The sequence below is a fragment of the Apodemus sylvaticus genome, chromosome 11 (genome assembly GCF_947179515.1).
Source record: "Apodemus sylvaticus chromosome 11, mApoSyl1.1, whole genome shotgun sequence".
NCBI lineage: Eukaryota > Metazoa > Chordata > Mammalia > Rodentia > Muridae > Apodemus > Apodemus sylvaticus.
The window spans coordinates 91,807,393-91,879,481 of record NC_067482.1 but is presented as its reverse complement, the minus strand read 5'-3'; positions in this window follow the sequence as shown (position 1 = coordinate 91,879,481).

The window sequence follows — 72,089 nt, the reverse complement described above, 5'->3', positions numbered from 1 at the left end:
AGGAAGAAGCAAGCTTGGACCTCAGCTGTCAGGAGTCTCCGCCCTGAAGGCTAGTGGGAGAACTGGTTTGCTCTGAAAGCATGGGCCCATTGCCTTAAAAGCTACAGCTAACTCCTGGACTCTGGCAAAGAAATGCAGCTCTCTCATTATCAGATGCTACACTGGAGTGGTGAGGTAAGAGTTTGGAATGGGATTCTGTTGGAATTTTGCTAAATTTGTAGAAACATTTAAAAAGTATTGATGTCTGCAAAATGTTTTCTCTATACACATACACATATTGTATCACAGAGATTGTAGTCTGTTGCTTACATCATATTATACTTCCACATTCAGAAAACCATCTTCCCATTTATTTTGTCTTCCTTTTTCCATACACTTCATAGGCTGAAAAAACTCTCAGCGCTAGGGGTTTGAAAGGGATCTCGGGAAGGATGGAGGGGCAGTGCTTCTTTGTGATAGAGGAAGGGAAAGGAAGTACTGGGTAGGAAATCTCTAAGCAGCAAGCAAACTGTGGAGGAGCAGGCAGGGGAAGAGAGGGAAGAAACTGAGGGCTAACCTGCAGTAAGAGTCACACGAACCTTTGCAAAGTCCCAAACATCCACTCACCTGCACCCACTAATATTACTGATTTGATTTTGCAACTTCAATTATTAATACACTCATTTGGTTCCAGAATAAATGGAATTTAAAATGTGTACAGTAAAAAGGCCCATTGAGCCAAAGCTGATTGGTTTTCTAGCTATTTCCACATGGCTTGTTAGCCTCTTGTTCTTCTAGACCAGTCTTCACACCCCAGGATTTCCTTTACACTTTGTACATGCATGCTGTGCCCAGGCACTCAGCTCCTATCAGGACTTCAGGAAGTCTCCTTCTCTTTCTTCATATGAAATTATATATATTATATAATTATATAAATTGTATATATTATATATTATATTGTATATTATACATTATATTACATATCATATATCATATATTATATTATATATTATATAGTATATATTATATAGTATATATTATATAGTATATATTATAGTATATATTATATAGTATATATTATATACACATATATGTATATATGTATATAATATATAAATTTTGTATATATATGTATGATTGTTTTCCTAGTTATTTAGCAAAGAATGCCAAAAATATTTCCAAATAAAATCAATTGATTAACATTTAGTATCAATTCTGTGCATTTACAAATAACTCCTAAGTGTTTTGTTTATGATTTTAAAATAAATTTTATTTCTATTTTCTTTAAAATCTGCACTTTTAAAATTTAGACAGAGAGGCAGAGGTGTAGAATTCATGCTTAGCCTGAGAGGACCTGGTTTGTTCCTAGCACCAGAAAAAGAAAAGAAAAAAATCTAAGCATGCTTTAATAAAATTCATGTATTAAATGATATTTTCTGTTCCCCATGGTCTACTCTTCATGTATTTATTATCCATCTGTGAAATTAGTTTTTAGTCATTTTTCAAATTTAAAAATATTATCAAATTAAGGTATAGCTTATTTCTCTTATTTGCTTAGTGGGTCTGGGGACTGATTTTGTACTCACACCAAGAAAACACTGCTCCATTGAGCTATATCCTGGCACTGGGATACCATTCATACACAGCCACATCCATGAATCAACCTCTATAGCTTGAACTCTGAATGACTGAGAAATAATCGCTGAAGTCAGGATACACCAGAGATATTGCCATCTCCCTTAATAGTTTCCACGCTCTTTTAGAGTCCCCCTAGCTCTCTGTTTTTGACCCCACTATTGATTTACTCTGTCATGGATTAGTTTGTATTTTCTAGAGTTATAAAGTATTCATTTCAAAAAGTAGCATATGCCATGTGATATATCATGTATAAATTGAGGTCTGTCTATATCATTGCCTACAGTGATAGTTCATTCGTTTTAGTTGCCATATAGTACTCTGATGGGTGACTAAACTACCCTCTGTTTACCCATTCACCAGTGCTGGACATTGGACAGTTTCCAACTTGAGGTTATTCTCATTATCAACAAAGTTACCATGAACATGCACATACAAGTCTTTCTGTGGACACATGTTTTTATTTCTCTTGGATAAATACTCAGGAGTCAACTTAATGAGTCATAGAGCAAACAGCAGACTAACTGCTTCCTGCTCCTCTGCTCCTGCCGTCATGATGCTGTATCTAGGGAGGAGGACCAAGTGCCCATAGTAGGTCATGGTTTCAGGTAAGCCAAGAGTTATGTAGGCAGCTGGTTAGAGAACTAATGGGTCTCAGAGCATGTAAACCCTGGTGTTATACTTACCTGTCTTATCTACAGTAGGGTCTATTAAGCCTGGGACTAGGACTGGATTATGATGGATGGACACACACTTATTTAAACATTGTTCAATCCTACCAAACTCTAGACACAGCACATCAGAAATATTTATTAGAATTTCAAGCTTTGAATATTCTCCTTGGCTAGATCTAACAGCAGTTGGCACAAGAGAGAGATGAGAATGGTGAGTGTCTGCTGTTTTTCTCCATGGTTGTATACCTAGGAAGATGGACTAGGTAACCACCAGCAGCTGAGCAGTTCTTTGCTAGTGGGAGATGGGGATGCTACAGAACAGAAGTCATCACAAATAAATTGATGAGTGAATTTTCTGCCTACATCTTATTTGACATCAAAAACATGATACTATCCAGTAGAGTGAAATTGGGAGACACTGAAGAGGTACACTTTCTTAGACTTTTCCAAAATCAGAGGGAGACTGACATTGATTAATCAAATTTCATTAATTATTCAATCAATGAAATTACACAGCCTAATTTTAGAAAATATTTTAATAAACTCACTAATTATTTTAGTATCAGGGTAAATGAAAATCACAGGTAGTCAAATTAAACTAAGAGCAAATACATAAAGTATGCTTATTGCTAACTTACTAGTACCTCTAACATTTTTAGTTAATTAGACCTAAGAATGAGTTCTTACAGAATGTTACCACCTAAAATCCCCCTTGTGTCATCTAACCAACACGAAAATGTACAGAGGGATAGAAATATAACTCAGTGGTAGGCACTTGCTAGTATGTGTGACATGTATAGGGTCCCAGGTTTAGATTCTAGGTACACGCAGATAGACATAGACATACAGGAAAGAATAAGGAGTAATGTTCATATGTGTAAAGCCCCAAAGATGGAGCTCGAGTCATGATTCAGCAGTTATGGGTGCACTCCTCACCCGCACAACACTTCATTCAGTTCCCATCACCCAGCTAACCCAGGCAGCTCACAATCTACCTGAAACTCCAGCTTGTCACACTGCCATCCTCTTCTGAATCTCTGCTGGCACCAACCTCATGTGTACACCCACATACATGATTAAAAATTAAAAAATTTAAATAAAAAGAAAAGCTATAAGGGCCAAGACAGCAGGGAAAGAAAAAAATAATCAAAATGAAATTATGTACAAAGTTAAAAAACTATAAAAAAAGAAAAACTAAAAGCTCTTTGAGTATAAATGTGAATTTGTAACTTTATGCATCAAACAATGTTTTTTTTTTCCCCTAGGGAATCAGAAAGAAAAAATTGTATGATTAGTTTTTGCACATCACATGTGTACATTCATTCATAACACACACACACACACACACACACACACACACACACACACACACACATTTAATGCCAGTGAAATATTATGATGACATTGTGAGTCCTTTTTCCCTGCTAGTAACTTTATGAATGCCTAAGAATATGGAGACATCAGAGCATGTAACTGTGTGTATACTTAGACCTAGTGCCTACTCTTAGATCAACAGTTTATTTTGCAGTACTTGTCCAACAGCCATACTCCCAAGCACAGAAAAAAAAAGCAGAAAATCACCACGCCTTGACATCTGCCATTGTAATCTCCCAGGAAGACACATCATGACATCAACTGAGAAGCTGGCCTTTATGGTGAGTGATTACCTCCATAACAGGCAAGACTGGAATGTAAACAAAACTTAGAAAGCTCAGGAAGCTAGTAAGAGTTAAAAGACTACCAAGGCCTTTTCTACATGTATGTAACAGTTAGTGAAGAAAGAGATTTTCTAATCATTTGAGCTACCTGCAGGTTGTGCAGCTGCAAGGATGCAATTCCACTCAAGTCTAGCTTAGTGGACAAAGTTTATTCAGCTTACGTTCAGGGAGATGTGTGAGCAGTTACAGAAACAGGGTTGACTCAAAGGAGTTTGTGCCATAAAAACTCCAGCCCAGGGTGACTCATGAGAAATGCAACCTTCCTGAGGTCTCTATAAATGTCAGGGACTGGAGGACCGTAGAAGAAGCACAGGTTATCTAAAGAGAAGGGAACATGCTGATAGTAGTGGTTGATTGACATCTACTGGGCCCATAGCACTGTGTTTATGGGCAAGTTTTAAAAGAGTTGATTCAGCAGGGCCCTCAGGACTGGTGTGGGGCTTTAGTGGTTATGCTGTAAACCATGGTTGGCTGTTACTTATAGGAAGTAGGTAAGGCTCTGGGAGTTCTCAAAGTTTCAGGCCAACATTTAAATAGACTTAAAGATTTTATAGCAGTGGTTTTCAACATTCGTAATGCTGTGACCCTTTAATACAGCTTCATATATTGTGGTGACCTCCCCTTCCAAAGAAATTATTTTGTTGATACTTCATAACTGTAATTTTGTTACTGTTGTGAATCGTAATGTAAATATCTGATATGTCACCCCCCAAAGGTGTTGTGACCCACATGTTAAGAACTGCTGTTGCATAGCAACCAAGATGGGATGAGGGAAGGTAAAGCCGACAAGTCTGTCTAGGTCAGTGAGAGAAGACAAACATGGCAGATCTGTGTTGAGTGGAATGCTTTGATGAGTGAAAAGACCAGAACACCAGATGCTCTGGAGGTGACCTTCTGCAAGGCTCGCAAGCCTGAGCAATACAATGTTGTATCCCAGTGTCCAGTGTCCAGAAATGAATGTCTGTATGTTCTTGCTGTTTGTACCACATGTGGATTATTTGTGTAACTGTGTGGTGGGGCTTCCACTGTATTATCTGAGAAACCCCAAAAGCCAAGCTGATGCCATCATACCAGTGCTCTGACTGACTTGGTGAATCAAACAGGGATTACTGATAATTAAAATCACCATTGTCAGGCGGTGGTGGCACACACCTTTTATCCTAGCACTTGAGAGGCAGAAGCAGGCAGATTTTTGAGTTTGAGGCCAGCCTGGTCTACATAGTAAGTTCCAGGACAGCCAGGGCTACACAGAGAAACCCTGTCTTGGGAGGGGGGGGAGTTGGGGGGGAAACCTGGCTTCAGCTTCCCTAAACTCATGAAAAAAAAGCTAAACTCACCATTGTAATCAATAAGTATTCAATATTATTCAGAAGACACGTGAGTGTTCATTTCTTTGATTATTAATGAATCTTCCACATTCTGCCAGTTCCTTATGTATAACTAGACTTTCTACTCAGCAGTTCACTTCACGCTGTATTTGTTAGTGGTTGGGCTTATGTACTGTATATTCAGTTCCTGATTTCTGTGCCCAGGACTCTGGTTACAGTCCGGACATTGACATTGTCATCATTATTGAACCACCCCCTGTATCCTTGTTGTGAAAAAATGCTCCCCAGTTATCTTTGTATTGGCTAATAATCAGCCTCTGGCTGGGCAGAGAACATAAGAAAGCTAGACTTCCAGTCCCAGTCTGGGATCTCAGGCAGAGGATATAGGAAGAAAGGACTTCTGGTCCCAGCCAGGGGTCTCAGGTCTAGGGCAAGGAGAGAAGAACCACAGCAAAGAAGGTAGTGGAGACAATGTAAGGAACAAAGAGGATTTACTTTGAGGTTGTGGTGAGAGAGGCATCATGAGGACACACAGACCAGATTAGGAAGTGACAGGGCATTTGTCTAGGTACCACCAGTCTAGTCAAGTTACAATAGCTCTTAACCTTAGGAAGTGACAGGGCATTTGTCTAGGTACCACCAGTCTAGTCAAGTTACAATAGCTCTTAACCTGCCTAGCATAGTGCTTAAAGCTTGTTAACAAACTTAATAGGTCTTTGTGTCAATTATTTAGGAGCTAGAACAGGAGCAGAGAAGATTTTCACCCCCAAATTACTACTACAATATTGGCAGATGAAATGTGGAAGGGCCCAAGCCTTGCTATCTATTTCCCTATCATTTTGTTTTCATAATAAGGATAAATATAAGCCTATCATCATAGTTGTAGTAGTAGTCATTGTTGTTGTTGTTATTGCTGTTATTGTTTTAGTCTACACATGACTTCTACAACAGAAGCTCTCAAAAACACAAAAAACAAAATTGCATATAAAAGATTATTCAGTGAAAAATATAAGATGTCTATATTTTTGTCAAGGCAAAAGAAAGTCACTTTGCTTCACTTACAGGGAATTTGTGAAGATTTCCTGATATGATATGAAAAGGCATTATTTCAAAACTTGCTGCCAAATTTAGTGACCATCAAGGCTGTGCTAAGACACACAAAACAGAGCTGAAAACCTGTCTGTCTTCTCAACCATAATTTGTTTTGAAAAGTTACAGATCAGACAGATTTTATTGTAAAACCTAATATATGTAGCATAATCAATAATAAAAAAATCAGTTATTTACTGTCAGTTTTCAAGGGTAAATTTGATTTTTTTTATTAGACTTATGTGTGTCTTGTCTTCTTGGAGATGAATGTACCTCACTTCAAAGTCACGTTATTCATGCCCTCACTTTTTTGGCAGCACCTGTATCTGTAAATAACTCTCAGGAAAGAGTCACATAATGAGAGAAATAGAGCCACATTATCAGTTGTTTTCTTAGTGAATGTGTTGTTAAACTGCCTTCTGACTACGTTTATATCCACAAACTAGTGCAGCCTTGGTGGAAAAAGTATGAATAACTATGTGGTCAAAGTGCCATGAATGAGTTACTCTTCAATGCCCATTCTAAGCAGGACGTGTAAGCTTCCTCCTTCAGGGCTCGTAAAGGAGGGAGTAGAAAGAACGCAGAAGCCAGAGGATGGGAGGAGTGCCACAGAACGCTGTCTTTTGGGCATGGCGTGACTATTGCACTCATGAACTCACAGCACGTGTGTTTACTGGAACTAGACTTGCTCAAGGTTGAGTTGGTCAGCAGGTCAACATTCCATAATGGATCATGAGGCCTCCACCCATAGGTGAGGGACTGTTGTTGTGATTATGGCTTCTTGGGGAGGGAAAATCTTTTACCTTCGGTGGTGTTGCCACTGATTAGCTGCGCAAGCTCGCTCCTAATCGATGCTCGTGCAAGAAAACCCGTAAAACCAGTGAAGGAAGAAACAAGAACAAAAGCATAAACATGAAATAAGGGTGGGAAATGCTGAGAGGAAGGGTTAGGCAGCTGATAGAGGGGGTGAGAGACAGGAAGGAGGGAGGGAGGGAAGGAGGGAAGGAGGGAGAGAGAGAGACTGGATGTGTAAATTACCAAATGTTATTGTCTCTGTGTGTGAAACTGTCAAGGCATAAAATAAACGAGGGAAGAAGCCATGGAAGTAGGAGGAAACTTTTTTGAGAATAAAAAGGGGGTTCAGAGGAAGAGAGATGAGGAGGATCCAAATGCGTTGCATGCATGTGAAGTTTCCAAAGAATCAGGTATGTTACAAAAGCAACAACGTCAATAAAATGATGAGGAGAGATGAAAGGAAGTAGAAAATTAATATGGATACTTGGATTTTGAGTAAATGAATGAAGCGTTACTTAAAATAATTCCAAAAGTGTATTTTTACTTGGTAATAAGTTACAGCCATAGGAATGATACGAAAAGTACTAGTAAAAAATGAATTTGCTTCTTTCTTTTTCCTTTTATCGTTCCCTTCCTCCCTCTCTCCTTTCCTCCCCCCTCACTTCCTCCCTCCCACTCCCTCTCCTCCCCACCTGAGTTTTGCACCTAAGTGTGTGCACAGATGCTCTTGTACACATAGCACATGGTTCATCTGGAGACCAGAGGTTTACTCTCAGATGTCTTTCTCAACCTTCCATCTTATTTCTGAGACAAGATCTCTTACTGAACCAGAATCTTACAAGTCCGCAACATCTATTTTTCTCAGCTGTTCTCTCACCCCAACAGTAGGATTATAGATACACATCATCACACCTCCATTTTCTGTGGGCACCAGCAATCCAAACTCAGGTCTTCAGTCCTCAGCAACAAGCACTTTACCCAGGGAGCCCTACCCAACCCAAATCAAACATATTTCAACCATGTCTGATCAACAGAAGGGGCAACAGAAATAGGTCTTTTTTGTGTAAATTACGTTTTTTTTGTGTGTTAACTTTCTTGTAAGTTTGAAAAATATTTCTTAGAATTTTCTTAGCTTTATTAAGGTATGCTTTATGTAGATGTTAGAACAAATACTCATCCCCACTTTTACTACATTTTGTTGGCTACAATATAATCAAATACTCATTTTGGAGACAGTGTAAAGCATTGATTTTTATTGTTTTGAGTATGGTGTACTAATCGCTTAGGATGTGGTTGGGACTTTTTCATTTGTAAATGATAGATATGAAACAAACTAAACCACACATCTCCAATTGGCTAAAGCCATAAAAAGGAGATTTGACAGGGTGAGTTATTGAAGGGCCGGAAGTGAGTGTAGACAGCAAAGCCCACGGGGGGAGACTTGAGAGATAGCTAATATGATTCTAGAAAAATAAAAAGCGAGGTTTTTAAAATTCAAGTGGTTATGAAAAATAAAAAGGAAAATCATAATACAGGCATAAGAACATTATTAGGAATTTCATTTTGGGCCTGGGGCAGGGCACGGTGGTGGTGGCAGTAGCAGCAGCAGCTGGTCCAGCGGAAGGGCTATCAGTGGAACCAAGGTGACAGGGTCCAGGCATGCCTTGCGCCCACTACCACTAACCATCGCTGGCCAGCCAGGCTGCAAACTGTGGCAGATTTACAGCGCCTTTCACCCCACAGAAGCTACATCAGAACTCTGCCTCCCGCCAGTCAGTTACGAGAGTCTCTCTGCCATCTTGGATCTCAGGCGCCAGAGAAATCAGACAGACTGAGGTACGCAAATATAACCCAAGGCCAACATCATGGGGGTCTAAGCCCAACGGGCGTTGGCCTGCACCCAGGCCCTGGGCTGTTCGGGGGGCCATTGGTGTGCAAACCCGGCCAGGAGGTTGTTTGCCCCGCGCATGCTGCCATTTTGACTATGGGATGCCAAAGAGTTCTAGCAGGCAAAGCCAGCTAACAGGCATAGCCCGAGGCTAACATAGTGGGGGTCTAAGCCGGACAGGCCTTGGACTGACCCCAGGCCCTGGGTTGCTCGGTGGGCCATCTGTGTGCCAACCCGGCCAGGAGGTTGTTAGCCCAGCAGACTCTCCAGGCACTTTCAGGGAGCTCGAGCACACTCCACCATCCTGGCCACCTGACAGAACCAATTAACAGTCATAGCCCAAGGGGAACCTTGCTCCGGCCTTAGCCTGCCAGGCTTTTGCCTAGACTCAGGGCCTCAGCAGCTAGACTAGCATTGTGTGCACCAACCCGGTTGGGAGATCGGCTGCCCAGCAGAGTGACCAGCACTCAGAAAAGGTCCCGCAGCATAGACCATCAGCACTCACTGAAGGAGCAAACCGGCACCTCCTGGTTCACACAGACAACCTGGGGCAAGGCACACTAGGGCTCCAAGGGCACCCAAGAGGAAGACAGCACATCAGCAATCTGTAGCAGGAGAGACCCAGTCATCCAGTGTTGCATAAATAGCCCTACAGCCTCATAGGAGGCACAAATACCATCCAGAGACAAGACTAACGCCAGAAATAACAAGATGGCAAAGGGCAAATGCAGGAACGCTACTAACAGAAATCTAGGCAATATGGCAGTGTCTGAACCAAACTCTCCAACATCAGCAAGTCCTGGTTACACAAACACACCAGAAAAACAAGATTTGGATTTAAAATCACTGTTCATGATGCAGCTAGAAGAACACAAAAAGGACATAAATTAATCTCTTAAAGAAATACAGGGGAACATGAATAAGCTAGAAACCCATATAATGGACACACAAAAATCACTTAAAGAAATTCAGGAGAATGAGGCTCAAGAGATAGAAGCCAATAAAGAAGAAATACACACATACACACACACACACACACACACACACACACAAAAAACTTAAAGAGAAATTTCATTTTGTTGTTTGCAAATTATTTTATTTGAATGCAGACATCTTCACCAATTAGCACATTATCATGGCTAATTTTAATCTTATGATGACAAAGTTAAGAAGTCACAGACAGAGTGACACCAACATCTGACTTTTTACTTATATAAAAGATCTAGGTATTTGCACTAAGTGTACAATAGTGTGACACCCATTTTATATTTTCAAGAATCGTCCCATTTCCCCACTATTGCTTTTATGTATGTTGTTTCCATGTTCATCCTGTGAAGACAGAAAGCCTTCACACATGCATTTTATGTCTTCCCAGCTGAGGAGAGAGGACTGAGACCTTCTATTTCCTGCTTAGTAGGAAGGATTAGAACTGAGTCCTGTTGACCTTTGTGATCTTTGTGATGACCATTACCGTGGTCACCACTCTGATTAATCATAGTTCTCCAGAGAGATAAAAGCAGCACATATGCAATGAGAGAGAGGTAGGTAGCTAGCTAGATGGATGGATGGATGAATAGATAGATAGATAGACAGATAGATAGATCTAGACAGCTAGTTAACTAGGTAGCTAGATGTGTAGAGGAGAGGGGATTTATTCTTGGAATTGTCCTGCATGATTTAAAGGCTGAGGAATACCACGGCAGGTTGTGTGTCGGTGACATATCTCATTACTGTGACCAAAGTGCTGACAAATACGTCTTAAGGAAGGAAAGGTTTATTTGGTTCATAGTTTAAAGGGTTATATTCCATCACGGTGGGAAGGTGTGACCATGGGAGTATGAGGCAGCTGGTCATATTACATCCAATCAGCAAACAGAATGAGTTGAATACTGGTGCTTATGATTGTTCATCTTAGCTTTTAAACAATCTGGCACTTTTTCTCTAGCCCACGAGATAATACCATCCACGTTCATGCTGTGTCTTTCTTCATCAGTTAGACTTCCCTAGAAATAGCCACGATGACATGCCCAGAGGTGTGTTTCCTAGGTGATTATTCCAAATCCAGTCAAGCTGACAGTGATTAACTTTTTAGGCTATCAACAACCTAGAGCCTCTGGGATGTAATATGGTCTAGTCCTGAGGCACCAGAACCAAAAATCCAATATATAGCTCTCAGCCTAAGACTTAAAAGCATGAAAACCACTGAAAAGCTGTGGATTCCAGGAGAGAGTGTCTCACTTCAGAACACAGATATACTCATTTTTTTATTTTTTCTTTTTCTCTAGGGCTCCTACTGATTGGATAGGGGCTACCTACATTAAACCCATTGAGTCTACTGATTCATATAAATCTGTCTCAGAAGCACCCTCATGAGCATACCCCCAAGTAATTCTTTACCCAGTTTCTAAGTATTTCTTAGCTCAGACAACTTGATATGTGAAAGCAACTGTCACATAAGGTGACACTGTGCTTTGACTATTACGGCCCTAGAGCTTGTGGCGAGTTCATCTTTCCTCAGTGACACAAGTGGATGACTAGTTTGCTAAGGTAATATGAGTGCTATTACCAAGTGAAGGATTGTTGGATATAAATCAGTTCACAAAATCCAGTCCAGTGGGAATAGTGTTTCAACCTTATAGACATTTCATGAGAGAAAGAGACGGTAGTGGCAAGAATAGGAAAAACGGAGTTGATCAAGTAATGTCAAATCTATGGAAGATTGTTTCTATATAAACATGTCACTTAAGCTGTTGAAATCAACTGTCTTGCCCAGCAATATCACGTATTGACAGACAATGGTAGCATACACACTTAATCTCAGCACTTGGGAGGCAGAGGCAGATGAATCTCTGTGAGTGTGAGGCCAGCCTGGTCTACAGAGAGAACATTCTAGGAGAGCCAGGGCTATGAGGAAAAATCATGTCTCAAAAAACCAAACTGTGTGTGTGTGTGTGTGTGCTTGTGTGGTGTATCACATGTCATGGAAATGAATCTTGAGTTCTTAATCAGTAGGCTACTACAAAATATGATTTGCCCCAAACAGCAAATCTTACAATACAATAAAATTTTTTGAATTTGAAATAACTCAAATTCATGAAGTCAAAGAAGTGTAAGAGTGCAGTAATTAGTTTCTATGTAAGTGAATGCCATATAAATAAATGTCCAGAAATCTTAACTTTTAAACAATCTGGCACTTTTTCTCTAGCCCATGAGAGAATACCATCCACATTCATGCTGTGTCTTTCTTCATCAGTTAGACTTCCCTAGAAATCGCCACAATGACATGCCCAGAGGTAACACTCATATCACCATAATCTTAAACGTAGACACTGTCTATTTTTGCCTGACTCACCAGTTATGAACACCCCAAGCTTCTTTCCTGTATCAGGAAATCTCGCTGCTTCTCTACTCTTTTTGATGAATACTCACGGATCAGGTATGTGTGAAACACTGAGCAGCTGATGAGATTAAAGTGTGAGCAATCACCAAAGCCCTTGCCCTCGCTTGTAGATCATCGAGAAGGCAAACCATTAATCCAACTCTGAAAATGTATCAGTATCCATGACTAAAGGATCCATGACTAATGGACATCAGAGTATATGCTTGTAATGCAGGGAGCAGAAATCCATTGAGTAGGATCCACTTGCATTGAAATAAATTGTTAACCAAGTTCAGGAGACAGTAAAGACCAGCGCAGAACTTACTAAAGCAACAAAGGCAGACAAACCCTAAGTTAACGTTACTGGTTGCTTGAAATTAGACATGTAGAATTGGTATAGATTAATCTATATCTAAAATTCAAGGGTTACATTAGGGTTTGCAGGAAAATGTAGATGATGTTAAAACCTTGAAGTTTTTTTTTAGTATAATTAGTAGGACAATAAAATCAAAGGAAAAATTTAAAGTGATGTCTTGAGTGAAAGCATGGGGCTCCAATGTATCAGAGGCCCCAAGAGGGGAAATTAGACAGAGCAATTAGGAGTCATCCTGGAAAAAAATAAAAAAAATAGTTTATCAAATAAGATAGTATCTAGAGAGAGGTGTAAGAAGTGTAAGAGTGCAGAATTTCACTTACACAGTCATTCACTAGTCAGAGCCCAGTCTTCTCAGACATTAAAATGGTGGGCTTACAGATAAAGTTTGAAGAAGATGGAGATAAGGATGCATAGCATCCCTGACTTAACTTACTAGTTTAATATCGAGACATCCAGAAAAACAACAACAACAGCAACAGCAACAACAACACAAACCAACCAAACAAACAAAAGAACACAACCAAGGCTGAAGATGGAGGTCAGTAGATTCAACACTTGAGTCCCTGGGTTTCATCACTAGCACCATGGTCAAACAAACACATGATGAAGATGATCTCAATTTGTGAAGTTTAAACATTTACATATTTAATTAGCAATGCCAAATAGAGAACTGGAAATCAAGTCTTGCGCCCAGAGATGCTATGTGGGATGGGGCATAGCATCTTGAAGTCTTTCATCTGTCAACAGTATTTAAAGCCACAGAAATCGGTGAGTTTATCAACACAGAGTAGGAGAGAGAATGAGAGGGTAATAGGAGAGAGGGTAACTGGGAGGCAAGAAAAGACTGGAATACCCAGACAAGGAAGTCTTACCTTAATATTTAAAGAAAAAAACTCCCACGTTTACTTCTGAGGTGGAGGATGTTGAGGTGGCAGAGAAGCTGAGTTGGAGCAGATAGGGAAGAGGAAGACTTGCAGAAAGTGTGGCCATGGAGGCCAAAGATAAACAGTGATTCACAGAGGAGGAATTGGTCAGACAGCCATTTGCCACTGGGATATGAGGCAGGATAAAGACCAAATGTCACTCATCAGATGAAGAGATGCCAAAGTCATTGATGACCTTAGTGAGAACAGTTTGGGAAAGTCTGGGGGCGGAAGCTAAATTTCAGTGGGCTGAAGAGTGACTCAGATCCTGTTTGCATGGGACTCTTGCCTTTTGATTTTGCCTTTTTATGATTCTTTGTCTGCTTTTTGAACCTGGCCTATTTGTCTCGAGTCTCAGACACTTGACTCAGCCCCAGTCAACAAGGCCTTTCTCCTATCTTAATTAGACCCTTTGGATTATAAGTCTTATTTCTGGACATTGTAGTGTTCTAGATAATGCATGAGTTACTCCTCAAATGAAGATAATTGAAGCTTTATTCATCAAAGTCATGCAACACAGATCTCAGGCTTGCAGCAGGTTTTACCACTAATTGCATAAAATTGGCGAGTTGCTTAACTTCAGCATCCACTCACTGAGTATAAAAGATCATTTATCTTTTTTTGTCGTGTTATTGTGAAGATGAATGCCTCTTCTACATGATAACCTTCAATAAATGCTATCTTCCTTCACTTTTGCAATCCTTCCAGGAAACAAGCATTCTTTTTCACATCAGTCTTTGGGTCACCCCTAAATCTAAAGTTTCTAACCTAGTATGTGGTCATACATGCTTCTTTGGTTATATTTCCTTCTTTGCTCAAGTTTCATTTCTCAAAGCCCTTTTATGTGATGATCTCAGAGTTAGGACTGAACAATCAGTGATGAGCCAGGACTCATAATCTAGCATAAGAGGCAGACATAGAAAAAAATAACAGATACTGAACCATGATTATAAGACAGCAGGAAGTACTGAGAAGGAAAGAAAAGGCTATTGGGAAACAGAGGAAGTTCAAGTGAAGCCATATTGAACTAGATTTGGTATGTAAGCTGCCATTGGACACGCAGGAGGAAAACAAAGACATTCCCCCTCTTTTCTGACATTTGCTCGCAATCTAGGAAACAAAGTGGGACTCCCTTAAGAAGCTATGGATCATGATGCTACGTCATTCCAAGAGTATATCCACACCTAGGCAGCTAGTCAGTGTTGACCTTCAGAGTTTTTCTCTTTCACTATCTACCAGGTGACTGAGTCAATCATCTCTTAAACACTATTTCTAATCTATTTGTGTGCTGACAAATATTATAGTCATGCTGGGTAGAATGACATAAAGATGAAAATGAATTGCTTTGAGAATGAGGCCTCTCCCAAGAATCACATACCTAAATGCTTGGGTCTGAACTTTGTACCAGCAGCTCATTTACATTTCCTAGGGACAAGTGTAGCTCCTGAGTTCTGGACAAGTGTCTAATTAAAAGACCTTGGGATGGATAGGATTTTCCTTTACAAACCTAAGCTACCATGACACATACTTGCTTTGTTAAATAAGGTTGCCATTTGAGTCCATGGAGAGCTGTCGTGTGCACGGGATTAGCTGCAAACCAGGGAGGGTACAGCACAAACACACGGACTAGTTCCTATCTGATTTTGTGGCTTTCTATCTCTCCACTGGTGGCTGCCACCTCTCCCAGGTCATAAGGTTTTCTCTCCTCTTTAAGATTCCTGTCTTTGCCGGGCAGTGGTGGCGCACGCCTTTAATTCCTTCCCAGCACTTGGGAAGCAGAGGCAGGCAGATTTCTGAGTTCGAGCCAGCCTGGTCTACAGACTGAGTTCCAGGACAGCCAGGGCTACACAGAGAAACCCCGTCTCAAAACAAACAAACAAACAAACAAAAAATCCCTGTCTTTACCTTCTTAGTTTAGGAGAGATGTTTGATGTAAAGCAAAAGAGTGTTACCTACTGGGGCAAGTATATGGCTACTTAGTAAGAACTGTTTTATTTGACCTTGAGCTGATTAGGCATATAGGAGAGAGACTGGGGACAGTTTTTATAGTAACTTTTCTCCTAGGGTCTATACTTTTTCAACAAAATTAATCTTCTCATGCCAGGAGAATGTAATGATTGAGTGGCAGCTGACAAAAGGAGATCCTTAAAGTTATTTTCTGTCCTGCTTAACAGTTGAGCATTATTATTTCTTTGACGCTTTATTATTGTCACTCCCAAGCAGGAGAATTCTTTCTCATCCTTGGGGATTAGATTTTTCTACTCCAAAAATATACTCGTATTTCAGATTGCTCTGATCTAGGGCTTGCTTACAAGGTGATAGAGGACCAAGGGCTTGATTAGGTTTAGAGATGAGATTTATTCTTACGATCAAATACTCCTTTCTCCATGTAGTAGACTCACAGACTGTCTATCCTCGGGACACATAGAGCTCCTCCCTGAAGAAGGCTCAAGACAGCTCCAGGACGTGGTTGTATTTATCTGACATGGATTGTGTATGGATCCAGTACTGACAAGGATAGAATACTCATACAGTGCCTGCTTCCTTTCTGTTCTCAGCTTTCAAAAGCTATCTATCTCAAGAACTGAGGCAGTGTGTGAGGGACTGGGAGAACTCCGGAAGATCTCCTTCACCAGCTACTAAATTTAGTGACAGATGATGGACAGGGAGTGTGTGTTGTGGAAAGCCCTACAGAAGAATCAGCAAGCCCAGTGAACTATTTGACTATATAACCTACTTTGGCCAAGAACACCTTGTTTTAAAAATGAGGGTGAATTAAACAACCATTATAAAGCATTTCAGCTTGGGAATGCTACTTTTGTGGATACAGGTGCCATTTCAGGGCCAGACCGAATCTGGAGTGAATCTGGAGAAGGCCTAAAATACATTTGACTGTTTGATGTAGGGCTCCTGCAGTTAGTACCTTGAGAAATAGACACCAGATGGCCTCATGGAAATGTCCTATGGCTGTCTTTGTTACTGCTGTGGCAACTACTAGTGAGAGAGTAGGGCTTCATATGTTATAGTAACATAAAGGACATCAAAAGTTGACAGTTGTGAGAACATCACCTTACAATCAGGGAAGAGAGGTGCTGCTCTTAAACGCTCAGCTGTATCTGAATGGTAGAACTAAGAGGTGCATTTTTCTATTTTGTATTTTCATGTTTTTTTTTTAACATTTACCTATTATTTTATGTTTAATAGAAGACTTACTCAAATACTTTGTACTTAAGCACAGTAAATTTCTTCTAGGGCCCTTTAACCACAGCAGCAAAATTATTATGGCATACTAGCCATTTTGTTTAATTTTAAGAGAAACAATCCTGAACAACAAATTTTTGATTAGATATTTAATTTGTATGCCTAAATGAATTTTAATTGAAAAGTCTGAGGCAAAAGCAGACTTTAATTGTGCAGTCTTCTGTTTGGGGTGATTTCGTTTAAGATATTTATTTGATGTGTTTGTGTTATGTGTGTGTTTGTGGGTGTGTCTATGTGCACTGCACTGTACAGGTAGCTACAGAGACCAGGTGAGAATGTTGGATCCTCTGAAGCTCCAGTACAGGTAGTTGGAAGCTGCCCAATGTGAGACCTGGGAACTTGCCTGGGTCCTCAGCTAAAGCAGCAACTGGTCTTTATCCCAGAGCCGTCTCTTCGGTTAGGATTTTGCAGTCTTCTAAGAAGTATTTTAATTAGGGTAGCAGATTTGACTATTCTACATGCCAGTGTTAACAAAGACAGAAAATTGGAAAATGTTAGTTCACAGTATTTAGGAAATTCTGGCATTTTGAAAGAAATACTTTATGCTCAGAAACATCAGCAGTTAAAATGGAGAATTCAGGTATTAAACATTCCATGGTTTAGTATCTTAATTTAATTCAGGAAGAAATGAAAAACAAAACAAAACAACAACAAAATAACAAAACCCCAAATGCTCAGTTCTTCCTAGGAATGAATGTTGAAAGTTCGCTCTGGTTTGAAATTCCTCAGCAGTTTGCAGCATTTACATTGGTTCCTGTTCAACACTTGTCTCATTGGAAATTTCAAACACTGTTCCTGTTATTCTATTCTTAGCTCTTAGCCTTTTCCCCGCCCCTACCCTCTACTAAACGGTGGAGATCGGCTTCATCTCACATTTTCCACTGCACTCTGATGCCCCAGGGACCTTCTTGCTCCTGGCTTTTCTGCAGGGAAATCATTTTTCACCCTTCAAGGGGGGAAGGTACTGAAACAATCTCTGCCTTCGTTGGAGTGACAGAAGCAATGCATTTCTGGAAAGACAGGGGACTTTTTTTTTTAATTTATCCATTTTACATCCCACTCTCCGACCTACCTCCCAGTCAACCCTTCCCACAACCCTTCCCAGCAGTACTGGTGGTCCAGCTGGAGTCTGGTTGATGCCTCCTGGTGGAGCTCCCTTGTGAGCTGGTAGTAAGAGGCCCACCACCCTTTCGCAGTTTCCCTCACATCTTCTTAACAGTTGCACCTGGTCACAAAATAATGGGGTATATCCTGCCATTTGGTGGGCCAAGCGGCAGGATCTCCAAAAGCGTCAATTTTATTAAATGTTCTGAAGAGAAAGCCAAACTGCTTCTGTGATTTGGAACATGCTTATGCTGTGTGCTTTCCCAGGCCCATAACCTCCTATGTCACCTGTTACAGCCTTGATACTCACAGCCCTCACGCCACCCAAAGGGTAGCTCGGAACCCACTTTTGGCAAACCTTTCTTCTCTTCTCTTCTCTTCTCTTCTCTTCTCTTCTCTTCTCTTCTCTTCTCTTCTCTTCTCTTCTCTTCTCCCTCTTTCTCTCATAATAATATCTTTCAAAGAACATTTTTAAATTCATTTTCCCATTCATTCCGTAATTGTATAGTGAATGTCAGATTCTACTAAGTGTTTTCAAAGGATTTTAAACATTGCATATTGTGCTCTGAGGATCTCTGTGTTCCCATATGGACATTCCTGGACATGTTCAATTCACCATAACCTTATAGCTATTCTTAAAATCAAGAACTTTTCAGTTTTGTTTTCTTAATATTTACTATTACTATTATTAGTTATTATTATTATTATTATTATTGGTGGTGGTGGTTTCACTCCATATCCTAGGATAGCCTGGACATCATGCTGGCTTTGAAACCAAGGCAGTCCTCCATCTGAAGCTTCCCAAGTACTAGTGTTAGAGGCAGAAATCACTGTCTTAATTAGAGTTTTTATTGCCATGCATATAGGTATGGGTTATACGAAATACCATGACCAAACACAAGTGGTGGGGAAAGGGGGTTTGTCTGGCTTGTACTTCCACGTCACAGTTTATCATCAAAGGAAGTCAGGGCAGGAACTCAAGCAGGGCAGGAACCTGGAGGCAGGAGCTGATGTAGAGGCCATGGAGGGGTGGGTACTGCTTACTGCCGTGGATCCTCATGGTCTGACCTAGGTCTTCCTACACATACTTAACAAGATGTGCAGCTTGGACTTCATGTGGGTTCCAAACAACTGGAGTCAGGGGCTATCCCGAAAGTTGCTGCCCAAATGTGGGATATGTTCTTCTAGCTGGACTGCCTTGTCTGGCCTCAGTGGTAGAGGATGCCCCTAGCCTCACAGAGACTTGATGTGCCAGGGTGTGTGCCAGGGTATGTGTGGGGAGAGTTAGACAAGGGGCCCTCACCTGCTCAGAGGGGAAGGATTGTTGAAGGGGTGGCAGGGAGGTGGACAGCAAGTAGGATGTAAAGTGAATAAGAAAATTAATAATAGTAATAATGATAATAATAATAAAATTAAAAAGTAAAATCAGAGCAAAATGAAACTAGTCTGATTATAAAATAGCGGATACATGAGCAGACAAAATATGAAGTGCAGAGGAATCAGGGACTTGTTTTCTTTCTGATATCATCTCTATCTTGCAGAAAGAGGCCATGCTCAGCCCTTCCTTTGGAATGAGAGTGGAGGCAGAACAACATGGCCATGCATATAGGGATGAGTTAAAATGGTGGCCTGCATCTGGCCAGAGCTTGGGCTTTATGCTGTGAGAAGTCGCAGGACCCCCACTGGCCTCCCTAGTGGGGAAGAGCAGTTTGGGGTACCCCTAGAACCAGCGAACCAGCGGGGCTGGGCCGCAGGGGGGCCAGGGGATAGGTTCTCAGTCTTAGGCACCACAGATGCCTCTGAATGCTTGGAGCTACGGAAGTGGTGAGAACGGAGTGGGGGCCTGTAGAGCTCTGGCCTGGCCCCACGGAGACGAGAGTCCTTGCTCTTTAGAAGAAGTCCTGCTCCATTACTCCACCATGTAAATCATCTATTGTTGGTGGAGAGTTGTGGTGAGTGAAAAGTAGAGGCCAATCATGGCCACCTGGAGAGAGGGGGAAGGGAATGCGACAGAAGGGAGCAAGAGGGCAAGAGAAGAGAGCAAGAGAGGCAAGAGAGAGAGGAGGGGGGAAGCAGACCCTTTTAGAAGGGGCCGGCCCTGGATGTTGCCAGGTAACTGTGGGGGGTGCAGTCCAGATTACAGGGACTTTTGCCCTACTTGCTTGGTAACCACAGAATTATGGAGAGCTGAGGCCTCCTGTCAGGAGCCTTGGGTTTGAGAGCATGGCAAACGGCCTGACCTTCTGTTGCTCCCAGGAGCAGTTGCCGGGTCTCTGGGCTTTAAACCCAGCTTGCGCAGAAAACAGGCTGCCTTTCTCGGTCCCACATACAGGATGAAGTATGGGTAGCCCTCAGTACTGACAATGCTGCGCGAATATAAGCCTCTAAGGGTAGGGTATTTGTAGGGCCTAAAACTAGAGAAAGGGCGGGGGCTATACTGTTTTAGATGCTACAGATAATTTTTAAAAGGACTTATTTTATGTGGATGCCTGTTTGTGCCTCGTACATGTGCTTGGTGCCGTGGAAGCTGGAAGACGGTGTTGCTTCCCCTGGAACTCGAATTACAGGTGGTTGTCATCTGCTCCGTGGATGCTGGGAACTGAACCCTGGTCCTTTGCAAGAGCAGACCGCACTCTTTTTTTTTTAATATATATTTTTTTATTTTTTATTTACATTGCAAATGATTTCCCCTTTTCTGGGTCCCCACTCCCCCCAAGTCCCGTAAGTCCTGAGCCATTTCACCAGCCCCGAGGATCCTTGGATAGAGAACTTGTGTATGTTCTATGGGCGCGTGCTTAAAAGCAATTCTAAGACATATTTCCCTGTCAATGTGGAGGGTGACCAGAAAATAAGGGATATCCGAAGTGAGCACGTAATGCTTGGTGATGTTGAAGCAGCTTTTCAGCCTTGGACAATCTAGGCATGATAACCGTGGGAGGACGACCTTGTCATGGGGGAGGGGAGGACGGTCTGGGCTCTGTGAGTTCAGAGGGAGAGAAGCAGACACAGTCCCAGGAAACGGCAGTGCAGGTCATGGGGGACATCTGAAGATGGCTATACAGTTTGTTCCCCGGCAGTATGCCCGATTACTCAGATGAGAGTGCGCATTGCAAAGCACCTGCTGTGACACCTGAAATAATGACCTGTTATGACAGGATTTCATGATCGTGTTGTCAGACATTTCAAGAAGACTGCGTTTTGTTCTGAGACATGGCCAAAATGAAGTGTCTTTTGAAAGAGGGTTCATTTCCTCCTGACAAGGAAAGTGAAAACCAAAGGGACCAAACCACTTTCCCAGCACCAAGGCGCTTGCTTACCGGAGCTAACAGTCTCTGCCTCACAGTGTCCCTGTCTCCACTCAAGCTGACAAGCTGCTATTGATTTTCTTCAGGTAGTCACAAAATCAAACTCTTGTTCTTTGAGCGAACAATGAAAGATAGCGAAGTATAGCATAAGATGGGTTCGCGAGTCTTCCTCCTCCTACTCGACTTTTAAAAACCCAAACTAGAAAGACAGAACAAATAAAATAAAGACTTTCCATATGCCACATGAGTACTCACATGAGATTTTCATAAACATCACTCAGCAATGTGACACATATTCTGACTTAAGTACTCAATCACCACATCTGGCTTTCAAAACCGACATTTCCTTTAAGTGGTCTGTGGACAATTGTTGTACAATACATTGCCAGTAGGCTATTAACTTGTAAAGTGTCTCAGCTTCACTGTTATGAAAATTAGCATTAAGTTGTCACACGTGTTGTTTCAGATGCTTGAGAAATGAGAGACAAATTTGGGGCCCTGCCAGTAATCAGCTTACGACCAGAGGCTGTCCCTAGCTAACATGTCGCAGTAATCTGGCGAGGAAGCGGGCAACACTGAAATTAAAAAACTTCAGGGAATTGCGACAATCTAATAGAAGTATATTAGAATTCTTCAAAACTTTTTGCTGGTTTTATATATACATACAAGGTATTCTGCTGGATGCAGCATAATTGCCCTCTTATTTTCTTCCTGCTTCTGATGACCCCCTTCTTCTTCTCAGTAGCCACTCCCAAACTGGTGTGTGTTTGCGTATGTGTGTATGTATTTGTATGTGTATGTGTGTGTATGTGTGAATATATGTGTGCATATGTGTGTGTGTATGTGCTAATATATATGTGTATGTGTGTGTATGTGTATATGTGTATGTGTGTGTATGTATGTGTGAATGTGTGTTTGTGTGTATCTATGTGTGTTCATGTGTGAATATATATGTGTTTGTGTGTTTATGTGTGTGTCTATATGTGTATGTATGTGGGAATATATTTGTGTATATGTGTGTGCATGTGTGAATATATATTCACATACACACATATACTATATAATATATGTAATATGTATGTGTGAGTGTGTATGTGTGTACATGTGTCTATATGTGTGTATGTATGAATATATGTGTGTTTGTGTGTGTGTGTTTATGTATGTGTGAATATATTTGTGTTTGTATGTTTGTGTGTGTCTATGTGTGGGATGTATATGTGAATATATATGTGTGTTTGTGTGTGCATTTGTGAATATATATGAGTGTGTGTGTCCTGTGCAGGTTGTTGGAGCTGCAATGTTTTCCTGATTTCATTATTAGGAGACAGCATTATGTAGCATCTCTCTCTATCTTTTGGCTCTTATAATATTTTTGTGTGCCCATTTTTGTGATGTTCCTTAACTTTGGAAGGGGTGGTGTAGATGTCCCACTTAGGGCTATGGATTCAGCAATCATTTATTCTCAGCATTTTGAGCAGTTAAGAGTCTCTGAATTAACTGACACCTTCCAAACCATAAAACCTCTTTGATGAATCTGAGAGAGGCACTACTCTATGGGTGTAAAGATACACATGAGGTATTGACTAAATTAGCACAATAATTTGGCATACCATAGTCAATTTTATCCTACCACATACATAGACCTTTGACTGGGTTTATAGCATCAGGTGTGAATACCTCCCCATGAAGTAGGCCTTAAATTCACTCACAAAGCTCTTGGCTATCTCTGAAAGACTCATGTCAGTTTTCCATAAGTGGACACATCTTTCCTCACAGCTTGCTACGTGGCATACAAATCTGTGGAAAGCCCTTGAAAACTTTTCTTCCTCAGCAGCCTACATGTCGTCTTCTGGCACCGTGAACCTTAAACAGTAAGGAGGAACTTTCTACTTCAGTTCAGATTGAGTTTGGGGGCTGTATACACAGTGTACAGTATCTTCAGCAACAGGGTCTTACCATCTAGTTCTGCCAAACAACCAAGAATATTAGCAATACAGTTTGTTTTCTTTTTCTGTAATAAGGTACCATGACCAAAGTTTATAGTTTCTTAGGGATTATAGTCCATTTTAGGGGAGGTGTGGCAGCAAGGAGTCGCGAGGGCTAGAACAGGAAGCTGAGGTCTCACATCTTCAAGCACAAAATAGAGAGAAAATTGGAAGTGCAGAGGGGCTTTAAGCTCTCAAAGCCTACTCCTAGTGACATATTTCTTCCAGCAAGACCATAACTTTTAAACTTCTCAGAGTGAAACCAACTGGGAACTAGGGATTCTAATACTGGAGCTTATAGGGGACATTTCTCATCTAAATCATGACAAATGGCAATAACCTATATTGTTTTTTGAATTTCTGGAGCATCCATGCTTAATAACTTTTAGGGAAGTATCCCTCATCAAGGACCTAGATTATCGCTGAAAACATATAACAAAACAATCAAAACAAAACAAAACCGCAGTGCCTGGGAACAGCAATGCCTAGCTATGCAAGATACTATATTAAAATTAAAATTCTTTTATTATTGTTATGTTTTTTTTTAATTTTTGGTCAGCTTATAAAGTAGTAGACTCCTGTGTTGATTTTTTTCATGTGTTCTAAGTTTTGGTAGATCTCACCAAACCCTGTCTTTCCCTTATGCCCCCATTAAGCATTTCCATCTCCATTATTTTCCTTTCTACATTTATGTGACATGTATTTTTGTGACATTATTTATGTGACATCCCCTGAAAACTATTCCCCCACAATATATAATATCCCATGGGTCTTCTTGCTTCTTGCTCTCTATAGACACTCTAACTTAAACAGAGAAACATAAATTTCAAAGTTAAGATTCATATATGAGCAAGTATATATGGTATTTTTCTCTCTGGCCTTGGGTTACCTCATTTCATTTAATATTTTGTAGTACAACCATTTTTGCGGTAAAATTCAGTTTTCTGCTGAATAGAATCCTACCGTGTAAGTCCAAAATTTTGTCGATTTGTTGTTTGATGGAAGCCTACGCTGATTCCATTCCCTAGCTGTTGTGAGGAATAGCACCATACACAGTTGGATAACACTGTTGTAGGGCGTCCTCGAGAATGTGCCCAGGAGTGGTATATCTAAGTCACACTTCAGTTCTACCTTTAGCTGTTTGAGAAACGTGAACACTGATTTGTATAGTGGTTTGAGTGGTCTGGAGAAACAGCAAGTGCTCTTACCCATGGAATACTCATTTAGGCCCAGGGGAGGATTATATTACGGCTACTGTCACTTACGTAACATAAATTATAGGCTTATTTAAAGTTTTAGCTCATCTTACTTTGTTTTGTCACATGCATCTATGAACTAATTCATTTCTTGTGAACTTTCCAGTTTCATGTAATACATGGTTTAAGCTTCATTCTTATGGTTTTTCTGAGGTTCTATGTTATAATTTTTTCCATTGTAATTTTATTTTAGGTAGTATACAATTATTGCTTTTTTTTGCTATTAGTGAAGGTTTTTCCAATCTTATTTAGCATTTCAAAGAACCAAATTTGGTTGTATTGATTCTTCTTATTTTATCCCCCACTTCTATTCCACTATTTTCTGCCCCATTCTTTATTACTTTTTTTCCATCTACTAGTTTGTGGTTTGATTTGTTCTTATTTACCTAGGGCCTTTATATACATCAATAATTTATCTATTTGAGATGTCTCTGATATGTTTTATCATAGGCACTCAAAGATAAGTCCCACTCTAAGGATACCCTTGATCATAACTGATAGTACAAGATATACTATGTTTAGATTTTTCATTCATCTCCATTTTGTATTTATTTCATTGCTTCTTCAATGACACAGTCATCATTCTATGCTAGGATGTTTAATATCCATGAGTTCATATGCTTCCATTTTGTTTTTCTGTGTTTTTCTTGATGTTGATTTCCTGCTACACTATAATTGATGTGACGGAAGTTCTTTAATCTTTCCTATATTTGTTGAGACTCTCTTTATATGCTAATATGTTATCTATTTTAAAGATAGTCTCTTGTATTGCTGATAAGAATGCCGATTTTGGAGTATTCAAGCAAAATGTCCGATAACTGTCTCTAGGTCCATTTGATTTATGGCATCTTTTGACCTCAATGTTTTTCTGTTTCTTTTTTTCCCCTTTTTTTGTCTGTCTGACCCAGCTTCTACAGTTGTGTTGTGTTCATGATTTTATATCCAGTAGTATTTATTTTATAACATTGGCAATACTTGCATTTTGTGCATACGTGTTTAGCCTTGTAATTTCCTTTTCATGGATAGTTCCTTTAATTAGTATGAAGTGGCCTCCTTTATTTCTTCTGACTTATTCCAGTTTGAGCCTGTTTTGTCAGATATTAGAACAGAATGACCTGCTTGCTTCCAGTTTCCAGCTTCTTCTAATTCTTTGCTCACTCTGGTAGTGTCTGTTTTTGATAGTGAGAGTTATTTCTGTGTTTTGTAGTTGGGCAATTAAGACCATTAATTTTTATCCTTCTTGAAATGTTTGTTCTAATTCCTGCTAATTTTTTGTTTGTTGTTTTCTTAGGTTTCCTTTAATTAGTAAAATGTTGGTCTTCCCATCATATGTGGGTGTATTTGTCTTCTCAATCTACAGTACCCACTGAGAGCTATTTTAGTACTCATGAATTCCGTTTGCCTATTTTTTTTACCACCGAAAGTCTTTATTTCTCCTTTAATGTTGATAGGCTGTTCTGCTAGATAGAGTTGTCTGCATTGCTGAGTGTGGTCTTTTAAACTTAAAATATGCCTTCCCAAGCCCTCTGACTTTTAGAGTTTTTGTTGAAAAATCAAATGTTATTTTGGTGGCCTGTTTTTCTATGTAGTTTGTGGGTGTTGTCTTGCAGTCTTTGGTAGCCTTTCTTTGTCCCATGTATTTATTGTTCTGACTCATAGGACACAAGGAGTTTCTTTTCTGTTCCTGTCTACTTGATGATGATGATGATTATATATACATACACATACACATACACATACACATACACATACACATACACATACACATTCACATACACATACAAATACACATACACATATGTGTATATATAGCCTGTGTGGGCATCTCTTTCTCTAAATTGGGAACATTTTTTATCTGATTGTACTAGAAATAATTTCTTAAATATTGAGACAAATTTTCCTTCTTCTATGCCTGTGATTCAGTTGATAGACTCAATTTCTTCGGGATGTCCCAAAGACCTTACACATAGTCTTCACTCAGATTTTGAGTTTGTTTGATTGAATAACTCAGTCTTTCTGCCTTATCTTCAAGTTCTGATGTCTGTCTTCCTCATGACTCACCTCTTGGCAAAGCTTTCTCCTGAGCTTCTCTATTTGTATAGCTGAAATTTCTACCCCAAGTTTAATTTTTGTTTCACTTTTCTTCAGCATTCCTACTATTTTGTTGAATTCTAATGTTTCCTGAATTGATTTCCTTCTTTCCTTGAGATTATTGTGTTCTCTTGGAATCCATTGATGGGCATATTCCTATCATTTTTAAATTCACTATGGAGTCTATTCACATTTTCTTTGAAATCTTTAAACTTATTTAGAATTGATCTTCAAATTCTTTGTAGTTTCATCTCAGTTGCTCTGATTGGGTACTGTTACTTTGGAATGGATAATTTCTTGAGGAGATATATTGTCTCAGTTTTTCATATTCCTTCTGTTTCACCATGGTATCTGGACCTTGCTTCCCTTGCTGAGACTTCTGTGTTAGTTGCTCAGCAACCCACCCTGAGGGCTTTTGAATTTTGAGTTTTTGAATCTTAGTGTTCCCTGGCTTAGATGATTTTAGATGTGCTAAGTGAGACTATGAGATCCATGCTGGGTATGATCGCCACTGAGTTGTGTGCAGGATAGTGAGGTGAGCCTGGCTGACTCATATGTGGAAGTAAGGTCGCAAGTGCTGTCTTGGGATGGTCATCGTCTGGATTTATAGGTCTGAAACGTCAGATATTTCTAAGGGTAGTCTGACTTTATTCAGAAGACTGAGGATAGGTGGAGTCACAGGTCTCCTGTCTACAGTCACATGACATGGCCAGTCTAGGTTTTAAGAGGAAGCAGGAACCTAGGAATGGGGGAGGAGTCTGTGATCACAGGTTGACCTTTATTAAGTGCTGGAGTTTCTTGAAGTTTGCACAGGTCACAATGGAGGCTGTAGATATATTGACATACAGCTATGCCTTTTTTCCCTCCTAACTCATAGGTGACTTTTAGAATTCACTGTTTAACCAACAGATACCCAAGGAATGGTGGATTCTTTTAAATTTCTGCTCTCAATGGAACTAACCCACAGAAGCAGGTGTGGTGTTAGTTGACAATCATGCTGCAGAAAGATCTGAACATGGCTAAGACAGAGCTGCTCAGAGCAGCAAAACTCCCAGATTGCTCTGATTTGTTGCTGTGTTCCTTGGTAGTAGTGTTTCATGAATTGCAGGAATTATTCAGCATCTTTTCTCAGATACCATCAACACATTCTTTCTGCTCTGAAACATGATTGAAGAAGGTAGCAAATGATGGAGGTAATTTCCAACGCAAAGAACTGTCTCTATCACAAACACTAGATCAATATAAAACATAACAAGGTTTGCCTATAAAGACACATGATCAATGTCATGAGCCTATTTCTGTTTGTATTATGAAGCTGGTTTCCTGAAACTGGAGGTGCTTCCGCCAGTTCTGAGTGACCATATGTCAGGAGAGCTAGGGTTTTGTATGCCATTGGATGGATGCACGTTCAGCTCCATGATTTTATGACAGCCAATTACGTTATTACATAATTCCACCTTGTAAACAGATGATGACATGCACATTCAACTGTACAAATATTAAACATTGATTCAATGGAATATTGTCCACACAAGAGTTTTCAGTGAGGTGCCAAGTTCAGGGTGAAAATTAGAATTATATATTCAGGAATTAAAATTAGTGGATGAATTAATGTCCGCTTCTTTTAGGACTGGGAAAATTTCCCACTATGAAAGGTGAGCATCTGTAAGTGCTTTCCAAGTTTGTGTTTCAGTGAGAAGAGGTGTCTCAGAAGCACTGTGCAGTATTTAGGTTTAGCTTCATGCCTCGCACTATAGTGAAAATGAAATGGAAGTTGAAATGGTAAATGTGAATCTTTAAAGTATCATTTGATTAAGGTTCTATTTACTGAAATTCTCCTTTGTGAATATAAATAACATGGCCTCCATAATCCAGTCTTCACTCACAGTTTCTCACCTTTCACAAACCCAGGTCAGTAAATTATCAAAAGGAACCCCAGTGGTTTTTATATCGGAAAGTCTGACCTGCAACAGCTTTTACTATTCTCTGCTTTTAAGCACCCAGGACTTGTAAAATTACAAATGAGTGGTTTTTTTTTTTTTTTAAATCTCATAAATGCCTCATCAGCCCTGGACAACCTCTGTTCCATCTCATAGGGAGGCGGTGTTGACTGCTGCGTCTCCCGGTGTCTGGAGACGCTGATGCTCCTGCTAAGCATTGTCTGTCATCTACTGGCTATCAAGGTCATTCAGTCAGACACTGCTTTGTTAGAGGAAGCTTCTTCGCCTGTTTTGTTGTTACTTTAGGATTTAAATCTCACATATGCGTATTTTAATTGGTTGGTGATATGGTAGGTTTGCATGTGGCTCTTCATGTTCTTTTCTTTGGGGTAGTCCACCTCCAAACTCCTCACTTTTCATTCCACTCCCTCGCCTCTCCTTGCACAACCTTCCCAGGCCCACGACCCTACCTCTGTACTTTTGTTATAATCTTTATCCTCCGTCACTTAAATTGCTTCCCCCCCCCAAAAAAAAAGATCCTTTGCCAGTTGCATGGCTTCTACTGGTTCTATAAGGTAAATAATAGGCAAAAGATTTGAAGCTAAGACCGACACATGAGAGAAAGCGTGTCTTTCTGGGCCTTAGTTACCTCGCTAAGTCACCAAGTGCAACTTTTCTTAGTAACACCCATTTACCTGTGTATTTCATGACTTTATTTTCCCTCACAGCTGAGTAACATCCCATTACATATACAGATTTTTCTTTCCAATTAATGTTTTGAGTTTCTAGGTTGATTGTACTTCTTAACTGTGGTGAACTGAGCCATAAGAAGCAAAGATGTGCAAATCTCTTTAGTAAGACATAAAGTGCATTTGCTCGAGGCCCAGGAGTGCTATTAGCTGGGGCATATGATAGTGTAAGAGTTTCCCTTTCACCACATCCACACCAGCACCCGTTCGTTTGATTGAAGTTGTTTTGACTGGGACAAAATGGAATTGTAAGATAGTTTTAATCAGTATTTCCTTATGCCTAAGGATTATAAGCACCATTTCAAGTATTCACTAGCTATTTGTATTTCTTCTTTTGAGAATTTTCTGTTTAGTTCTGTAGGCTACTTATTCTTAAACATCATTTTTAATTTTTTATGAGTTCCATGCATCCATACAGTGCATAATAATTATACCTATCCACTGTCTCTTTTCAACAATTATTCTAAAGCCACTTACATTCTGTAGCCCATTTTTAAAAATCAAGTTATTTTCTCAATACTTAGTTTTTGAGGTTTTCTTTTTTTCTTTTTTGGTGTATATGTACATGTGTACATGTGTGTGTGTGTGTGTGTGTGTGTGTGTGTGTATTCGAGATGTTAATTCTATACCAAATGGATAACTGGCAAATATTTTTTTCTCATTCTGTGGGCTTCGTATTCACTTGTTTTAGTTTCCTTTGCTGTTCAAAAGCCAGGCCTGCAAATTGAAGTGAACTCCCTACTTTTTCCTCTAGCAATTTCAGAGTATAAGTTGAAAACCTTGATTTGTTTTGGTTGGTTTTTGTACAGTGGGAGAAGTAAGATTCTAGTTTCATTCTTTATGAATGCTAAAATCTAGTTATTCATAATATTGTAAAGGTAAACAATAGACAAAAAATAAGGTAAATAATAGACAAAAGATTTGAAGCTAAGACCGACACATGAGAGAGAGAGAGTGTGTGTCACCTTTGTCTTTCTGGGCCTTAGTTACCTCATTAAGTCACCGAGTGCAACTTTTCTCATTGACAAATATTGAATATGATCTATCCAAATGTGTGGGTCTTCCAGCTGTTCATTCTTGGTGGCCAGCAACATTTGTTAAAGATGCTGTCTTTAATGTATATTATTGGCAACTTTGTAAAAAAACATGTAATCCCAGTCACATGGGCATATGCCAGGGTCCTCAATTCTGTTCCATTGATCTATGTGTATGGTTTTGCTCCAGTGCTAAGCTATTGCTATCACTACTACAGATCTGTAGTAACATTTGGAGTAGTAGCATTTTCTGAGTCTTCCCACAGCTTTTGTGTTGCTCATGGTTGCTTTGGCTATCCTTGGTCTTTCATGCCTCTATAGACATTTGATTCAGATTGCTTCAAATCTTTACATTGCTTTAGGCAGGACTAGCATCTACACAAGATTAATTCTTCTAACTCATGAGCATGGAATGTCTTTTGATTTTCTAATGTCTTCTTCACTTTTTTTTTTCCTTCAGGGCCTTCCAGTTTGTCTCTAGAGGTCTTTTGTTTCATTGGTTAGGTTTATTCCCTGGCTTTTGTTGTTTGTAGCTATCGTGAGTGAAATTGCTTTCCTAATTTGTGTTTTACTCTGTTATTAGAATGTAAAATACTCCTGATTTTTGTGTGTGTTAATTTTGGATTCTTCCACTGTGCTAATGTGTTTATCAGCCCTAAAACTTATTGGTAGAATCACTGTGGTATCTTTTATTTAGAATAACATAATTTCCAAATAAGAGTACTCTTACTTATTTTATTTCTGTGCCTTTTGTTTCTTCCTCTTGTTGTATTGCTCTAGATAAGACTCAAATCCCTGTATGGATAGAAGTGGAAAGAACCGACATCCTTGTGAGTCTGTTATGATCTAACACAGCATTATGAGGGAATAAAAGGGAAAAAAGTCATTATGGATAGATTATGCCAAGGGTGAATAAAAAATTCAACAGGAATGATTGCAGACAAAAATTTCAAAAGATTTAATATTTAGACATGGGTCTCTCTCCAGTGTCAAAGGCAGAAGCTCTCCACTGTCCATCCCCACTCTCTTTAGGTCAGCCGCCTGCTTTCAGACACAGATTACTCTTGAGGATCCGACAGTTTTGAGTTTGAAGTCTTGGCATTTTCTTGGTGATAGATTCTGGGTTTCTTCATTGTCTAAAACAATGTGAACACATGGTTGACTCCTGGATTTCTCTGATTTGTTTCTGAGGTTTGTACCCGACAAATCTTTCTATGAGTTTCTAGAGCAGCTTTCCTTTGATGTTTCTATAATGGATGGAACTTTGTAGTTGAAGATCATGGAGACAGATTATGCTGTGGGGAAGCACTGAATATAGAGTGAGTTGTTTATGATACTTTTTTTCATGTTTGTATATAGTAAGTCTGGCTATAATATTGAACATGATCTTTCCAAATGTGTGGGTCTTCCAGCTGTTCAGTCTTGGGGGCCAGTGTCTCTAATTGAGTAGACTGTTCACAATTCCAAATGGAAGTATCTTTATCTAAGAAATATCAAAGGCTCAGAATATTCTGATAATTTTAATTTATGAATGTTATTGACCCTTAAAGTCTTCCCCAAGACAATGTGTTATAAGGATAGGACAGTTGTTTTCAGGAAAGGGTAGCACCTTGCAGACTTTACAGCAACTATGTCTATAATGTATATTTTTTCCCTTTTTTTTTTTATTGAGTATCTTCTTCATTTACATTGCCAATGGTAAAACCTTTCCCAATTTACCCCCTCCCAAAAACCCCATCCCCAAAGATTCCAAATCCCTCCTCCCACCCTCTGCCTCCATGTATATGTCCCTCTACCCAACACATTCCCACCTCCCCCGCCCCATCCGTTTCCCTTTGTTTGGGCCTCTATTGAGACTTTAGCTCACCAAAGACCTCTCCTCCCACTGATGCCCAACAAGGCATTCCTCTGCCACATTTTTGGCTGGAACCATGTGTACCCCTTGGCTGATGGTTCAGTGCCTGGGAGTCTTGGGGTGTCTGGGTGTCCGAAATCATTGTTCTTCTCATGGGGCTGTAAACTCCTTCAGCTCCTCCGGACCATCCTCCAGATCCTCCATTGGGGACCCCAAGCCCAGTCCAATAGTTGGTTGCTAGTTTCTGCCTCTGTATTTGTAGGGCTCTGGCAAGGCCCCTCTGGAGACAGCCATGGCATGCTCCTTTTGGTGCACACTTCTTGTCATAGTGTCAGGGTTTGGTGACTGTTTACAGGATGAATCCCCAGGTTGGGCAGTCTCTGGGTGGCCTTTACCTTAGACTCTGCTCCACACATTGCCTCCCTTATTGCTCCTGAGAGCATTATGTTCCCTTTCTCAGAGGAAGCATAGTTCCCTCACTTAAGTCCTCCTTCTTCTTGAGCTTCCCATGCTGGGTGAATTGTAAATTGTTTATTTTGAGCTTTTGGACTAGCATCCACTTATTAGTGAGTGCATACCATGTGCTTTCTCTTGTGATTGGGCTACCTCACTCAGGATGACACTTTCTAGTTCCATACATTTGCCTAAGAATTTCATGAATTCATTGTTTTTAATAGCTAAAAAGTACTCCATTATGTATATATACCACAGTCTTTGTATCCATTCCTTTGTTGAGGGACATCTGGATTCTTTCCAGCTTCTGGCTATTATAAATAAGGCAGCTATGAACATAGTGGAGCATGTGTCATTATTACATGTAGGAGCACCTTCTGGGTATATGCCCAAGAGTGCTATAGGTGGGTCCACAGGTAGTACTATGTCTAATTTTCTGAGGAATTGCCAAACTGATTTCCAGAGTGGTTTTACCAGTTTGCAATCCCACCAACAATGGAGAAGTGTTCCTCTTTTCCCACATCCTTTCCAGCATCTGCTGTCCCCTGAGTTTTTTATCTTAGCCATTCTGACTGGTGTAAAGTAGAATCTTAGTGTTGTTTTGATGTTAATTTCCCTGATAACTAAGGATGCTGAACATTTCTTTAGGTACTTTAGAGCCATTTGAGTTTCCTCAGTTGAGAATCCCTGTTTATCTCTGTACCCCATTTTTTAATAGGGTTATTTGATTCTCTGGAGACTAACTTTTTGAGTTCTTTGTATACGTTGGATCTTAGCCCTCTATCAGATGTAGTAAGGATCTTTCCCAATTTGTTGGTTGCTATTTTGTCCTATTGACTATGTTCTTTGCCTTACAGAAGCTTTTCAGTTTTATGAGGTCCCATTTGTCAATTCTTGTTCTTAGAGCATAAGCCACTGGTGTTCTATTCGGAAACTTTTCCCCTGTGCCCATGTGTTCAAGGTTTGTCCTCACTTTCTCTTCTATAAGCTTCAGTGTATCTGATTTTATGTGTAGATCTCTGATCCACTTGGACTTGAACTTTGTACCAGAAGATAAGAATGGGTCGATTTGCATTTTTCTGCATGCAGATCTTCAGTTGATCCAGCACCATTTATTAAAAATGCTGTTTTTTTTCCCCACTGGATGTTTTTAGTTCTTTTGTCAAATATCGAGTGACCATACATGTGTGAGTTCTTTTCTTGGTCTTCATTTCTATTCCATTGATCTTCCTGCCTGTCTGCATACCAATACCAAACAGTTTTTATCATTATCGCTCTGTAGCAGAGCTTGAGGTGAGGGATGGTGATTCCTCCAGAATATCTTTTGTTGTCGAGAATAGTTTTTGCTATCCTGGGTTTTTTGTTATTCCAGATGAATTTGAGAATTTCTCTTTCTAGCGCTATGAAGAATTGATTTGGAATTTTGGTGGAGATTGCATTGAATCTGTAGATTGCTTTTGGCAAGATGGCCATTTTTACTATATTGATCCTGCCAAGCCATGAACATGGGAGATCTTTCCATCTTCTGAGACTTTCTTTCTTCAGAGGCTTAAAGTTCTTGTCATATAGACCCTTCACTTGCTTTGTCAGGGTCACACCTAGGCATGAAATATTATTTGGGACTATTGTGAAGAATGTCATTTCCATAATTTCTTACTCATCTTGTTTATCTTTTGAGTAGAGGAAGTAGATTTGCTTGAGATCATTTTATATACAGCCACTTTGCTGAAGTTGTTTATGAGCTTTAGGAGTTCTCTGGTGGAAGTCTTGGGGTCACTTAAGTATACTATCATATCATCTGCAAGTAGTGATGTTTTGACTTCTTCCTTTGCAATTTGTATACCTTTGACCTCTTTTTGCTGCCTGATTGTTCTGGCTAGGACTTCAAGTACTATATCGAATAGATAGGGAGAGAGTGGGCAGCCTTGTCTGGTCCCCAATTTTAGTGGGATTACCTCAAGTTTCTCTCCATTTAGTTTGATGTTGGCTACCTGTTTGCAGTATATTGCTTTTACTATGTTTAGGTATGGGCCTTGGATTCCTGATCTCTCCAAGACTTTTATCATGAAGGGATGCTGAATTTTGTCAAAAGCCTTTTCAGTATCTAATGAAATGACCATGTGGTTTTTTTTCATTTAGTTTGTTTAAGTAGTGAATTACGGATTTCTGTAAATTGAACCATCCCTGCATCCCTGGGATGGAGCCTACCTGATCGTGGTGAATTGTAGTTCTGATGCATTCTTGGATTCGGTTGGCCAGTATTTTGTTCAGTATTTTTGCATCAATGTTCATGAGGGAGATTGGTCTGAAGTTCTCCTTCCTTTTTTGGTCTTTGTTTGCTTTAGGTATAAGTGTGATTGTGGCTTCATAGAATGAGTTGGGTAGTGTTCCTTGAGTTTCTATTTCGTGGAAAAGTTTGAAGAGTATCAGTATTAACTCTTCTTTGAAGATCTGATAGAATTCCCCAGTAAACCCATCTGGTCCTGGGCTTTTTTTTGAAGGGAGACTATTAATGACTGCTTCTATTTCCTCAGGGCTTATGGGACTATTTAGATGGTTTATCTGATCCTGTTTTAACATTGGCACCTGGTATGTATCTAGAAAGTTATCCATTTCATCCAGGTTTTCAAACTTTGTTGAGTATAAACTCTTATAGTAGGATCTGATGATTTTTTTGAATTTCCACAGTTTCTGTTGTTATGTCTCTCTTTTCATTTCTGATTTTATTAATTTGGATACTGTCTCCATGCCCCCTGGTTAGTCTGGCTAAGGGTTTATCTATCTTGCTTATTTTTTTTCAAAGAACCAGGTCCTTGTTTTGTTGATTCTTTGTATAGCTCTTTTTTTTTCTGCTTGGTTGATTTCAGCTCTAAGTTTGATTATTTTCTGCCATCTATTCCTCTTCGGGGTATTTGCTTCCTTTTGTTCTAGAGCCTTCAACTGCACTGTCAAGCTGTTAGTATAAGCTCTCTCCATTCTCTTTTTGGAGGCGCACAGAGCTAAGAGTTTTCCTCTTAGTACTGCTTTCATTGTGTTCCATAGATTTTGGTATGTTGTGTCTTCATTTTCATTGAATTCTAAAATGTCTTTAATTTCTTTCTTTATTTCATCCTTGACCAAGCTATCATTGAGAAGAGCATTGTTTAAAGTCCACGTGTATGTGTGTTTTCCATTGCTTTATTTGAGCTTAAGACCAGCCTTAGGCCATGGTGATCTGATAAGATACATGGAACAATTTCAATATTTCTATATCTGTTGAGGCCAGTTTTGTGACCAATTATATGGTCAGTTTTGGAGAAGGTACCATGAGGTGCTGAGAAGAAGGTATATTCTTTTGCTTTAGGGTGAAATGTTCTATAAATATCTGTTAGATCCAGTTGGTCTATAACTTCAGTTAGTTTCACTGTCTGTTTAGTTTCTGGTTCCATAATTTGTCCATTTTTGACAGTGGAGTGTTGAAGTCTCCCACTATTATTGTATGGGGTGCAATGTGTGCTTTGAGCTTTAGTAAAGTTTCTTTTATGAATGTGTGTGCCCTTGCGTTTGGAGCATAGATGTTCAGAATTGAGAGTTCATCTTGGTAGACTTTTCTTTTGACCAGTATGAACTGTCCCTCTTTATCTTTTTTGACAACTTTTGGTTGAAAGTCAATTTTATCTAAGAATGGCCACTCCAGCTTGTTTCTTGGGACCATTTGCTTGGAAAATTGTTTTCTATCCTTTGACTCTTAAATAGTGCCTGTCTTTGTCACTGAAGTGGGCTTCTTATATGCAGCAAAACTTTGGGTCCTGTTTACTTTACGTATCCAGTCCGTTAGTCTATGTCTTTTTATAGGGGAATTGGGACCATTGATATTAAGAGATATTAAGGAAAATTGCTTGTTGCTTACTGTTATCTTCTTAGTTAAAGGTGACATTCAGTTTGTGTAGCTGTCTTCTATTGGGTTTGATGAAAGATTTACTTATTGATTTTTCTACAGTGTGGTTCGCTGTCTTGTGTTGGTATTTTCCACCCATTATCCTTTGCAGAGCTGGATTTATGGAAAGATACTATGTAAATTTGCTTTTGTCATGGAATGTCTTGTTTTTACCATCTATGGTAATTGAAATTTTTTCTGGGTATAGTTGTCTGGGTTGACATTTATGTTATCTTAGGTTCTGTATGATATCTGCCAGGCTCTTCTGGCTTTCATAGTCTCTGGTGAGAAGTCTGGTGTAATTCTGATAGGTCTGCCTTTATATGTTATTTGACCTTTTTCTCTAACTGCTTTTAATATTCTTTCTTTGTTTAGTGCATTTGGTGTTTTGATTATTATGGGACTGGAGGAATTTCTGCTCTGGTCTAATCTGTTTGGAGTTCTGTAGGCTTCCTGTATGTTATGGGCATCTCTTTCTTTAGGTTAGGGAAGTTTTCTTCTATACTTTTGTTGAAGATATTTATTGGGCCTTTAAGATGTAAATTCTCACTTTCTTCTATTCCTATAATCCTTAGGTTTGGTCTTCTCATTGTGTCCTTGAGTTCCTGGATGTTTTGGGTTACAAGCTTTTTGCATTTTGTATATTCTTTGACTGTTGAGTCAATGGAATCTTCAGCATCTGAGATTCTTTCTTCTATCTCTTGTATTCTGTTGTTGATGCTTGCATCTATGACTCCTGAATTCTTTCCAAGGTTTTCTATTTTCAGAGATGTCTCACTTTGTGATTTCTTTGCTGATTCTATTTCCAGGTTTAGATCCTGGATAGTTTTGTTCAGTTCCTTCACTTGTTTGTTTGTTTTTTTCCTGAAATTCTTTAAGGAATTTTTGTGTTTCCTCTTTAAGGGTTTCTATCTGTTGATCCATATTCTCCTGTGTTTCTTTTAAGGATATTTTTTGTGATTCCTCTTTAAGGGTTTCTGCATGTTGACCCATTTTCTCCCATAATTCCCTATGGGATTTTTGTATTGCCTCTTCAAGGACTTCATCTTGTTGACCCATATTCTCCCGTATTTCTTTAAGAGATTTTTTGTGTTATTCTTTAAGGGCTTCTACCTTTTGATCCATATTCTCTTGTCTTTCTTTAAGGGATTTTTGTGCTTCTACCTGTTGATCCCCGTTCTCTTGTATTTCTTTAAGGGAGTTATTTTTGTCCTTCTTGAAGTCCTCCATTAGTGATATGAGATGTGATTTTAAATCTAGTTCTTGCTTTTCTCATGTGATGGAGTAGGTAGGATTTGTTGTTGTGGGAGAGCTGGGTTCTGATGGTGCCATGTTGCCTTCGTTTCTGTTGGTATTGATCTTGCGTTTGCCTTTGGCCAGCTCGTTATCTCTGGTGTTAGCTGGTCTTGCTGACACTATCTTCTCTATCCTGCAGGCCTGTATTTCTGTACTCCTGGGATTCTCTTTCTGTCCAATGCCCTGCAAACAGCTGATTTTCCAGGAAGTATCAGTCGATGGGGTCTTCCCTGTGGCAGACTTGGCAAGGGTCGAATGCCCTGCTCCTGCCAATTCTTGAATGCCCTGCTCCTGTAGGTTCTCTAATACCCTGCTCCTGTTGGTTCTCTAGAGAGTATCAGGAAGTGGTGTCCTCTCCTTGCCAGATTTGGTGCAGGTCTCCCACATCCGACAGAAAGGGGCAGTGACAGGGGAGGAGGGAGGGGTAGAAGGGGCAGAAGGGGATAGGTGAACTGGAGGTTGCTGGGTAGTGAGTCCCAGAGCAGAGGGGCTCCAGGACTCGCTGTGTTGGGTGGTGATGCTTACCTAATACCCTGCTCCTCTTGGTTTTCTAGAGAGTATCAGGAAGTGGTGTCCTCTCCATGCCAGATGTGGCACAGGTCTCCCTAAAGTATATGTTTTAATCCCATGATATGAAAATAAGAATGAACCAGGTTTTAAGGACAAAAGTCCAATACTTAAATAAGCCTTTCAGTATGTAAATATCCTAGCCATCATAAAATAAACATTCGATAACTAAAATAAAATAAAATAAAATAAAGATTCCACAGAGAGTAAAAGCTAGATAAATTTCCATATAAAGGTGTTACAAGGGCCCTGGAGGCTTGATCCATGGACCTTGGCCACACCCATCTTAAGCTTTTTCTCAACTGACTGTTGACAGAGGACATAAGACCTCAAAGTGACCTTGTTTCCCCTCCTAAAGTTTACACACCAGTGCTGATTTAAGAAATTAACCAAGTTGTCTTACAAGCTAGTAAGTATTCTGTTGAAAGCATAGTGAATGTCACAAAAAATTCATCTGGTGTTCCCAAACTGTCATCTTGACAGCTACAGACCTTATGACATTACAGATGTAGCCAGATTTCTTCTAATTTTCCTTTCAAAACAAGAGGCTTAACATCAATATTTAGAATCCTCCCAGGGACTGGTACTGTGAGGAATGGGCCTACATGGAAGGGAAGGAAGCACATGTGCTGTGAGGATCTCCCAAGCACTTCCTTTCGTTTTTCTCTAGCAAGGGTGCTCCAACTCAAAGCTTCTTAGCATGCTCCCCGTGCTCCACTGGGTGCCCAGCATAGGAAGGGGATTCATTTGTTTCAAGAGCATTTCAAATTATGGCTCGACTCCAACCAGATCTTTCACCAGTTTATCTGTTTGCTTTCTGGATTTTAGGTGTCAGACAAAGTATAGTAAGTGTAGCAGCTCTTGAGAATGGGCACATTTCACTTCAGGTGGAGGATCTCATTCTAAAGCAGAGCCACAGGTTTTGCTGGAGTATTTTGCATGATGATTTCCAGCTTCAGTTTTGAGATGGTATCTCCATCATCAAAGAACATAGTCTGAGATTTCAGGAGGGGTTTCAAATGCACTGAACAAGACAGAGTCACTTCTCACTGTTACGAATAAAGGAGGGGTGTGGTTCATGACTCTGTTGCTATAACAGGAAGAAGAGGAGCAAAAGCACCACAGGAGAGGCTAATCAGCAGGTGGATAAGTATGTGCTCCTGTTAGTGGTGCTAGACGAATATTAAGTCTGGTCAGAAGAGGAGAACTAGCAAGTGAGAATAGTAAAACATTTTGCAGCTGCTAGAGGTAATGCTATAGTTAGCATTGGGGTTTACATGGCTTACACAAAAATGTATTGAAACTCCAAAACCTTATCAGATCTCTTATGCACAGATGCAGTTCCTTGTAGCTGGGTATGTTGGCACACACTTGTGATCCCAGTTCTCAGGATGCTAAAGTAGGAGGGTGTCAAGTTTGAGGGCAGCCTGGACTATATACAGTGGAACCTTGTTTCAAACAAAAAACTAAGCAAGCAAACTGATGATAGAGAAAGGAGAACTAAGGGCAGGGACTTGTTGAAAAGCTCAGTCAAGAAAGCCAGCTCAGTCCTGCCTCTGTCTGAAAGCTTCCTAGTTCCTGAGGAGGTGCCGAAGCTCTCAGAGTGCTGGACTCTCACTGTCTGTGCTATCCAGAAAAAGGAGAATCTTCTCAATGGTTATTTTATTATGGATAAACTTATGCAGTCTTAGCTCTACCAGGAGATAATATTCTTTCCCTTTCAGATAAGTTATGCCCTAAATAATGAATTCTGTCCTGGAAAAGCAGTTTATGTTTTGAGACTGCATCCTTTTCTGCTACAGTGGGGCACAGGTGAATGGAATTCTTTGTTACAGATTTTCTTTGGTCCTTGAACAAAGAAGGCAGTCAGCCCCACAGTTTGTTAGGATCACTGAAGTGGAAGAGAAATCAAGTCTGGACAGACTCTTGTACTCTGGTCTTTCCTTGGTGAAGAGAAAGTGAAGCATGTTGGGAAAAATCAGAAAGATATCTGACCCATTTATTCCCTTTCTGGTAAAAAAGGAGCATTGAAAAGACTAGTTCAGGTTCCCCACAGACCTGAGACTGGTCATCACCTATAGGATTAGTGACTTCCTTTACTTCCTACTAATGATACAACCTAGCTCAACTTCTGTAGAATTTGCTCCTGTTATTTTGCCTATTTCTGTGGAATATTTCACCCAGAGAATCTGGTTCCTTGTTTGGGAGTATGCCAAAAAGAGGAGGTGAATTGCATTCAGAACACACATATGGTTATAAGAAAAGGATGTGTCTGGGACCTCAAAAATAGTTTCTCTGGATAATATTTCACATTTCCATTTGAAGAGTAAACTCCTCCCTATTTAATTTTTAGTGTTATCACAGAGAGGACTGAGAGAGTGAAATTCTTTGAGGAAGAGATTGGACCAAAATGGTGGCTTTTAAACACAGTATATAGTCCCTTAGTTGCTATGGGCCAATGAGTGACTGTCTTCTGGAGATGGAGAGGTATCACTTCAAGTGATTTAATTGGCAGTAATTTTCCTCGATGATTTAGGGTATGGCAGAATACCAGCTACCAGCCCCCCTTTCCCCTCTGACTTACTCATTGATCAGAACTGAAGGATTTCTCACTGTCTCATCTTTCCTTCACTAGATAGGCAATATCTACAAGAATGCTAGGCAGCTGAGAGGTGAGAGGGTCATCCAGCTGACCGCAGGGCCATACATTTGCATTGTATTCTGTTTTATTTTTCATCCTCTAACACTTTCAAAATGTTCTATCTGGTGTTGTAGATCAACAAAGAAATCTACTTCTTATCTTGATTTCTCTTTTTGAAGGAATTCTTTCATTTCAGTCTTTATTACATGCACAACACCAGTTAAAAATTCTGCTGTTTAAGCCTTTTAAAAACATCAAAATGTCAGAGGTAGGACTTTTCTAATAATCCCAAAATTTTCCTGTGACTTCATCTTGCTTGTCTTGTTTTTTGTTTGTATAACAGAATTATAGTCCAATGAATTTTTATTAGAAATGATCCAGGTTTGGGTCTAAGGAGACACTGACTGCATCTATAGTCAGTCTACGTTTGGTTTTCTTACTGTGGAAAGATGGATCTGAGGATCTTTTCTGAGTCAGCTTAGTTAGCTTCTGGTCTGCAGGATTTAGCCTCTGAACATTTCAGGATGGAAAGATACATATTCTATATAACTCTGGTGTCTAGGTTCCTAAAAAAATTCTAAATTGGAGTGTGAGCAGATGGCTCAATGAATAAGTTTTGACAACCTGAGTTCACATAAAAAGTCAGACACAGTAGTAGCGCACATGCCAACAATCCCAGTGTGCCCTTAGTAAAAGATAGGAGGTGGAGACTGAGTATTGGAGGCTTGTGGGCCAACTAGCCGTTCGTTCACGTTCAGCAGCGAGCAACTGAAAATCCATCTCAAAGAAGGCCAAAGGTAAAGGCCAGTATCCTAGGGCCTGTGTCCAGGAATCGGTTGTTTGATTGATTGGTTTTGACTTTTTTTGTTTGGTTTTGGTTCTGGTTCTGAGAATAGTGCCAGGCCTGGGTTTCATGTTTTGGAGAAGGCCTTAAATCCAATCTGAGAGTGGCTGCTTTTTCCTATAATGGTTTTGTCACTGTTGCACTAGTGAAGAGGTCTTGTCAGGGTGGAGAATTAGAACCTGGAGGAGATGTGGGACATCATGAGAAGACAACTGTCAGGTGGTTCCAGGAGAAGAAGAGTGAGGGCATAGATAAAAACTACAGAAGAATAAATAGGCTTAGGTCCAGGGATGAGCGATTGTGTCCTCTACTCTATCTTCCAACCACACTTCTCTGTTTTCCACATGATCTATTCTGTTGGTTAGACATTCCACTGGGAATTTTACTTGCCTTAATGAGTTTTCCATTTCTTTCATAGTTTCATATTGGCTTTTCTTCAGTAATTCTGTCTCTATTGAATTCAATTTTTGTCAGGAATTGGGAGTGAGGACAGAGGCAAGAAGGGAGCCTCGGACTTGGAGGTCAGGTTATGATAGCTTATTTATTTCTAAGTAACAATAGGCAAATAGGTAGCGAAATGGGATCACATTCATTCACACACACACACACACACACACACAAACACACACTCTTCACTAACCTCCAGTCTGTCCCGAGATGTCGTATCCTGCCTCCATAGAGGCAGTGAGTAAGGTTTGAGATGTATCCTTCCATTTTCAGGTTCTGCTGGAGCTCAGTCGGTGAGTTGGTGGTCTCGATCTCTTAACGCAATGGCATCTCAGTGAGTGCCATTTTGGTTTTGGCTCTGAGAATGGTGCCAGGAGTGAGTGTGGTCAGACCAGGGTTTTTTTAAACTACTCTTAGCCAATCATAATTAAGGCGTTAACGCATTGCTTCAACGTTATCATACTCATGCACACACTCTAGGCTCGGTTTCCATGGTGACATTCATCCATGGTATTGTTTCCTTATATCTTGTTCCTTACAATTTTCATATCTTGGATCGATTTTATTCGAGTCAGCTCTATTTTTTTTCCTGTAATTTTTTTAAGTTCTTTGAACATCGTTATAAGCATTCTTTTGACTTCTTTGTCTGGCAGGTCTTCTAGGGTGTGCTTAGAAGGGATCATTGAGACTAACCACATCTGAACTCCCTCAGCACCTACACTCGTAAGAGTAGTCCCTGATATTTTCTTCACTTCACAGCCTGCCTCCTATGTTTTGGTAAAAGCAAGTAATTTGGGCAAAGGGAAGTCTATTGTTTTTCTTCAATGTTTAAAAGGCTCAGTTAAAAGGACAGAGTAACAGTGAAAGACAAGGAAGGGATATTTAATCACTGTGACCACTGTGGAGAAACTAGTAGAGGTGACTGTGACCTGAGATAGAGATTCTTTTTTTAGGTAGCAACATGAACTTTCAAATTCAATTTAAAAAAATATTTTCAAATGATGAAAAATGTGTAATCTTGCAGTTCTGGTAAAGATATTATCTCTCTGATCATTGTCTTATTTCTGGGTTTACAAGAGAGTCCTTATAGCTTGAGGGTATAAATTGATTTTAAGAAATGATTACATATTTTCAGGGTGAAAGTTTTCCGATGGGATAATCACCTTCCTGTAAGATGGTAGAATGCTTATTCCAGAAATCAGAAGCATAATATACTTCTGTACTTTTGATGTGTTATATATGCAAGTAACTGTATTTTGTATATCAATATAAGCAATTTACAATTATATTCTTTTACTTATAGTGTCTCTTTTAAACAGTAACAGCTTTTTCATGGTTTATATCTTAGCCAAATCTATGCAAGATAAAAATCTATGTTTTCAGGAAAATGGTCACTAAAACTATCTCTGTTTTTAAAACTTACAAAGAAACTTCAAGGTTTACACATAAATATGATGTGTTATATGAAATCATATTAGTAAATTTGGACAATTATTCATTTCTGAATTATTCTTTTAGTTTTAAATAAAGATAAACCAGTTTTAATAAAATATTTGTTAAATAATTAATTTTTTACCATAAAAGTAAACAAGTGGTTCACATGGAATAAGGTCAAAATGTCAAAACTTTATTCTTAAACATCATAAACCCCAATAAGAAAGAAAACTCTTTTAAAGACACACACACACACACATACACACACACACATACACACACACACACACACACACACACCTGTTCAGTTTTTATGCTATTACTCGTATACTTGTTTCCAGGGCTGATATTTTGTCATTGTATAACCATCAGTGTGTTCTCTCCTGATTTGAGTGGGGTTGTTACATGTATTTTCATTTAGGATGATGTTGGCTCAGATTTCCTCATCAACAGCTTTTGTTGTGCTGAAGTTTGGTCACTCTAGTGCTTCTTTCTCCCAGACTTCTATCATAAAGGCATATTGGATTTTGTCAAGTGCCTTTTCTGCACCTATTGAGATAATTATGTGAATTTTGCCTTTAAGATTTTTTATCTGATATAGTACATTCATTGGCTTGTGTATGTTGAATCCTTCCTGCATTTTAAATCTTTTTGATGCATGTCTATATTTTGCTTGTAAATATTTTAGGGAGCACTTTGGGATCTATACTCATCAGGGATACTGATGTGCATTTTTTTTCTTTGTTGTGCCTTTACTTGCTTTTGCTATTAGAGTGATACTGACTTCTTAGAAGGAGTCTGAGAATGCTCCTTCTCTTTCATTTATTTTTTTTTTTAAATAATTTAAGGATAGGCGGTAGATCTTTTTGAACATCTTGTAGAAGTCTCATGTCAATTCATCTGTCATTATTGTCAGTATGTCTTTTCCCTTCTTCAGCTCTCAGTGAGTCTTCTAATATGTTCCCGGGTCTCTTGGAATTGACATATATCTGAGTATTTTTTAAATACCTACCTACCACAAACTTTGGATTTAAGTATGAATAGCAAAGAGTTGTTTTCTTTAGACAGTGGCATAAAGGTGAAATTCACAGGGCTCTGAATCTATCCTGCCATTTGAGTTATATGCCAAAATGCAAGAGAACCAACAGTTATCATAGAGGGTGAAGCCACATCTGCTTTAAAAAATTATTGGCTATTTTATTTATTTATATTTCAAATGTTATCCCCCTTCCCAGTTTCCCCTCCTAAAATCACCTTTCCCACTCCCTGCCTCTATGACGGGATTCCCCATTCACCTATCTACTCCAGTCTCACCTCCCTAGCATTATCCTATGCTAGGGGAATCAAGACTTCACAGGACTAAGGACCTTCCCTCTCACTGATGCCAGATAAGGCTATCCTCTGCTACACATGCAGCTGGAGCCATGGGTCCCTCCATGTGTACTCTTCGGTTGGTGGTTTAGTCCCTGGGAGCTCTAGGGGGCAGATATGGCTGGTTGATATTGTTGATCCTCCTCTGGGGTTGCAAACCCCTTCAGCTCCTTCAGTCCTTTTCCTAACTCTACCATTGGGGTCCCTGTACTCAGTCCAATGTTTGGCTGCGAGCATCTGCCTCTGTATTTGTCAGGCCCTCTCAGAGCCTCTCAGGAGACAGCTATTTTTGGCTTCTGTCAGCAATCACTTCTTGGCATCAACAATAGTGACTGGGTTTGGTGGCTGTATATGGGATGAATCCCCAGGTGGGGCAGTCTCTAAATGGCCTTTCCTTCAGTCTCTGCTCCACTCTTTGTCCTTCTATTTCCTTTAGACAGGAGCAATTTTGGATTAAACTTTTTGAGAAGGGTGAATGGCCCCATCCTTCAATGGAGGTCATGCTAGAAAATGCCATTCTGAGTGACATAACCTGGTAACAAAAGAACATGGTATGTACTCATTGATGAGGGAAAAAAAAGCTTGGAATACCCATGATACAGACTATATGAAGCTCAAGAAGAAGGAAGACCAAAGTATGGATGCTTCGGTTCTACTTAGAAGGGGAAACAAAATAATCACAGGAGGTACAGTACAGGAGGGATTTGGGAGGAAAAGAGGAGAGGGAAAGGAAAAAGGGGGGGCAGGATCTGGTGTGGGAGGAGACAGGGTAGATGTACAGAGGATCAGGAAATTAAACACAAGTGGGTAGCAATCGGGGGAAGGGGTACAGGTTTAACCAACAGAAAGTCCCAGGACTAGGAAAGCAAGAGGCTCCCAGGACCCAATGGGGATGACACTAACTGAAATACTCAACAAAGGGGATGATCCTGTAGAGAATATCTGCTTTTTAAATGTAGCCTGTTATAAAAACTTAAATTCCAAACTTTAACACTCCTCCCTGAACAGCCATTGTTAGAGGACATCATGAAGGACAAATCCTCCCAGAAGGCAGGAGGTTGCACCTCAGCAGAGCAACTGGTCTGGCTTGTTTCTGTGACCTCCCTTTGCTTTTCCTCTGACACTAGCTTACCATGACATCTTGGCCTAGCATGTATATCTTTGGGTCCCTACACTGTGTCCATTCTCCACTCCCTTCCCTCAGAGCCTGCTCTTTTCTGGAGGAGGCCACATTTGTTATTGAGGCTTCAATTTTGTTTCACTCGTGTTCCATAAACAATCTGCAATGTTAGTAACTTATCACTATTTTTTATTTTTCTAAATATATTTTTAGGATGAATTGTGAGTTCACAAATGAAAAGTGTTTTTATCACATACATCATGAAAATTTCAAATATATATCCATTGTGGAGTCACTACGTGTATTGATGAGTTTTATGTTACTATAACAAAATAGCTAGGATAACCAGCGTTATCTATAAGCCTTAGAGCTTTGGAAGTGTTTGCTCATTGTCTGTTGTTCCTGCTGCTCTTGGACATTTCCTAAAGCACAGCACCATGGTTGGAGTACATTAAACCTGCTTAGGTTGTGGGATACAAGAAACAAACAGAAATGATGAAAAATTGAGGTCTTAGAAACCTTAAAGGGTATAAAACCAATGACCAAGGAGCTTCTAATAACCCCTTGCACCTAAGGTTTCTACCATCCACCAGAGACAAGCTCTCAACAAATGGTCCTTGGTACCTCTGACCTATATCATATATCCAAATAAAGCTAGTAGAATAAGGTGTGCTAAACATGCTTGTTTTTATGATAACAATACTTGAAGTTTACTCAGTAGTTTTAAGGACTGTAACACTCTAACTACAGTCACCATGTGGCACAACAGCGTTCCCTAACTTATATTTAGTAAGTATAATTTAGTTATAATCTCTGACAAACCTGCTCCCATTCATTCCATTTCAATTTTTTAAGAGATCAGCTGTTCTATAGTCTCTACTCAAGGAAAATTAATTTTTCCCTAGTGTCTACTTAAGTATCAGAGTACAGATGCTGCAGGTTGAGACTTGCAACTGACTCACAATATCTCTAACAAGCTTATTAATCATACAGAAAGATACTGATCATAAATAAAAATAGGTTTATCTACCACATAGCCAGAATGGTACTGTTCTTTCCTTCCTTGATAGAATTGCTATGCTTTGGAAGCCATAGAGGGCTCCAGTGTTATATTTTTTTGATGAATGTAGATTTCTGGAAACCACTGGATAGACTCACTTGATACTATGTATATTATCACAAAACAAAACAAAACAAAAACAAACCAAAAACAAAACCAAAAGGATTCAACCACTGACACCCTTGTCTTCTCTTTGGCTACTTATTTATTGACCTGTAAGCTTTCAATCTGAATACAAATGTCTACACTGGTTTACCCTGTGACCACAAGCAGGATGAATCTCTTAGGCATGATATGCTTCAACATATTTAATCCTTGAGATCATGGGCTATGGGTTAATATTTGCTCAGATACATATGTGAACTATGGCACATAGTTAGAATAGTTGGCATCTGTTTGCACATTCCACCGACATGCTCAGGTGTGCAACGACCTGTTCTGTTACAACAGTTTGAAATAGAATGTTCTACTCAGTTTAGAATAATCTCAAACAATAACAAGCACAAGGTTCTAATGCACTTGAAGTTTTCTCTGGACTCCCTACTGAGTTGCTTAATGTCAGGCTCTCCTCTCCATGAAACTGAACCAGACAGAATCAGGACTATAGATGAGTGATCACTGAAGTACTCTTTCCTGGGGCTATGTGTGAATGTCACTTGGAATTCAGGTGCTTGCCTGAGACTTGGCACCTCTGACTTAGAAGAGAAAGACGGCAAGAAGAATGCTTGCTTTACTCCATTTCAAAACCTGAAGGCTGACCACTAAAGAAACGGCTTTGTTAATTTTTAAATGACATTTCGAACAATCTTGTTAATATGCATGCTGTGTGTCCCAGGAACAGCATGTATACACTTCAGTTAATGGTAATTATTCATGTTTTACTTGCAACTTTAATATCTCATACAGTAACTACTTTTAATGGAGCAGATGCTGGGCTGGGCCACTCACAAGTTTTCCCCCATTGAATACTCATGGCAGCCCTATGACACAGTTGTTTCCATTTGCATTAGAGAAGCTCATTACCTTGCCTTTGTAATCAGAAGCCCCAGCAAATTCTAAAACTAGCACACGCTATGGCTCTAATCTCAAACATGGCAGTTAAATGTTGTAGTCCATCCACATACTTATATCACACAGTGTTAGTGATCAAGAAAACATTTTGACAAGTTAAAATTGTATGCCCAGGCATGTTAGCACTAAAGTTCATTCACATACAAGGATGATGCTGGTGTCTTTTATTCCACTTTGTTTATTGATCTGTCTGTTGAGGCCCGAGATGGTAAAAGTAAACTACAGTGTATCTGTTAGATTTGTTTGTTTGTTTTGCTATGATAAAATGCCCAAGAGAATCTATGTGGATGAATAATTTATTTTAATTTAAAGTTAAGTAAATTTAAGTTAAAGTTAAATTTAAGCTAAAATTAAGTTAATTCAATTCAAAGTTAAACCCGAATCTGGGCTCCATAGCCACTAGTCTCTGTTGCCTTTGGCTCTGTGAGAATACAAAACGTCATTTTGGGTAGCACACAAGAAAAGGGGTCTGTTAATCTAATGGTGACTAAGGAGCAAATAAAGAGAGGGGAAGGGACCAGACCCAGTGCCTTCTTGGTTGACATGCTCCCAACAAGGTAATTAGTGACCACTGGGCCCTACCTCCTGGTAGTTTTATCACCTCATGATAGTGGCAGAGGGCATCTGTGGGACACTTAGAATCTAATGGGCATACTATAGTTGTATGACTACGGGATCTACTGATGAACTAGAATCGGGGTACGGCTCCAGCTCTAGAGGAAAATCTAAGCTTCCAAGGACAGCTGAGGTTGAATCCATAGCAGCTCAAGGCACTGGCCATGAATAGAATCAACTGTTCATCGTTTGTTTTCCAAGAGACGTATCTTAAGTTTGAAGATAAGCATAGTCTTTACTGGCCTTGGGAGATGATTCAGTTGATAGAGCATCTGTGACACAAGTGTGAGGACTGAAGTTCAGATCTCCAGATAAATTCTAGGTAGATATGGCAGGTACCTACAATCCTATCATCTGGGAAACAGATGGGGGATCCCCAGAGCAAGCCATCTTGTTAGTCTGACAAAGGGGAGAGTGGTTGCAAAAGACCTAATATACCCAAAACACTTAGATCCACAATACATATCCACATATATATACCTTCACACACATATATACACATATTTACCCCTCCACACACACACCACGTGCAAATAATTAAGAAAAATTCATTAAAAGACTGGTGAATACATCTTATTTTTAACTAGTGACCCAGATAAAGGAGCTTATTGTAGTTTAAAACCACTACTAGATTATTTGGGATTTCTAAGTGGGATAATAACAATACTTGGAATAGATAATGCACACGTTGCTTAAAACTATGAATGTGATTAGTGGAACCAATCCACTCTCAGAAATAATTGACCCAAGTGAGCTGGGGCATCTCCTTAAATCTCAGCACCCATGAGTTTGAGTCATATTGTGACTCTAAGAACACACAGTCCACAGCAAGACCCTGTTCCTAAAAAACAACAAGGCAAATAAAAGCCCACCATCCAAAATCTGAAGTGATACTTTCTTCATCATTCACCACAATTATAGGGCATCAGTGAGGAAAATGAGATATTGGAACACAAGGAAGCTAATCCATCAAATGTTATATTCCTCAAGAGAGAGAAGCACATGGCAGTTGAATTTGTCTAAACTCAGCCTGCACTGAACTTTCATAAAGACAGGGGAGCTTCTTGTCCCATGAGTATGCAGCTAGATCAGGGCTTTGTTACACAGAATTGATTGGTCTCTGACTTGTAGACTGTAGTGAATGGTGCAGAGCTAAGTTGAGAACCAAGGACACAAAGGATGAGTGTCTAATATAGAATTGCAACATCAGCACTCACCAAGGGAAAACCAACACCTGCACAAGTCTGGGAGGTTGGCTAGATACCTGCTGGGGACTGTGAGAACAGAGTCTATCTGAGAATGTGCTTAGGTGTCCTAAAGATGCATCTATAGATCTGCTCATGCCTGATATATAAATGTGACATTATTCTTCCAAGACCACACTTGAGCAGTTAATAGGCCCGGTGGACCCTGCGGACCAACCTGAAGACTCAGGTCCAGTGAGTTTGGGATCTATTGTGGGCACTTGTGTCCTGGAAGCAGTGAGAAGACTTGCCACAAGGTGACCTTGTAAAGGGAAGGCCATGTTATAGAGACATTCATGGGACACCAGTCAGTAGCCTCCTAGTCATAAGAATTCATGCATCATTTTTGAAAGAGGGTGGTACCTGACACCATCAAATGAGTTGTACTCATAGAGTTTCTGTTGTATTAGGTGTTTATCCAGGAGACATTTTTCTTCTGTGTCTGGAGAAGATATGCCTCTGCTTTGCATGACTTCTTCCTTGCAATTTTTTGCAAAAGGTACACATTTTTGTTACATTTTCTGGCTCCACAAAGCCCAAGAAAATTTTCTGAACTTGCAGCAAATTTGTGTAGTAGAAACACAAAATCAATGAGAGAAGCTAACAAGGATTTAAATGTCAATATTTACTGCCAAGAAGATTTCTAGGGCTAACTGCTCAGCCAAGTCTGTAAGCGCCAGCCAATGAGAAATACTGCTTCAAAGAGCAAGGTTTGACTTCTGACCTCTACACACACACACACAAGCACACATGCGCACTTACATATATGCAAACACATTGTACGGTGTAAGGAAAGAAGAACTGGACAGTGGACAGGATAGAGTCCAGAAATAGACTCTCGTAAAGAAGTTATCATGGTACTCAGTGTAGAATCTTCCTGACAGTAAATGGTAGCAGAGAAAAGCAGGGTAAGAAGCCTTGGAGGAGACAAAGAGCCATCAGTTAGCTCTGAGTAGGTTGTGCATTGCGTCTCGGCCTTTTGGCTAAGATCAAGTGTGAGTAGGTTGTGCACAGCTAAGTTTTAAACTGTATAAAAGCACAATTATCTATTATAGTTCTTTACATACTGAACATATAATTCATGACATATATGTAATATGAGCACCTCTATGAATTTTTCTTGTAATTTATATCTTTTGATGATACATTTTTCTTAGCATAGTTCAATTTATTAATTTCTCTTTTCTTGGCTAGTGAGTTTTGTGTACTGCCGAAGAAACCTTCAAATTTTTTGTTTTAATTTTTTATAATGACCTGAGTAGGTCTTGCTTTGATTCTCCCCTCTCCCCTTTCCCCTCTCCCTTCCTCTTCCTCTTTCCTACCCTCCTTCTCACCCTCCCTCTCTCACTCCCCTCTGTGTATGTGTGTTTGTTTGTGTGAGTGTGTGTTTGTGTTTACAAGAGAAATAATCCAAGAGAACATTTTCTTATAAGATCCTACACTGTGTCCCATGAAAATGGAGTCTTATTTTATGAGTTTATTTCTAGACTCTATCCTGTCCACTGGCCAGTTTTTCTTTCCTTACACCATACGATGTGCTTGCATTTTATATGTATGCATGTGTGCTCCTGTGTGTAGAGCTCAGAAGTCAATCCTTGCTTCTTGAACCATTATCTCCCACTGGCCAGTGCTCACTGCCTTGGCTAGACAGGCTGGGCAGGGAGTCCTAGGAACCTTCCTGGCAGTAAACCTTCCTGCCTCTGCCTCTCCAGCACTGGGAGTACGGGCATGAACCATCATACCCAGCTTTTTGTTTTGTTTTATTCATAGTCTCACTGTGTAGCCTTGGCTGTCCTGGAGCTAACTATGTAGACTAGACTGTCTTCAAATTTACAAAGATCTGCTTGCCTCTGCCTCCGAACTACTGGGATCAATGGTGTATGCTTCTATGTCCACTGCATATCTGCCATTCTAATGTGGATTCTGGGGGCCAAACTCAGGTCCTTGTATTTGTCTGGAAAGCCCAGATGTCTACAGTTTTACATGAATGTCACCATCTTTCAACCCCATGAAGTTCTAAGTGTCTAAGCCTTGCTTCTATTTTTCATGACTGCCTCCTTTCATCCACTGCATTTTGAAGTTTTCAGAATCAACTTGTCAGTTTTGACATCACAGAAATTTTCTTCAGAGATATTGAAGGGAATTACACTGAATCTGCAGATCCTGTGGAGGAAATTCAACATATTCATAATACTGTTCCTTTAAGACAATAACTATGAAATATTTCCCTGTTTGTATGTTCTTTATTTTATAGCAACCAGGTTTTATAGTTTTTCTCTCTACTGTGCTAGATTTATCCCTAGCATTTGGTATTTTTCAGTGCTTTTGCAAATGATTCATTATTGTAATTATCATCTGCTTGCTATTATATAGAAATACAATTCCCTGTCTCCTTCCTGCACCCCCCACAGTTGGCTGAATTTATGGATGTGGAATGTGCAGATACGCAGCACCAAGCGTATCCTTGTTGATTTCAAACACAAACTGTAATGTAAGAAGTTCAATCTCCATTTTACAGAGCTTAGGAGAAAGCCAAAAGCAAACCAAATCAAACAAAATCCCCAAATTGTTTTAGTGAAAATGAGTGGGTTACACTTTGGTTAGAAGCTGCACCTGACTATTACCTGTTCCTTTCTTTCCAGTGATTGTTTCCTGTGGGAAAACACCCATAGTGAGATTAGACTTCAAAATCATTAAGTCTTAATTATTGCTAATGTGTTTGTCAGAATGCATATACGTCAGAGCTCAGAGGATAACTTTTGTACCGTTAGTTCTTTCCTTCCACTCTTAAATGTGTTCCAGAAATCCAGTTTAGGGCTGCAGCCCTGAGAGACAAGCATCTTTAATGACTGAGCCATCTTGCCAACCCCAGTCCTTTATTTTTTTATTGGATATTTTCTTTCTTTACATTTCAAATGTTTTCCCCTTTCCAGATCTACCCTTCAGAAACCCCCCATTTCGTCCCTTCTCCCCCTGTCTCTACGACAGTGCTCCCCCACCCACCCACCCACCTACTCCTATCCTCCAGACCTGGCAGTTTCCTACAATGGAACATTGAATACTCTCAGGCCGAGGGTCCTCTCCTCCCACTGATGTCCAACAAGGTCATCTTCTGTTACATACGCAGCCAGAGCCATGGGTCCCTCCATGTGTACTCTGGTTGGTGGTCCATTCCCAGGAGCTGGGGGTGGGGGGTGCTGGCAGGTTGACACTGTTGCTCCCCCATGGGGCTGCAAACCCTCTAAGCTTCTTCAGTCCCTTCTCCAATTCCTCCATCAGGGACCCTGCATTCAGTCCAATCGCTGGCTGCAAGCATCTGCCTCTGTATTTTTAAGGCTCTGGCATGAGACTGTCATATCAGGCTCTGGTCAGCAAGCACTTCACTGCATCCATAATAGCTTGCCTGTTAGGTGACTGTATATGGGATGGATCTCCAGGTGGGGCAGTCTTTGGATGGCATTTCCTTCTGTCTCTGATCCACACTTTGTCTCTGTATCTCATCCTGTGAGTATTTTGTTCCCCGTTCTAAGAAGCACTTAAGCATCCACATTTTGGTCTTCCTTCTTCTTGGGCTTCATATGGTCTATGAATTAAATCTTGGGTATTCCTGAACTTTTGGGCTAATATCCACTTATCAGTGATTACATACCGTGTATATTATTTTGTGGCTCAGTTACCTCACTCAGGATGATATTTTCAATTCCATTGAATTCACTGTGATTTTAAAAAAGTCATTGTTTTTAATTGCTGAGTAGTACTCCACTGTGTAAATATATCACATTTTCTGTACCCATTCCTCTATTGAGGGACATCTAGGTTATTTCCAGCTTTTGGCTATTATAATTATGGCTTCTATGAACATAGTGGAGCATGTGTCCTTATTATAGGTTGGAGAATCTTCTGTGTATATGCTCAGGCATGATATTGCTGGGTCCTCAGGTAGTACTATGTCCGATTTTCTGAGGAACCACCAGACTAATTTCCAGAGTGGTGGTACTTACTTTGGAATCCCACCAACAATGGAGGAGTGTTCCTCTTTCTCCACATTCTCGTCAGCATTTGCTGTCACCCAAGATTTTTATCTTTGCCATTTTGATTGGTATGCAGTAGAATCTCATGGTTGTTTTGATTTGCATTTGCCTGGTGACTAAGCATATTGAAAATTTCTTTAGGTGCTTCACAGACATTTGAGTTTCCACAGTTGATAATTCTCTGTTGAGTTTCCCAATTTTAAAAGTCTTGTTTGGTTCTCTGTAGTCAAACTTCTTGAGTTCTTTGTTTATACTGGATATTAGCCCTCTATCAGATGTAGGAGTGGTAAAGATCTTTTCCCAATCTGTTGGTTGCCATTTGAGGTCCATTTGTCAACTCTTGATCTTAGAGCTTAAGCCATTGGTATTCTGTTCAGGAATTTTTCCCTTGTGCCCATGTGTATGAGATTTTCCCCACTTTGTCTTCTATCAGTTTCAGTGTTTCTGGTTTTAATGTGGAAGTCCTTGATCCACTTGGACTTGAGTTTGTACACGGAGATAAAAATGGATCAATTTGCATTCTTCTGTATGTTGACCGCCAATTGAACCAGCACCATTTGTTGAAAATGCTGTCTTTTTTCCACTGGATGGTTTTAGCTTCTTTGTCAAAGATAAAGTCATCATAAGTTTGTCAGCTCATTTCTGGGTCTTCAATTCTATTCCATTGATTTACCCACCTGTAATTATACCTGTACAATGTAGTTTTTATCACTAATTCTCTATACAGTTTGAGGTCAGGGATAGGGATTTCCCTGGATTTTCTTTTATTGTTGAGAATAGTTTTCTCTATCCTAGCTTTTTTGTTATTCTAAATGAATTTGAGAATTGCTCCTTCTAACTCTATGAAGAAGTTGGAATTTTGTTGGGAATTGCATTGAACCTGTAGATTGCTTTTGGCGAGATGGCCATTTTTACTATATTAATCCTTCTAATTAATGAACATGGGAGATCTTTCCATCCTCTGAGGTCTTTGATTTCTTTGTTCAGAGACTTGAAGTTATTATCATACAGATCTTTCATTTGCTTGCTTAGAGTCATACCAAGGTATTTTATATCATTTGTGATTATTGTGAAGAGTGTTGTTTCCCTAATTTATATCTCAGCCTCTTTATCCTTTGAGTACAGGAAGGCTACTGATTTGTTTGAGTTAAGTTTACATCCAACCACTTTGCCAAAGTTTTTTTTTATCAATTGTAGAATTTTATCAATTGTGGAATTTTTGGGGTCACTTAAGTGTACTATCACATCATCTGAAAATAGTGATATTTTGACCTCCTCCTTTCCAATTTGTATCCCTTTGACCTACTTTTGTTGTCTAATTGCTCTAGCTAGACCTTCAAGTACTATATTGAATAGACAGTGAGAGAGTGAGCAGCCTTGCCTAGTCCCTGATTTTAGTGGGATTACTTCAAGTTTCTCTCCATTTAGTTTGATGTTGGCTACTGGTTTGCTCTATGTTGCTTTTACTATGGTTAGGTATGGTTCGTAAATTCCTGATCATTCCAAGACTTATCATGAAAGGGTTTTGAATTTTGTCAAATGCTTTTTAAGCATCCAATGAAATGATCATGTGGTTTCTTTCTTTGAGTTTGCTTATGTGGTGGATTACATTGATGGATTTCCCTATATTGAACCATCCCTGTATCCCTGGGATGGTTACTTGATCATGGTGAATGATTGTTTTTATATGTACTTGAATCCAGTTTGGGAGAATTTTATTGAGTATTTTTACATCTTTATTCATAAGGGAAATTGGTCTGAAGTTCTCTTTCTTTGTTCGACCTTTGTGTCAATTTGGTATCAGTGTAACTGTGGTTACAGAGACAAAGTGTGGAGCCGAGACTGAAGGAAAGATCATCCAGGGACTGTCTTTCCTGGGGATCCACCCCATATACGGTCACCAAACCCAGACACTATTCTGAATACTAACAAGTTCTTGCTGACAGGAACATGATATAGCTGTCTCCTGAGAGGCTTTGCCAGTACCTGATGAATAGAGGTGGGTGCTCTCAACCAACCATTGGACTGAGCATAGGGTCCCCAATGGAGGAGCTAAAGAAAGGACCCAAGGATGTAAATGAACTTGCAGCCCTCATAGAAGGAACAACAATATGAACCAACCAGTACCCTCAGAGCTCTCAGGGACTAAACCACCAACCAAAGAGTACACATGGAGGGATCCATGACTTCAGCTGCATATGTAGCATAGGATGGCCTTGTTAGATATCATATACCAACACCAAACCCAGACACTATTGATGATGCCAAGAAGTGCTTGTTGACAGGAGCCTGATGTAGCTGTCTCCTATGAGGCTTTGCCAGAGCCTGACAAATACAGAGGCAGATGCTTACAGGCAACCATTGGACTGAGCACATGGATACCACTGGAGGAGTTAAGGCAAGGACTGAAGAATCTGAAGGGGTTTACAACCCCATAGGAAGAACAACAATATCAACTAACCAGACCCCCCACAGAGCTCCCAGTGACTAAACCACCAACTAAAGAATACACATGGAGGGACCTGTGGCTCCAGCTGCAGGGGTAGCAGAGGATGGCCTTCTTGGACATCAAAGGGAGGAGATGCCCTGGTCCTGAGAAGGCTCAGTGCCCCAGTATAGGGTAATGCCAGGAGAGGGAAGCAGGAATGGGTGGGTTAGTGAAGGGGGTGAGAATGAGATAGGGTGTTTCCTAGGGGAAACCAGGAAAGGGGATAACATTTGAAATGTAAATAAAATTATTTTTAAAAATCTTTATTACTAAAATAAGAAAAGACCAGGCTTAGTTTATGGTAATCTTACAGGATGCATGGGATTGTTTCAATCTTCTTGAATCTGTTGAGGCCTTTTTTGTGACTGATTAATTTTGGAGTAGATACCGTGAGATTCTGAGAAGGTAAATTCTTTTATTTTAGTATGAAATGTTCTATAGATATCTGTTAAATGTATTTGCTCCATAACTTCTGTTAGTTTCACTGTGACTCTGTTTAGTTTTGTTTCCATGATCTGTTCACTGATGAGAGTGGGATGTTGAAGTCTCCCACTATTATTGTGTGAGGTGCTATGAGTACATTGACCTCTTGTAAAGTTTCTTTTATAAATGTGGTGCCCTTGAATTTTGGGGCATAGATGTTCAGAATTGAGGGTTCATCTTGGAACATTTTTCCTTTGATTAGTATGAAGTGTTCTTTCTCATTTTTTGATAACTTTTGGTTGAAAGTTGATTTTATTTGATATTAGAATGGCTACTCTAGCTTGTTTCTTGGGTCCATTTTTTGGTAAAGTTGTTTTCCAGTCTTTTACTCTGAGGTAGTGTCTGTCTTTGACACTGAGGTGTGTCAAAGACACACCTGTATGTAGCAAAATGCTGGGTCCTGTTTACCTATTCAGTCTATGTCTTTTTATTGGGGAATTGAGTCCATTGATATTAAGAGATATTAAGGAAGAGTGATTGTTGCTTCTTGTTATTTATGATGTTAGTTTTATATTTGTGTGGCTATCTTTCAGTTTGTTGAAAGAAAATTACTTTCTTGTTTTTTTCTAGGGTGTGCTTTCCCTCCTTGTGTTGGCATTTTCTATTTATTATCATTTGCATGGCTGGATTTGTGAGAAGACATTGTGTAAATTTGGTTTTGTCATGTAATATCTTGGTTTCTCCATCTATGGTAATTGAGAGTTTTGTTGGGTATTTGTTGGGCTGGCATTTGTGTTCTCTTAGGGTCTGTATAGCATCTGCTTAGGATCTTCTGGCTTTCATAGTCTCTGCTGAGAAGTCTGATGTAATTCTGATAGGTCTGCCTTAATATATTACTTCACTTTTTTCTCTTTCTGCTTTTAATATTCTTTCTGTGTTTTGTGATTTAGTGTTTTGACTATTATGTGATGGGAGGAAATTCTTTGCTGGTTTAATCTATTCGGAGTTCTGTAGGCCTCTTGTATTTTATGTGAACCTCTTAGGTTAAGGAAGTTCTCTTCTATAATTTTGTTGAAGATATTTACTGGCCCTTTATGTTGGGAATCTTCACTCTCTTCTATACCTATTATCCTTAGGTTTGGTCTTCACATTATATCCTGGATTTCCTAGTGTTTTGGTTTAGGAGCTCATTTCATTTTGTAGTTTATTTGACTGTTTTAACAATGTTTTTTTATGTTATCTTCTGCACCTGAGATTCTTTCTTCTGTCTCTTGTATTCTGTTTGTGATGCTTGTATCTATGACTCCTGATCTCTTTACTAGGGTTTCTATCTCCAGGGTTGTCTCTCTGTGTGATTTCTTTATTGTTTCTACTTCCATTTTTAGATCCTATATGGTTTTGTCACTTCCTTCACCTGTTTGGTTGTTTTCCTGTAATTCTTTAGGAGATTTTTGTGTTGCCTCTTTAAGGGCTTCTACTTATTTACCAGTGTTCTCCTTTATAAGGGGAGTTCTATTTGTATACCTGTGCCCTCCGTTTCTTTAATGGAGTTATTTATGGCCTTCTTAAAGTCCTTTATCATCATCATGAGATGTGATTTTAAAATCATAGCCTTGTTTTTCTGGTGTGTTTGGGTATCCATGGCTCATTGTGGTGGGAGACCTGGGTTCTGATGATGCCAAGTAGCCTTGGTTTCTCTTGCTTTTATTCTTGCCCTGCCTCTTGCCATCTGGTTATCTCTAGTGTTAACTGGTCTTGCTGTCTCTGACTGTGGCTTGTCCCTCCTGCAAGCCTGTGTGTCAGTACTCCTGGGAGACCAGTTCTCTCTGCAAGGAATTTGGGTATGGAGACCTGTGGCACAGGATCATCTCCAGGGTACAGATGGAAACCAGAAAGTTCCTGTCCCCGGCTGTCCCTTGGTTCCTGTGTTCCTAGGCTCTGTGTAGGTCCCTTTTGGGCCAGGATTTTTGAGCAGAAGTGATTGTCTTACCTGTGCTCACAGGCATGTTGGCACTCCTGGGAGACCAACTCTCTCCTGGTGGTATTTGGGTATGGAGGGCTGTGGCACAGGGTCAGGTCTGAGTGTTGTGGTACAGGATCAGCTCAGGGTGCAGACATAGTCTGTTTTTTTTTTAAAAAACTTGGAATTGTTACTTTCCTGTTACCTTGTTCCTCCAGTGCACAATGCCTTTTTAACAGGCCATGTTTGGACTGCTGATCTGAAGGCCTGACAGTCACTCTGTGCCACTGTGTCGTTATTACACTGGAAGATACTTCTTAGCAGGGACTTTACCATTCAGTATCTGGGGCTTTTCTCTGAACCTCCCCAGGATGCTCCATTTGTGACTGTTAGGTGGACCATTTCATCTGTAGTCACAGTTGGTGCTGGTTATTATTGCCACACATGGGTTCCTCCTTGGAAGAGTTAGTAAGCATTTTCAACCATCATTTACACTTGCAAAGGGCACCCTTCTAGGAAAAAATGTACAACCCATCCTGTAGAGACTGTGTGTCAGATATGTGCTTAAGGGGTACTCCATTAATTCTTTCTGTCCTAATACTGGAAATTGTGCAGACAAATTGTTCTTGTCCCTTGCCTTCCTGATATTTTTGTGATATCTGGTACTTTGGGTCCTCTGGACTTTCTAGAAGATTTTCTATCAGTTTATTTGATGATATTCCCCTCCTTGAAGGATTTGCACTCTCAAGTTTCCCTTCCTCCTGTACTGTTAATGTTTTCCAGAGCTCACTCTTTACATACTCTAACTGGATGTTTTAATTCACACCTAATAACATGGCTATTTTTTATTATTTTATTTTATTTTTCTTCATTGAAACAAAAAGAAAGCATTTATAAGATTGAATGTCATCATCTTTTAACTTAATAAGGTAACAGACCTAGATAATGATTATCAACAGCTCCTAATATCAAGAAATGGGCTGTAAGCAGACATCTTATGCTGGTTGTGCAGAACTATGTCTGGGTTGTCCATGAACTTTCTTGTTGAAAGCATAAACTTGAAGTTATGATGTTATATATGAAATATATGTGTATAGTGCTCAGTTCCTAGGAACTACAGAAGTAGTATATCATATGGGCACAGTCAGCAAATGGAAAATATATTCAACTTGAGTAAAACATGAACTTTAAATTGCAGAAACAAAAAACGGCAGAAGATAAAACATGGAAGGAAAAAGAAAAGGAAGAAGTGAGAAAATATATACATGCAAATAGAAAATCAGGTTTTAAATGAACCTTGCAGGCATTCTGGATGTTTCCATTCTGATTCAATTTAAGAACTATGCATAAGTCAATAGTGGAAAACTTCACATAATAGGATGTTTGCTAAAAAATATTTCATTATAGTATTATTATTGGTGTGAAAATGACATTGAGAGCATTCTTATAATTTTAAATATTTATTTTTATCTTAGGTATGTAAGTCTTTTTTCTGCATGTATAGATGTGCACTGCATGCATGCTTGGTGTTCATGAAAGCCAGAAGAAGGTTCTTGTCTCTTAGAACTGCAGTTACAAAAAGCTGTGAGCCACTCTGAGGGTACTGGGACTGAACTAGGGTCCTTTGGAAAAGCAGTAAGTGTATTTAACTTCTGATACATCTCTTAATTCTTGGTTTAGTGTTACCAAGGGGGATACTGATCACATTAGACTGGTAATAAAAATAATACTCTTTAGATGTCTGGGATACATATATACACATATGGAAATATATTAGTTATTGAAGTGGAAATTTCAGGTTGTGTCATGTGATGGAGACTCATGTGATGTTTTGCTGAGGCAAGGTTTATGAGGTGAGAAAGTATAAGAAAGACTCAGTGGACAGTGACAGTGACAGTGAGCTTGCATACTAGCTGTGAAACTCTTCACTGGACTTGCACCTTTGCTGGTCTTCATTTCATTGAAAGACGCACAGCAGAGAACTCCTGGCATTCTGGCTGGTCCTCGTCCTTCCTGCTGTCACATGCCTGGTGGTTTCCACTGGATTATGCCATTGGTGTTTGTATTTGGTGACACTATTGGACTGGATTGTTGATATCCTGACACTACTAAACTTGACTTCTGGTGTACTGACAAAGGAGATTGGAATTGCCCCAAAGAACTACTTCTAAACAGGTCCATATCCCCTTGTCCGATTTACCGTCTTTTCTTCCTTACCGTTTGACAGTGAGCTAGAAAGAGGGGATATTGGAATGTTTGAGAACACTCTTTAAACTAGGTTTTGAAAAATATAAGCCTGCCTTGCAAATTGTTATTATTTATGCATCTATTATTTATATGATCAAAATGTAAATATTTGATCTTAAATAAAATCAACCACATTGCTAGGTGGAGAGGTGGCTATTACTAAGAATTTAAAACCAGAGTTTCAAAATGCAGTTTTTTCACTCTTGTGTTTCTCTTCTTCGTCTTCTGTTAATGGAGCCATCATATGTTAGACCAGCTAAGCAACTCCCATATTTCTTCTATTAGACTGTGTTCCTCTACCACCTTGACCTTCACATCCCGGTAGACTCCTCCCTTCATCTCTCTGGTCAATTGGGTCTTCTTTATTGCTGCTTCCTTTGTGGCTAGTTAGCAATGGCTTCTCACCCATGCTCCTACAGAAGCACCTGAACATTTCTGTTCCTTATCTTCATTCCCTCATCTTTGTTTGTTCCTTAGGGGGTCTCTGCATTCAGCGAGGCGTTCTCTGTATATTGGATATATGGGATCCACACGTGTTTTTCTGCCTGACTTACCAGACATGCTTCTTCTTGTTCCTAACATCTTTCTTTCAAGAGGCAAGCAGCTAACTCTTCTGTTTACCCTTTCTATTGATGCATAGTACTGCCATCCCAAGTCCCAGAGTGAGACATCTGAAAATGAGATCTATTGGGCCTTTCCTCCATGTAAGTACATGGTCTCAGGTATTCTATCAGTGAAGGAAGGCTTACATTTTAACTCCAGGAGGCAAAAGCTGAATGTGTATCTGAGTACATGAGAACATTCTAAAACATCAGAGCATATGAGGGAAAAATAAAGCAAGAAAATGGGATTGATGAAGGGCTTATGATTATTATGTGGCCTATAAAGCCCCATAAAGAGGTGATGTTAAAGAAAAAGCATGAGTGAGTTGATATGATAACCCATGAGCCTATGGGAAGGAAGAAAACTCCTGGTGGCGTGGTTCCTACAGATGAGAGAATTAACTCATGAGCTTACTTGGTGACGAGCTTTGAAGACTAGCAAAGAGAACATAATGGCTGGAGAGGAGGGAGAAAGATAAGGGCAATTGGAAACAAACTCAGGGACAATTGGAAATAAACTAGGGACCTAGGCCTGGCAAGATCACATGGGCCACAGAGAAAAGAGATTTAGGTTCTGTTTTTAATCTGTTTGGAAGCCCCTGAGGTAATTTGAACAGGAGTGTCTCATTGGTGACTTGAACCTTAAAAGATTTGCCCTGGGATGCTATGTAGGGATCAGAAAATAGAGGAAGAAACTAGAAGTCGTGCGATCAGTCTGGGGAGTCTGTTAATAGTTCACAGTGGAGATGTCAAATAGGGCAGGGCTATGGCAGTCATGATAGGAAGTGGCTGGATTCTGAAATATACCAAAGGCAAAGTAGTCACAAGAGACTAATGAAGGTGTGGGAGAATAACATGGAAGGACAAGATCTGTCAGCAGGCTGGCACACAGCTAAAGGCTAATACATATTCACCAGAGCAAGTAAATACCATGTTCTGATATATTCCTCACTAGATTAGAATACATTGTGGTCTGGCTTTATACCTTTACCACCATATATAGCCTTCATATACTTTAAGACCTCACCAAATATTTCTCCAGTAACTGAGTGCTCATGTTAGCCAGAGAGGAAGGGTGGGATTGCTTTAAGAGAAACTGGAAGCAGTGGCTGCCAGCTGCTTTGAGTCACTGTTTCTGATCCTGACCAGCCTCTTCCTTTGTGTCCTTAAGCCATACCTCCAGTTCCTAAATTCACTCAGCTTATGAGAGACATGCATTCAAGCCATGAAGCTCATAGACCTCACTCACAGGCTGTAAGTATATTTCAGACACATTTGGAGAGTGGATGTATACAATAAGAACAAATCAAGTTCAGCAGGAAATTGGGACCACAGCAGATGCTCTGCTTTTTGTAGGTTGCCAAGAGTTCAACCAAGAGGAAAAGGAGCACGGCCATTGTCTTCTGAGGAACAAAGATGAATCTTGCCCAAAATGGAGAATAGGCAGAGCTCTGATTCTTAAAGTCTCATTGAAATGGTCCTGTGTGTGGGGAGTACAGATGAAGGGTTGAGTGGGAATGGCAGAATTTTAACCTGACCTACTAAGACTCGTCTGGGATACCAGCTGCTGGGATTGACTGGAGTCCAAAGAGTTGGACTGAGAGAAAAGGAAATCCCAGGGGCCAGGACTGGCCTTTCAGGGTTTTTTTCCCTGCATCTTAGAATAGCAGAACTCACAATTGGCATCTTCTGTGGTTTCCTTGTGTGCGGTTTCTTGTTCCTCAGCTCTGTGGTAAATCCATCCTTCTTCAATCTTTCTGTTAACTGACTGTGTTTACACTAGAGTTAGTTCTTTCTGGGTGGCATCTGTCCTTTCACATTCTCAGCAACAAATATTTCTTTCTCCACACACCAAGTACATCAGCATGGTGCATAAATACAACTTATAAAATAACTACTGGCAAAACTACACAAAAGAGGAAAACATAATCTGTGTGTACAACTGCCACATACAACCGTTCCACAATCCAAATAGTAGCTATGCAATCACTTCCCAAATTTATGTATGTGACACAAGATTGAACACACACGCTCTTATACTTTTACACAGAATTTGAAGCATTTTTCAATGAATTTAGTTTAGTGAAATGAATACGAAACTAGTTTAGGGAACAAAAAAGTCATTTGTGGAAAAAAATAATCTGACTCAATTGGTTCAATAAGACTCAGTGATGTAGAATATGGTAAAGTATTTGGTTATTTCATTCATTTCTGTTAAGATTAATATTGAGAAAAGTGATTTTGGTACCCTGAACCTCAATTTCAAAACACAGCTAATCAATTCTGGTGCCTAGGAATGAGTTTTGAGTTATTTTCATGTTGTACATTTTAAATAGATCTCCCAGGTCTATGTCTTTTGCTTGGTTCTTTATTTTAATGCATCAGAGATGCAAGGGGTAGAGATTTGATGACTGATGCAGGGATCTTTCCATCTATAGAAAACTAGTTCATGTATGTGTAAGTTTGAGCTGATGTTTTGGGATGAAATCATGGACAGTGGTGAGCAAGAGGGTGAACTGTAAAAATGCAAGAGAATACTTGAGCAGGAAGGAAGTGCTGGGGAATGGCAGTGGAAATACTGAGAATTATGAGAGGCAAGAAATACTCAGAGGTCTGTGGAAGTTGTAAACATCGGTAGTGCTGAATTCTGGAGTGTAAAGAGAATGAAAAGATGAGGTAAGGTGGAAGACAAGCATCCTAGAAAAACCAAGGCAACAGGATGTTCACTGGACCCTTTAGGTGGATAAAAATATACTGAGAGTTAAAAGAGAAATACTATAATAAACACATAAAATCATTAACTTTTATAATTGAAATATTAACTTAATAATTTAAGATGTAATCTGAAAAAAACCATGGAAAGGAAGTGTAATCTATTCAGTTTTACTATCTTTTAAAGTATAAATAAATAGCTTTTTAAAAATTAGCATGTATTATTTAATAAGAGTTTCAAGTATAAGATGTTCTTTGGCCATATACTTTTAATAGCTAATAATAGGACACTGGATTTGTGATCAACATTCAAAACATAACAAAAATATGGAAGAGATAATTATAAGGAGGAGTGGAAAATAAAATGGAGCCTGATGTGAATGCTGGTCCTCGTGATGTGAGTGCTGATCCTAGTGATATGGGTGCTGATTCTGTGATGTGGGTGCTGATCCTGGTGATGTGGGTGCTGGTCCTGGTGATGTGAGTGCTGATCCTAGTGATATGGGTGCTGATTCTGTGATGTGGGTGCTGATCCTGGTGATGTGGGTGCTGGTCCTGGTGATGTGGGTGCTGATCCTGGTGATGTGGGTGCTGGTCCTGGTGATGTGAGTGCTGATCCTGGTGATGTGGGTGCTGATTCTGGTTATGTGGGTGCTGATACTGGTGATGTGAATGCTGATACTGGTGATGTGAATGCTGATACTGGTGATGTGGGTGCTGATCCTAGTGATATGGGTGCTGATTCTGGTGATGTGGGTGCTGATTCTGGTGATGTGGGTGCTGGTCCTGGTGATATGAATGCTGGTTCTGGTGATGTGAATGCTGATCCTGGTGATGTAGGGTGCTGATACTAGTGATGTGGGTGCTGATCCTGGTGATGTGGGTGCTATGTAGACAAGACTTTCCTTGTCTACATAACAAATTCCAAGACTGCTCTTACATCACAACTCAGAAAGCATGTCCAGTGATATTTATTTGTAGGACTTTAAAATATTTGACAAATCCCATACTCAATAAAACTACAGAGCAGATTTTAACAGAAGCTTTATTCATTATTGCCAAAATATGGAAGCAGCCTAGATACTCCTTTCTGAGGAAAATGTAAATGAATTAGAACTATGAGACCAAGAAAAGACATATAGGAACTATAAATATAGGGGACATCTTAGTCAATGTTTTGCTGTGACAAAATGCCATGAGCATGGAAAGTCATATACAAGAAAACATTTAATTGGGGCTTGCTTATAACTTCAGAAGTTTAGTCCATTGTCATCATGGTGGGGATCATGGCACCATGCAGGCAGACAGGGTGCTGGAGAAGCAGAGAGCTCTACCTCAGGATCCACGGGCATTAAGAAGAGAGAGAAATTAGGCATAAGCTTCTTTGGGGGAGGATTTTAAAATTACATTATTTTATATCCTTCAGTCATTTTGAAAATACAAGATCAACAAAAAATTACAAAAACTTATAAGCAATGAATAAAGTAAACTTAAAAACAAAAATAACTGTTCTCAGATCCCCACAGTAGACTTTCTAAACAATTATTTGTCACACAAGGTACCATATTAGCTTTCCACAGATTGGTAGTCTAACAACATGTGTCATATAAGTTTTGAGGCAGAAATTCCAATTTTAAAACAGGACTTTATAAGACCTATACCAACAATCTGATTTCTGATGGCCAGGCTCTTGCTATTTTCATTTTTACTTCTGGCACATAGTTCATTCCAATGTTTATTTATATTTCATTCTTATATTTCTCCCAGATACCTGAGCAGAGATTATGCTGCATACCTAACTTATTATTAATATGCTACTTGTTCATGGGAGTGGGGATTGTTTCTATCAACCCTATCACTCAGAAGTGTTTTAATGAAGAGTTGGCATATTAATTATTAAGAGTACATTAGTATAGGCTGAAAGACCAATATGTCCCACATATATTGGTATATACTATAGCTCAGAAATGTAGTATATGCAATTATTTCCTATATATAGTTATAGCATAAATTATATGCAATATTTATAACTGTGATATTCCCATTACATAAATTGGATCCAAAACATAAAGTGGATCCAAAAATACAGTGAATGTGGTGCAGCTCATGAGTGTGAGCTTTAAACTTGTACTCATAATTTCAAAATTTGTTAGTATAAAATCTTAGCATCAATATATAAAAATGTTGGCATGAAAGTCATAAATTTGAGTCTATTGAAGGTGTGACTTTATTCCTGTATCTGGTCAGTCCAGAAAGAAAAAAAAAAGCAAAGAAGATACCTTGTTAAGTGACAAAATGTACTCTGTAGTGTAACTTTATCACAAATCAATTATTTTAAAAGAAAATACTGGTAAGCCCTAGGATCACACTGAATGTCTCTAAACACACTACAACCAAAAACATCCAGGTAGGATAAAGAATAAAAAGGGTGCTCAAGGGCACAATGTGAGAGTTCTGCTACCTGAAGACATTGCTACATTTTCCCAGTGTTGTAGTTATTGAATAAAGATGCAGTGAATGCTATCTATGAACACCAGTCAACTATGAGCCATACAAATTATTGTCATCTCTCATTTACATTGATAGGTATATAAATTCCATTTTCCCTCTATATTTTCCACTAAAACATAATATTCTTGACTCTAAGTCAAAACTCACCACCAGTGACAGATCCAGCAATGCTCCACCTTCTAATCCCTTCCAATCAGTCCTTTTCTCTGATGGCTAAGCATTCAATATGTGAACCTATGGGAGCCATTCTTATTCTAACCACTGCGGTTACTAAGTGGATACAGTCTATCCATGCAGCATCATGATAATAGATGGTAGGTTTTGGGGAAGAAAAGGAATCATTAATCTTATGAAGCTGTGAATCCCCAAACTACAATACCAGCCTGCCAGTCATGATGTGACCTTTGTTCAACGGTGGCACTACTGTTATAGTGTAACAAACCAATGTGATGTGAGGCTCCTTCAACAGGAAGAAATTTATGCTTGGTGCTGTAATCCCAGCTTAAAAAAATAAAAAAGTTATGGTTGGGAAAGTCCAAGGCCCCAGGAGGGAACTTAGTGCTGTTGTTTAGTTAAACTGACATGGATCCAAACTGCCTTGTGTTTATAAACACAGACAGATGTTACTCTCAGATTTACTCAGGGAAGCTTTTCCTGGCACTGCATTCTGGAGAATTCAGAGGCTCTTCGGTGTTCAAGATGCTGAAGATATGTGCCATTTGAATTACCAACCCTAAGCAGGACACTTATACCAGCCCCTCCAAGGCACAGGGAACACCTTAAAAGAGGGGCAAAAAAGAATATAAGTCCCAGAGAATACAGAGAAGTGCTATGGAATGCTATCTTCCATTCTTGATGTAGCCACTGCAATTCACAGTACTTGTGGTTGCCTGCACTGAGCATGTGTAAAACTGGGCCTATCTACAGGCGTTCACCATCTGGGGACTCACAGGGCCCTTCTGAACTTTTGTCTGATCTCCTGAGGAAAGTACAACCATTGTCTTCAGTTGGGTGGGTCACCTAGCCAGCTTCAGTAGACAGTTTCAACCTTGTAACACAGACAGCCCTGTTAAAATTCAGTCAAACAACCAAAAAAGATGAATAGTAGGAAAGAATCTGCAGAAAAGACCAGCAGTTGATGGGGGCAGGAGGGAGGTAAGATAGGTTTCTGTGATTAAGGCTGAGAGCTGTACCAATCATAGGAATTAAACATGTAGAAGGCAGTTTAAATGTATGTTAATTCAACAAAACACAGCAAGTGACCTGGTGGGGAGTGTGTCTTACTGTTTTGATCAGGTTTACCACGACAAAAATGTATTCCTCCCATAAGCAGGCCTCAGAGGCAATAAGAAAACAGTTCATCACACCTAGAACAACTGTGCCATTATTACACCTGTGGGCATGCTTTCTCTAGAAGGTGAGTGTGGTGGCATGCAGAATCCACAGCTGGGTTAGAATGTTGGCAAGTTTACTTTCCAAACTGCCTGCATAGCGTATCCCATCACTATGGGTGCCAGGGAGTAGGAAGGAGATTCTAGCTCCCCTTCCCTCCTCTCCCCACCTCCCCTTCCTCCCCTCCCCTCCCCTCCCCCTTCCCTTCCCTTTCCTTTTGTTCCCTCCCCTCCCCTCCCCTCCCCTCCCTTCCCCTCCCCTCCCCTCCCCTCCCTCCCCTCCCCTTCCCTTCACTTCCCTTCCCTTCCCTTCCCTTCCCTTCCCTTCCCTTCCCTTCCCTTCCCTTCCCTTCCCTTCCCTTCCCTTCCCTTCCCTTCCCTTCCCTTCCCTTCCCTTCCCTTTCCTGTCCGTGGTTGTGTTACTTGGTTTTTCATGTGATTGCTGAGCGGCTGTATATATTCCTTAATGGAATATCAGTCGAACTCTGTTCAGTTTCTGGTTGGGTCATTTATCTTGTGGTTATTAAAATGTAAGGATTCTGTGCTCTGGACACTAGATCTTTATCTGAGTTTGATTTTTATGATGTTTCCTTGGTGTGTTGGCTAGTTTTTATCAAGTGACATAAAACTAGACATTTTTTGGCAGTGAGAAATCTCAATTTGGAAATTGCCTCCACCAGATTGGCGTGTGGGAACCCCTGTTAGGGACTTTTCTTGATTAACATGTTTTTTTCTCTTAAAATTAGACATGTGAAGCTGTAAGTTTTTCTTGCAGTATGCACTAGTTTTGTTACTTATATTACTTTGACTTGTGTGTTTGTATATACATGATGTGTGTGTGTGTGTGTGTGTGTGTGAGATGGTAATACAGGCACACACATGTCACAGAATGTGGATGTTAGAGGATATCTTCAGGCCAGGGCCTTCTATCTTGTTTGAGATTGAACCTCGTGATGTTTTATGCACTTGTGCTGAGCTAGCTGGCCCACAAGCTTCTGTTAGTGTCTGCCTGACACCGGAGTACAAGCATCACAGGCACACTTGCACCGCATCAACTGGCTTCAGAATTCAGTTCTCTAAGCTTGCCTGGCAAACTTTTTATACACAGAACTATCTCTCCAGCCCTTAAAGCCCAAATGTTTTACTAAGTTGTCTCATTATTAGAAATGCATTTATTTTTAAATGCTTTTAAAGTTTTTCTTTGGATTTCTTTAAATATCTGGTTTATAACACCCTTATATACAAATTTCCTCAAATGTATTCCAGCTGTAACACCTGAAGGTCATGCTCGATATTCAAATTTGTGTGTTATAAAATCATCTGAAAAGTTTGAGGCCATTATATTTTCAGATTTTTCTTTTCTCCATCTTTTGGGTCTCTTTTTCTGAGATCTTTTATGTTTATATTGGTATACCAGAGAGTGTGCTATACTTGCATAAGGCTTTGTTAATTTTTATTATTTTCTTTTATTCTTTTAATTAGCTCATTTCATTTTATGTATAATGTTATTCCCATCCGTTTTACAGTTATTTTGCTTATTCAAGGAACAGGACATTTGTATTTCCATAATTGTCAGTTTTGTTGAAGTCACTCACTAACTCAGTTTTGATGATAAAATAATCATAAATCATAAATCTTTAGTGACATAGTTTAGTACATAATTAGACTTATTGGTGTGAAGCCACACAGGTTTAGGGACTGTGTTCATATTTTTGGTATTTGAAGCATTTCTACAACTAATGGCAATGCTCTACATTGATTCAGATAATTGATATAAATTGTCAAAACTAGTGAACTAGAGTCTTATATGATATATGTTTAGTATGGAAACAAGTTTATGTGCTTTTCCTTTGCCTGCTCCAGAGTAGTCCTTGCCAAATATATAAGTTTAAATGTAAGAATGAGACCCCAAAAGATAAGCTAAGTTTCAAATCCTGACCTCCTTTGAGACTTGGCCTTGACTTTCTAATGTTATGATCCACTGCAAGACAAAGGAGAACACACACACACACACACACACACACACACACACACACGAACACACACACACATACCAATGCACTCATGCACACACGTGCACACACAGATACATACATACATTACAAACACTACACACTCTACACACATACACATATACAAATACACATATCTGTCATGCACACATATACACACCACACATTCTCATACTACCTCTCCATGCCATACACACATAGATACATTAAACACACACACACACATACCACAAACACACACACACTGTATACATATGTACCATACCCCTACACCACACACATACACACACCATACATACACCTGCACATAAAACACATACAACACACAGATACAGACATACAGACAGACAGACACACACACACACACACACACACACACACACACACACACACACGTTACTGAAACCCTGAAGCAAGAAAAAGAAAAATGTGCTTTAATCTGATTTTGAGTTCTAGCATCAAGCCAATTATTTATTGTAGCTGTCATCTCAGTTTGAATTTTTGAAAGAAAAGGATTAACTACCTAGAGACAGACAGCTAAACAATACACACCTTATTTCACTTTCCCATGCTGCCTGCCCCCCAGCCTCCTGCTCCAACACATTCAGAGATCATGTGTAACATTCCTTTTAGTTCAGTAGTCTGTCATCGGTGCTGAAAGATGCAAGTAAGTTTACCACACACAAACTTTACCTTTCCTTTGAGGGAGTTTGGCTTAAGCCCAATTGTTTTGAGCAATAAAATTCACAGATGTTAAGAAAAACCCATGCCTGGACTCATCCTGGCTCGCATGACCACACCTTACTTGTGGCTACATGTTCTAGGCATGTATAAGGCATGGCACATGGCATTGACCTTAGTTGAGTCTTGAGTTATGTGTTCACAGCTCTCTTGTCTTTCATTGATGTCCACCTGTCATCATTTCTCTGTTATCTAATGCTTCTTACCCTTTCTTCATCAAAATTACTTTCAGGGATATGAGAACACAGCTGTCCACCTGAGAAATGAGGAATAAAATTGTAGTAATGCTTCTTTCAATACATTTCAAATTTCAGCAAGAAAGGATGCTGTTAGTTAGAAGATGAAAGGTTCCTAGTGGAGTTGATGTGCACATCTGGTGGGCCAGGTAAATGTATCTATCCTATAACCACAAGAGTCAAGAAGCACTCCTGGTTACCTGAGGCCCCTCAAACTCACAGCTTAGAAAGATTCCCTCCCCCCACTCACATGCTCTCTTAAAGGCCACCATGTATCTTGACATCTATCTGC